The sequence below is a fragment of the Salvelinus alpinus genome, chromosome 4 (assembly GCF_045679555.1).
Source record: "Salvelinus alpinus chromosome 4, SLU_Salpinus.1, whole genome shotgun sequence".
NCBI classification, from domain to species: domain Eukaryota; kingdom Metazoa; phylum Chordata; class Actinopteri; order Salmoniformes; family Salmonidae; genus Salvelinus; species Salvelinus alpinus.
In genome coordinates, this window is record NC_092089.1 from 69,547,661 (window position 1) to 69,618,953 (window position 71,293).

The 71,293-nt window shown below is 43.5% G+C and overlaps 3 protein-coding genes across 11 annotated transcripts; 2 read left to right on the forward strand and 1 right to left on the reverse strand.

Annotated features, from left to right (window-relative positions):
- Window positions 1-3,440: 3,440 nt before the first annotated feature.
- Window positions 3,441-22,168, forward strand: mgarpa (mitochondria localized glutamic acid rich protein a). 4 transcript variants are annotated; one of them, XM_071398776.1, is made up of 8 exons: window positions 3,446-3,693; window positions 6,561-6,661; window positions 6,888-6,993; window positions 8,122-8,142; window positions 12,753-13,130; window positions 18,637-19,266; window positions 20,041-20,089; window positions 20,345-22,168. In XM_071398776.1, exons 1-7 carry the CDS (start codon window positions 3,618-3,620, stop codon window positions 20,058-20,060), a joined length of 1,332 nt encoding a protein of 443 aa, XP_071254877.1. In that variant the 5' UTR covers window positions 3,446-3,617; the 3' UTR covers window positions 20,061-20,089; window positions 20,345-22,168. The 4 variants fall into 4 exon arrangements, with proteins under 4 accessions (XP_071254878.1, XP_071254877.1, XP_071254875.1 ...); XM_071398774.1 differs by having other exon boundaries at window positions 18,637-19,259; window positions 20,345-20,501; XM_071398775.1 differs by lacking the exon at window positions 8,122-8,142 and having other exon boundaries at window positions 18,637-19,259; window positions 20,345-20,501.
- A 389-nt stretch (window positions 22,169-22,557) lies between these two features.
- LOC139574300 (ETS-related transcription factor Elf-2-like) lies at window positions 22,558-29,229 on the forward strand. Of its 2 annotated transcripts, none has more exons than XM_071398742.1 (9): window positions 22,558-22,837; window positions 23,511-23,594; window positions 23,897-24,119; window positions 25,015-25,128; window positions 25,330-25,446; window positions 25,581-25,670; window positions 25,840-26,032; window positions 26,321-26,548; window positions 26,758-29,229. In XM_071398742.1, the coding sequence occupies exons 2-9, from the start codon at window positions 23,520-23,522 to the stop codon at window positions 27,452-27,454; spliced, it is 1,737 nt and encodes a 578-aa protein (XP_071254843.1). In that variant the 5' UTR covers window positions 22,558-22,837; window positions 23,511-23,519; the 3' UTR covers window positions 27,455-29,229. The 2 variants fall into 2 exon arrangements, with proteins under 2 accessions (XP_071254843.1, XP_071254844.1); XM_071398743.1 differs by having other exon boundaries at window positions 22,699-22,837; window positions 25,018-25,128.
- A 7,799-nt stretch (window positions 29,230-37,028) lies between these two features.
- On the reverse strand, window positions 37,029-51,450 carry nocta (nocturnin a). 5 transcript variants are annotated; one of them, XM_071398744.1, is made up of 3 exons: window positions 50,775-51,450; window positions 39,008-39,319; window positions 37,029-38,286 (listed from the first exon to the last, which is right to left on the reverse strand). In XM_071398744.1, the coding sequence occupies exons 1-3, from the start codon at window positions 50,986-50,988 to the stop codon at window positions 37,391-37,393; spliced, it is 1,422 nt and encodes a 473-aa protein (XP_071254845.1). In that variant the 5' UTR covers window positions 50,989-51,450; the 3' UTR covers window positions 37,029-37,390. The 5 variants fall into 5 exon arrangements, with proteins under 5 accessions (XP_071254845.1, XP_071254848.1, XP_071254849.1 ...); XM_071398747.1 differs by lacking the exon at window positions 50,775-51,450 and adding an exon at window positions 40,708-41,518; XM_071398748.1 differs by lacking the exon at window positions 50,775-51,450 and adding an exon at window positions 39,826-40,624.
- Window positions 51,451-71,293: the final 19,843 nt, after the last annotated feature.

Genomic DNA, 71,293 nt, shown 5'->3' on the forward strand with positions numbered 1-71,293 from the left:
ATTGACGTCCTATTTCGCAACAAAGCCTCCTTCACTCATGCTGCCGAACACCCTCGAAATCTGACTATCCTACCGATCCTTGACTTCGGGGATATCATTTACAAAATAGCCTCCAACACTCATCTCAGCAAATTGGATGTAGTCTATCACAGTGGCATCCATTTTGTCACCAGAGCCCCATATACTACCCACCACTGCGACCTGTATGCTCTCGTTGGCTGCCCTCCCTACATATTCGTCGACAAACCCACTGGCTCCACGTCATCTATAAGTCTTTGCTAGGTAAAGCCCGCCTTATCTCAGCTCACTGGTAACCATAGCAGCACCCACCCGTAGCACACGCTCCAGCAGGTATATTTCACTGGTCATCCCCAAAGCCAACACCTCCTTTGGCCACCTTTCCTTCCAGTTCTCTGCTGCCAATGACTGGAACGAATTGAAAAAATCCCTGAAGCTGGAGACCCATATCTCCCTCCCTAACTTTAAGCACCAGCTGTCAGAGCAGCTTACCGATCACTGTACCTGTACACAGCCCATCTGTAAATAGCACACCCAACTACCTCATCCCCATATATATTTTTTTTTTGTTGCTCTCTTGCACCCCAGTATCTCGACTTGCACATCTATCACGCCAGTGTTAATGCTAAATTTGAATTATTTCACCACTATGGCCTATTTATTGCCATGTGTAACTGTTGTTGTCTCACTGCTTTGCTTTATCTTGGCCAGGTTTGCAGTTGTAAATGAGAACTTGTTCTCAACTGGCCTACCTGGTTAAATAAAGGTGAAATAAAAAAATAAAAAATAAATAGTATCTAATGTATTAACATGCAAAAATTTGTAACACTCATTCAATACTCTCAGACACAACTAGACCTTCATAAACGTTTTTATTTTATTGCAAAACGTTACAGTAACTGGTTTAAAGTTGTACTTTATTTGAAGAGCGCAGCCTTTTATGTCGCTAAATAAAATCATACCTTTTTGCAATCGATTATTCTGTGTTCAATACAATTCTACTAGGCGCTAATGATGGGCATTCCGGCCCTTTTCAGTGAGCCGGCTCGTTCGGCTCAGCAAAAAGAGCCGGCTCTTCTGGCTTCCAAACGGCTCTTTTAAAAAATATATGTTTTGTCTTTTTTCAAGTCAGAAAGTTTGCGTTAGTTTGACTATGATTGGTGTTAAAACAATTCTAATTAAATTATTAAATGAAATCATGCTCTACCTTAACCACAATGTATTTAAAAATGCATTGGTTTGTTATGAAAAAGAAAGCTATTAAACATTTGCATTTAAAGTACTTTTGAGTGTATATATATTTTGAATGTATATAAACAAAGTGAATATAAATCTAACCATTCAAAACAAATACAATATGAACAGCATAATAGAATATTGCACCATATCAAAGAAAAATAAATAACGTGCAACACGGCAGCATCCCACAAATTGAAATGTAAAAAAGGATGCTATTACACATGTGCATTTAAAGTATAACTTTAATGTATATAAACAAAGTGCATATAAATCTAACAATTCAAAACAAATACAATCTGAAAAACATAATAGAATATTGTACCATAAAGAAAAATAAATAAACTACAGCACCCCACTTAAAACATTAAACTAGTCCCTCTTTTCTCTCTTCATTATTGCCATGTTATAACCAGCAGCACACAGCAATGCTGACCATATTTTGCTTTTATGAGAGATTTGCATTCAGATATGCAAGCTGCCTCACTTTTAAGGGGCTGATGCGGTTTCTTCTCCCAGTAATTATTGGTCCCGTTTTCGAGAAGACCCTCTGAGGGAACAGATTTGGCCACAATGCAGTCTCCCTGTCATGACTTTAGTAAGCCGTGGGTAGACAGAGGCCTTGTTCTTCCACCAGCTCAGAGGATCTGCAGATCTTTGGAGGGGCTCCTCCAAATAGGATCGGACCTCCATTATGGCATCCGCTGAGGGATTCCTTCGTGCTGCATCCCCAGTTGCTCTCTCGTCAAACAGCATACGTTTGTGGCACTACTGCTGGTGCTTCTGCTCCATCTGATCCCTCTTCTTCCTGTTTCCCTGGTGCCTGAGCCAGTGGACGGCCCCTCCCTGCTGCGGTGGTTATTCTTTGAAGTGCCTCATCAATCGCTCTGGCATCACTGAAGGCTAACTTCTTAAACCTGGGGTCAAGTGCAGCAGTTTCTGATAGCACGTGATTATATTTATATTTCATTCTGTGGAACTTTCTGTCCATTGATGAACATATGGTGTCCAGCAACTCTGTCACATGTCCAGTGGTTACATTTGCTTCTCTCTGGCGGCTGGCTGTGATTCGATGCAGACCCTTACACAGGAGTATCGTTTGAGCCTGTCACATAGCTGAAAAGAGAGAACAGTAACTTATTAGTTCAGGTTTATGTTTGTCTACTGATACTACATTCTCATCTACATATATAATACTGGATTAAATGATGTACAGTAAGTAGTTATTACCTCTCTCCACTGACCTCCACAGTGACCTGCTCAAAGGGTTCCAGGACTCTGCACAGCTCCTCCACCATCTCCCATTCCTCTTGGGTCAGAGCTTCAACAGGTGCATTGACAATGGCCAGGATAGAGATGATGGCATCCTTTGACTCAAGAAACCACTTCAACATATAAAATGTTCAATTCCACCTTGTAGTGCAGTCTTGTTCAGGCCTCAGCTCAAGCATCCCCATCTGGCTTTGTGTAGACTTTAGTTTTTCAGCACCTACTGTGGTCCTGTGGAAGTACTCCACAGCTGCTTTCACTTTGTCCACAGTAGGCTTCACCTTCAGAGCATCTCTTACAATCAGGTGGATAGTGTGGGCAAGACATGGATGATGGGTCCATTTTAAAATGTTCATGGCTTTGGTTATGTTAGCTGCATTGTCTCTAACACAACATACCACTTTTACATATACTTGCCATGCTCTGGCCACTCAACAGTTCCTCTGCCAAGTTCTCTGGTGTGTCTGTCTCTGAACTCAAAGCAGTCCAGAAGACAGCTAGACATCAAAATCTTCAATGAAGTGACATGTAACAGACACGTAAGAAGTGGTTACCCTTGCTGTCCAGCAGTCAGTGGTAAGGCAAACTGCAGTAGCTTTTTGGACTCTTTCCCGCATTGAAACCTGTGTGCTCTCGTACAGTTGTGGAATAAGTGATTTTGAGATGGTTTTCCTGCTTGGAATTGTGTACATTGGATTTAGACTATTGCTATAATTTCTAAAACCTCTGTCCTCCACGATCGAAAATGGCTGGAAATCGGTGGCAATCGTTTTAGCCAATAAATTAGTTTATTCTATAAATGTAAATATTTTGATTATTCATATCTTAATTGTTTTATATTTTTATGAATAGATTCGGCTCTTCTGATATGCGACCCGGCTCCCAACGTTCACCTACAAGAGCCGGCTCTTAGAGCCGACTCGTTCGCGAACTTACCACCACTATCACACATCCAGTGCTAAGCGCAAGTGAGATAGGGCTCTGCTTCGTTCATCACAGGCTCGCACACCCTGTCATCTCCAGCCATTCATTCTGCCCTCCCTCGCTTCGGCGCACGCTGCATTCCTCCGGTAGTTTTTGGATAGCGCATAGCGATGTTTCTCTGCAGAACGGCCTGGCAAAAATGTGGGCATTTGGCAAGGAAGTCAGCCTACCAGTTATCTAGAGATGGTGAGTATGACAAAATCGGTTCAAATGATAGCGAAGTCTTACCACATTAAAGTTGTAACGTTACATGATACAAGATGGCAACTGTGTATCCCTGTTGGCTTTTCTTTCCTCTGTATGTATAGGCTAAGGGTAGCCTATGGGTAGAGGAATATGCGTACATTTCAGAATATAACATTTTGTTCTCATGTGGTTTGGCTTTACTGAAACCGTCTCATCCCAAATTTGAAAGATGGCACCTGTTTTACAGGACAAGGAACGTGAAGGTCAATTGGAATGTTGGCCAATTATGCTCTAAATCTTTTCATTGTGTTAATTTTGATATTGGAGCGTTAAGTTACATCACACATTTTAAAGAGAAACTCGTTTTCTCCATGTCCAATACCTCAAATTATCCAAACGAGATGTGCCCATGTAATTTTGTTACTATGCAGACTCCGTGGTGGACTGTGCCAACAAATCTTTACTCCAATCGTGAATGACTTTGTTTCCTTGTCGGTGCCAGCTTGTCACTTTTCTGTCGAGGACGATTGCATGGCCTAGGTGTGCATATGATACATTTTAACCGTAGTTACGAAACACGAGCTTGGAAGGCAACAATTAACTGGTTACACAACCTTATTAAACATCCTTAATATTTGACCTTATCTAAATCGGAGGTGGTATAGATATGGTTCCTACTTTTGCTCACGTGGTAGAGAACGTGTCACGGGCGTCTCAATGTATGGACTGCGGACAAAAGCACGAGTCACCATACAGCGCCCTCTGCGGGACCACGCACCAATGAACTTGCATTCTTCTGAACAGACAACGGTAACTCACTGCATTTCGACGCCGCTTTAAACCTTAATATAAAATATTTTCACTAGGCATAGATTCAAGAAATCAGACAACCATATGCTGTGCTGACAACTACAGGTAACTGCCAAAATCACGTAAATAAGCTAGAACTGGGCGTTTTTATACGTGACCCTAAGCATGATGGGATGTTAATTGCTTAATTAACTCAGGAACCACACCTGTTTTCAACATACTTCGTATTAATCAAGTGTTTCTTTTTATTTTGGTAGTTATTAACAGGTAAGCTTCTGAGAGAGAAACATACTAAATGATCAACCCCCCTAGTTTCCCTGTGTACTTTACCTTACACTATTTTGCTTCACCTTTCAGTGGAATCTACACACTGTTTGTTGGCACCATGGCATTGCTCATTCTTTGCTGTAGCCCCTGCAGAAACTGGTTTAGCTACTCTTAGAAATGGCCCAAGGGCTAAGCAACGATAGCAACATGACATGCCTTGAGCTTTTGCTCCAGCATTCTCCCCACTGACACACACACACACACACACACACACAAATATGAGTTTGTCTGATGTCCTGCTGCCAAACACCATTGGTGGCATTTTAGGAGATTACGCAACACTGGCCCCTGATTTGCGTTTGTACAGCATACAACTCTACATGCACAAAAGGGCCTCATGGTATCGCAGTGGGACCCTCCCTGCCTACTCCCCTCCCTTGACCAGTACTTAGGCACAGAGCGGGTATCATAGCTTAATCCTATGACATTGATCCACGGCCACTTGTGCTATCACAATCCCACGCCACTATAACCCTGGGACTGCAGTGGGGGTTGAACAGATTAGCTGGTCTAGAGCCTTGTTACAGAGGTAGGGCCACAGTAATTGGATTACAGGGATGAGAACTTTGAGGGTTAAAATCCCCCTGCAGTGACACACCCTGTTTTGTCATCGGGGTGTACCTTTTTGAAAGGAGAACCTACTGGTGCTCTTCCAATGGGACTCGTTATGTCTTGACTAAAATCTAGACTGAACTTAATTTGAGCCTAAATACCTGGTCCCCCACGTATGCTCACTCATTGTGAAAGGCTTGCAGGCTCTCCTGTTAGTTTGGGGTGTGCTTGTTTGCTGTACGAGTGAAACCAGGGAGTGACTTGCTGTACATTGTGTCCTCAACTGTAGCTACTTGACACATTTTATTTTCACCGTGGCAAAGCTGTAACACTGTTCCTGTGCAAGTCTGTCTGCACGGTAGCTGTATATGCATGTCTGTCTTCGTGGGCTGTGTGTGTCCGTCACAAAGACAATCGTCTAGAAGTGCGTGCTTGTGGTGTTATAAGTGTGTGTAAGATTGTCCATCTTTGTTGTCCGTGTCTATGGCGTTTGTGTGCCTGTCTGCCATGAGGGCAGGGCACTGACCTACAGCAGCATTAGGAGGAAACGCTGACTCTGGTCAAAGTCTTGGTGTAAGTAAGCAAAGCGCCTGGCTACACTGTTTTTTCTGCCGATGTAATGGCACTCCGGGAAAGCACAGTCAAAGTGAAAGAACTATGTCAAATGACAAAGCACCCCCTTGTGCTGATTATCATAAAAATTATGCTGCAGGAGAAAGATTAATATTGGTGGTGGGTCATTTGACCTGCTTTTGAATATTGCTATTGCACTGACCTTCTAGGAAAATTACGTTAGCTAGAATTCGACTAAACTTTTATTTTACACTAGCCTATTTCACTTTATTCCTTTTGCCTAGTGTTAGTCTGGTTGGAGTTCTACCAGCTGACCACTGTTTTTCAGTTGGAGTCAAATGAGCTCTGACAGGCATATTCCTGGACACCTAAACCCATTCCACCTAATCCAATAAAAATCCAGCGATCATGCTTCAACAAATCCTCTGTCCTCATGCTTCCCTCTCACTGCATTAGGTCGATCCTATTGTAATCTTTTTAAACCAATCTTGTGGGGTCAAGATCAAATGTTGAATATCCTGTGACATCTACCGTGTTTCCTGATTACCTCTGAAGGCCGGGTGACCTTTACCTAACCGGTGACCTTTATTTTATTTTTTTTGTAGTACTGCCACGGCGACAGATGTCGTCGCTCCCCGGTGGTACTGGTGATAACATCATCTACGCCCTGCTGTGTGGTGGGGCCTTTGCTGGAGCTGTCGCCTATGTGAGTCTACACTTGTCAATTTTTACTTTGATCTGTTTGAGTTTAGATGACGTAGCTCATGGGGGGAAAAATAATACCAGACTGGCCTTTTTCCATAAACCTTTAACTTTATAATGTGCTCTTTTATTCTGTTACATGGCTAAAGTTCTTTATAATGTGTTTCATTGGTAAAGGAAAATATGTAACTATTTTGAGCATTGAAATGATCTTTTGTTTCTTCTAACAGACGTACAGCACTGTGACCACAGACCACGCCAGATTTACCGACCGTATAGCGGATATCAACGCTCGTCCCAAGGCCGAGTGGGTTCCCAAACCATGGCCCCCCAAGAGTAAGTCTCACCTCACCCATTGTCTTACCTCACAACCTCACCCATCGTCTTACCTCACAACCTCAACTAACCCCTCGTGTCATTCACCTCCCAGGTTATTGGATTAGACCCTGTTTGGTATGGGGTCTAACGACTGTTACCCCTCCCCCCCCCACCCCCTCAGTTCAGTGGCCTCAGCTCTCTCTATTCATGAGTCATGGTTGGCAGTGCAGCTCGACGGCCGTCCTGTCAAGTGAGGCAGAAAGAGATGTGAGCCAAGCTAGGGTTTGTGGGACAGCAGGCCTGGATAATCCTCTACTTACGACCAAGGAATGTCACTGAGTGACCACGCACCTAAAACTATAGCCTGGCTATTCGGTGTGTCCCCCCCCGCCGGGAGAGCCTTTCTGCTGCAGTAGACAGCCTGCTGAGTTCATTAGAATTCACACACACACTGATAGTCTCCGTCCTCCCCCTGTCGTTGTCATAGTGTATTAATAACTGTTGACACAGACGGGACAGCCCAGTCAACTCTGTGCTGCAATAACAAGCAGTCAGTAGTTTTGGCCAGACCACCATTGACTCTTAGCCAAGCGGGCCAGCCAGGCCCCCTCTCACGTTCTCTGGTCATTGCTGTCCAGGCAGCTGTCGGAGCCCTGCATATCACTCTCAAGTCATCCCACTATCACTCCTTCTCACTTTTGCCATAATCACTTCCTGAAAACAAAAACACACTCCCGTCCAATACCATTCTATTTATATGACCAGCTATTATGTCATCCAACAGTGGCCAGGCAGTTAGGTATTGATACTGGGAGAGGTCCCTAATTGACTACTTCTGCTGTATAAACAGTTGAGATAAGATGTATAATTACAGTACCTTTTGTTGTCCAGTGGTAATGGATGTTTACTTTGGCAGGCTACAGCATAACCATAAACTCCCAACTACACAGATATCACACAAGCGCACGGCTGTCACGCTCATACAAGTGTTTAAAGATAAAACCCACCATGTCTGTATCATAAATCCTAACTGGGTACAGATCAGACATGCCTACTAAGACAACCTCATTCATATATGTACACGATTTACACACTCCATATAATCCACATGTAAACCTGTGACAATGCGTTTCTGTCTGTTTCCAGGCAGGGATGAGGAAGAGGAGGGTGAGTTCCTATGTGTGGCTTTTAATAGCTAATGTCCTTCATTTTTTAGAACTCACAGCCTGTTAAATAACTCTTTCTGAATGACCAATGAAACTTTTTTTTTTAGACTGACTAAGCGTACCTTGGCATGGATTTGATTTTTTTTCACTCTCTCTCACTGATTGCCTTGAAATGTATCTGTTTCTCTATAGTTACACTCACAAACCTAGGTTATCCTCTTGACACGTTCACAAAACGCATTCTGAGAACCAATGCTGGCGAAAAGGAGTGGTTTCAGAAATGGGTGGAGTCTTTACGTATTGCATTTCAGTGATAAAAAAAAAAAATGCTGTGAAATGCCACGATAATCTACTTTATGGTTATTAGTGACGTCTCCACTCATCGTAGGGTTCCTTAATCCTCATTGGTTATTCACTGCAGAGCACCAATCACATCGATTCTTACACCCACGCTAGAAGGTCTCCCTGTTCTGGTTAATAACTGCCTGAGCCATTTGCCTCATCTGATCAATCTTCAGTCAATGAATTGATCAGCAATGAGTTCCAAGTGCTTTTAACCTTTTTAGTCTTTAATGTGTTAAAGCATAGTGTAAATAGGAGAACTGTCTGAGATTAACTCGTTTATTTTAATTGAAACCCAGATAAGATGTCGGGTCTAGAACAGATTCTGCTCTTAGAGTTTTCTGGAGTTGGTCTTGGCTTTCTGTCATTAGCTAGGTTTCCATCCAGTTCGCAACAGTGTGCAAAAATAAAATTAGGATTTTCCCACCACATATGTTTCCATGGGTTAAATTCCCATGTACAGAAAACAAGTTAAATGGGTTTCCATCGCATTTTCAGATTTTTTTGTTGTGATATATAGCACATGTTCCCACTCTGGTATTGGCATGTGTGCTCTAGCCAACCGCTCGCAGATACAGTGCTGGTATAGCCTACATGAGATTATTATGGACAATAGAGCAAGATTATTTTAAGTTGTGAAACTGCAGCCTAGCATCAATCATCATGTCACCAGAATAAGACCCTCAATATTTATTGGAAAGGAGCATCAAGGTCATCACCTTGCACTTTCACCACCCTGTGAAGGTCATAACTTGTTTAATCTGTAGCCTAATAAACTGCATGCTTTCCCGAGTCGTAGTGGGAGGACCTTATATTTGTAATTTTTTTTAATTTAACCTTTATTTAACCAGGTAGGCTAGTTGAGAACAAGTTCTCATTTACAACTGCGACCTGGCCAAGATAAAGCAAAGCAGTGTGAAACAAACAACAACACAGAGTTACACATGGAATAAACAAACATACAGTCAATAATACAATAGAAAAAGTCTATATACAGTGTGTGCAAATGAGGTAGGCTAAGGGGGGTAAGGCAATAATAGGCCATTGTGGCGAAATAATTACAATATAGCAATTAAACACTGGAGTGATAGATGTGCAGAAGATGATTGTGCAAGTAGAGATACTGGGGTGCAAAGGAGCAAAATAAATAAATAGCAGTATGGGGATAAGATAGTTGGATGGGCTATTTACAGATGGGCTATGTACAGCTGCAGTGATCTGTGAGCTGCTCTGACAGCTGGTGCTTAAAGTTAGTGAGGGAGATATGGGTCTCCAGCTTCAGTGATTTTTGCAGTTCGTTCCAGTCATTGGCAGCAGATAACTGGAAGGAAAGGCAGCCAAAGGAGGAATTGGCTTTGGGGGTGACCAGTGAAATATACCTGCTGGAGCGCGTGCTACGGGTGGGTGCTGCTATGGTGACCAGTGAGCTGAGATAAGGCAGGGCTTTACCTAGCAAAGACTTATAGATGACCTGGAGCCGGTGGGTTTGGCGACGAATATGAAGTGAGGGCCAGCCAACGAGAGCATACAGGTTGCAGTGGTGGGTATTATATGGTGGCTTTGGTGACAAAACGGATGGCACTGTGATAGACTACATCCAATTTGCTGAGTAGAGTGTTGGAGGCTATTTTGTAAATGACATCGCCGAAATAAAAAATCGGTAGGATAGTCAGTTTTACGAGGATGTTTGGCAGCATGAGTGAAGGATGCTTTGTTGCGAAATAGGAAGCCGATTCCAGATTTAATTTTGGATTGGAGATGCTTAATGTGAGTCTGGAAGGAGAGTGTACAGTCTAACCAGACACCTAGGTATTTGTAGTTGTCCACATGTTCTAAGTCAGAACTGTCCAGAGTAGTGATGCTGGACGGGCGGGCAGCGATTGGTTGAAGAGCATGCATTTTTGTTTTACTTGCATTTAAGAGCAGTTGGAGGCCACGGAAGGAGAGTTGTATGGCATTGAAGCTCGTCTGGAGGTTAGTTAACACAGTGTCCAAAGAAGGAAGTATACAGAATGGTGTCGTCTGCGTAGAGGTGGCTCAGAGAATCACCAGCAGCAAGAGCGACATCATTGATGTATACAGAGAAAAGAGTCGGCCCGAGAATTGAACCCTGTGTCACCTCCATAGAGACTGCCAGAGGTTCGGACAACAGGCCCTCCGATTTGACACACTGAACTCTGTCTGAGAAGTAGTTGGTGAACCAGGCGAGGCAGTCATTTGAGAAACCAAGGCTGTTCAGTCTGCCGATAAGAATGTGGTGATTGACAGAGTCGAAAGCCTTCGCCAGGTCGATGAATACAGCTGCACAGTATTGTCTCTTATCGATGGCGGTTATGATATCGTTTAGGACCTTGAGCGTGGCTGAGGTGCACCAATGACCAGCTCGGAAACCAGATTGCATAAGACCTTAGAAAGGCAGGGTAGGATAGATATAGGTCTGTAGCAGTTTAGGTCTAGGGTGTCTCCCCCTTTGTAGACATGCATGACTCCCAAGTTTACTTCGATATGATGGTTATTATATCAATATTTGCGCATAAAAAAAGCACATTTATCACCATTTCTCAAATTAATTATACAGACACACCAAGATCCCACCTTGTCTAGCGTGTTTTGTCGACATTTGGAAAGTTTAGACTTGCTGTTTCAATCAGGTCTGTCAAAAGAATTCTGACATGTACTTAACGTGCATAAAAAGGTTGGCTGGAAACCTGGTTAATGCCAGAAAAGATTGTTAGGGGACCATAAGCATCTGGTTGGTGTAAAACCTACTGTTGATGGTAATATTTGGAAGGACCAGTTCAGAAATGAGTTTGCCTGCACAAAATATTTTGGTTTCTCTAGATGGTAAACTTAAGACTAATGCTGTTGATGACTTTGATATATAAATTATATTGGTGGTCCTTTGGATTCTGAAAGTATACTCATTTTTTCCCGATCTGATCCCACCCCACCCAGCTTCTCCTATCTGATCCTAACCTATCCTTTTGTCTGAAATACCTGTTAATCAGAACAGGGGGTCCCCCTCCTTGACACTACTCTTTTCCTATTGGACGATCCCTCCCAAAACATGTGTCCCCCTTCTCTTTCACTTTTAATCCTCTGTCTCCCCTTACCTCTTTAAAACCTGTACCTCTTTATTAGAAGCTCTTTATTCGCTACCAAACAGAGACAACAGGTGATGTCATCTTAGTGCGCCCTTAAGGGGGTTATGCACCTAGAATGCTAACGCACTGTTAGCATTATCAGTGCATTGCACAAGCAAGAGAATCGCGTAGGGAATTGATTATCATATTCTTGGATGTTGAACTTGAATTTTCTATAATGGTGAAATTGTTATCTGATTTTAAAGTTATTTTGGTTAAAGGTTCTCTTCCTCCCTTTCCGCTAACGCTCCTATTTTTACTCTTTTCAGTGTAAAAGTAAATTGCCTACACGTCAGGGGACTTTATAGCCTACTGGACTGTTTGGATGAATCTGAAAAGGGGGAAATCTCTTCTACTTTCCTGCTACGTCCCATACATTCAACTATTGTCTGTTTCTGAAAGTTTCTCTGCTGGATGCTCCCTTCTCTTATTTCCCCATTTTTGATTTGATGAACTCTTGTATGTGGCCTCTTCCAGGATGGATTAATGTTAATGGGTACATTTTAAAATTAAATGTGCACAAACCACCTTGGTTGTCTCTGTGTTATTGTTGGAATTTCCAGGTACTGGTAGCTTTGATTGGATGGTAAGATTTGCCATCTTTATCCTCTCACCCTTTACCCTCTGACCTGACCCTGCCTACCTTCACTAAGTCACTTTAATTTTGCCTGCCTCCCTCTGTCGATTTTATTCTTCTTTCCCTCCCGTTCTGTCTTTGGGTTTGCATGTGGTTCTGTAGTGAATTCTCCTCTTCGGTGATTTGCTTTGCTGGGGTTTTCCCCTTCTAGGTGGAGTGTGGTATGAGCCAGAGGTGTGGTAAGAGGAGTGGCATGGGCATGTGTGACGTGGTGTATGATTGAGTGTGTAGTTGTGCACACGGCAGCTCAGGATACAGAACTAGATCAGAGCTATACATGATCAGATATAACTTAGAAATAGTACTTTATGTGAATATTCTGTTATTGTAGGTGTTCTGTAGGGTAATTCACATGCTCTGTAAATCCACTTATTTCTTTGAGTATTGTGTTGTAGAGCATGGCTTACTCGGGCAGTGTGGTGTTGGTGCCCTTCAAAGATCGATGCCATCTTTACTGATTTATACATTTTTCCCTCCCTCCTGTTTCAGGTGAGGAAGCAGTAGCCGATGGAGAGGAGGAAGCAGAGGAGGCGGCGGCTGGAGAGGAGGCTGCAGCTGAAGAGGCTGTGGAAGCGGAAAACGTAGCAGAACCTGCTGAAGAGGCCGAGGCAGTCTCTGAAGAACCTGCTGTGGAGGCAGCAGTAGAGGAAGTGGCTGTAGTAGAAGCAGAGACTGTGGTGGAGGAGATCGCAGAGGCTGTCGCCGAGGCTGCTGAAGTCATCGCCGAGGTCGCTGAAGAGGTCGTTGAGGTGGCCAAGGAAGTAGAGGCGGCAGCAGAGGAAGTGGTCATAGTGGCCGAGGCCGTGGAGGATGCTGCAGAGGCCATCGCCGAGGAAGCAGTTGCTGTGGCAGAGCCAGAGAGCAATGGTACGGCCGCACAGGAGGAGGTAGCTCCCGAGGCTGCTGTTACTGCGGAGTAACGGGCGCGTACACTGTCCTTCACCACCAGCCCAACACACATACACACTGATAGACAAGCAACTAGAGGAAGGTTAGGTGTGCACTATTTACCCACACCATATAATACAGTACCACTTAAAACTGATCCCACCTTTTCCAAAAACCACTTGAGAGCTTGACTCCTCAGATGTAAAGGTTCTTCTCTGGAAAGAACACATTTTATTTATTAGAGTTTATATAGATGGCAGAGGTGTAATTTATGATATGACTGATTAAGTTAAAGTGAGAAGACTGAGTAGAATATTGTTATTTCCCCTCTTCACACTAGAAGCTTCCAGACTTTGTGGGGTTTGATTACTTTATGTAGTTCAGTCTCTCCTGGCTGTGTACAGTATAGTTGTTGTGATTCCTGGAGATGGTAAAGGCACTAAAAAGCTTTCGCTGCTGAGGCTGTTTTTTCTTGAATTCCCTATCCAATCAGAACAGCAGATCGCCACAGTGAGACCCTTTAGAAAGTGGCAGTGATGTCATCAATGCTATCTCTTGCACAGTTAAGGATGTAATGGTTTCAACCTTGTATCATTACAGTAAGGATAAAAATACACAGCTGCAAATCACTTCTCCCTCCAAACGACCTTTTCACCCTTCTCCCTTCCTCTCAAACATTGGCCACTCATCTTTCACCATTCTGTTTACGATCTCCACTGACCTAGCGTATCAACAATCTTTAACCTCTCACCTGCCTTGCCTCAGAGGCCCGCCGGCGCATGCAACCACAAACAGGAAAACACCTCAAATGAGCCATTTGATTATTTTGTTTGTAATGTGTACGCCCAGTCCACGGCTAACCAATCACTACTACTCGGGGTTTATTTGGGAGATATTACATTTACTGTACTTTTTAAGCCTCTTTTAATATGCTTCTCTGCCAGATATCACTGAGTTGGTACATGCCGACGTAATGATAAAAGCTTTTGTTTAACCCAACCCGCTGCACATCTCATGCAGCCGTGTGATAGCTTCTGCTAGTACAGACAACCCTACTGTAACACAACAAACTGTTGCCGTGTGTTTTATTCTTCACTGTAAAACTGGAACTTTGAGGGAATGACCTTGTAAGGTTAACTTGATGAACTCAACCATGTGGTCATTCAGATTTTGCTCTTTTTTAAAAACTGGATAACGCAGTGAGTAGTTGTGTAATGGGATTTCATCGAGCCAAACAATAAAAGTATTGAGAAACTGGAAAGATCCCCTCCCGTGTTTAATTTGTCTGGATTTGGTTTGCTTGCGCTAATACGCTACGCTTGTAGGGCTTTCGGCTGCAGAAAACCAGTGTCTTTCCAAAACAATGGTTTCCGTCACAAGGAAAAATGACGAGACAATCTGCCTTCAGAATGTTATAAATGTGATAATTGCGTAAATATCGAACACATTTAACCAAACGTTATAATATATTTTAATATACTATAGTTTTACCATTAAGGACCTGGGGATAAATCCACCACACTGACACGAGTTAATTCATCTCTGCACTGTTGCCCCACGAGTCGACAAATGATTTACTTTAGACCAGCACACAAATCAGAATCTCCCTAGTTGTGAAAATATGTCAAGACCAATGTGTTTCAAATCAAAGCATTATCCCATTTGGTGTGTGTGTGTGTGTGTGTGTGCCTTTGTGATATTTGGCAGGAAGGCATTTTATTTGAGGTGGCCTCTTTTTATAAAGGGTGGTGGACAACATGCAAAAGTATGGTTTTTACATGTATATTCTGATACACTATTTTAATGTCTGTATTCACATTAGAAATGACTCATTCACACTTCTATTCTTACAAGGCATTTTGTGCTGCATACATGCACTGTATACATGCACTGTATGTGGAATATTTATGCTCAGTTAACGGCTATTCCAGAAACTTCCTTCATCACTTCCTGTACCCTCATCTGCTCAATGGAACGATGTAGTGGTACACTGCAATGCCTTTCTTTGCTATGCCTGCTATCTGCACCCATGCCACTGCTGGTTGGAGGTGCTATAGTAGGACTGGCTCAATGGAATGGAGTCAAACGTGGTTTCCATATGTTTGAAACCATCCCATTCATGCCATTCGGACCTTAAAATGAGCCTGTCCTATAGCTCCTCCCACCAGCCTCCACTGTGTAGGGGTTGAAATTCTGCAGCTGTAGGCTCCATCCTAACCCACTCAACACCACCCATTCTCCTGCGGTCACTCAGTGCTCTGGTGGATACATTCTTTCCATTGTCTGCTAGCCTGCATTGGTCAAATGCATTTCTGCTTTGCATTATTCACCAAAAATGTGCCCCCCTCAAAAATGTGCCCCCCATGCCGTCCCTAGGAGGGGTGCGTCACTTGAGTGGGTTGAGTCACTGACGTGGTCTTCCTGTCTGGCTTGGCGCCCCCCTTGGGTTGTGCCGTGGCGGAGATCTTTGTGGGCTATACTCGGCCTTGCCTCAGGATGGTAAGTTGGTGGTTGAAGTTATCCCTCTAGTGGTGTGGGGGCTGTGCTTTGGCAAAGTGGGTGGGGTTATATCCTGCCTGTTTGGCCCTGTCCGGGGGTATCATCGGATGGGGCCACAGTGTCTCCCGATCCCTCCTGTCTCAGCCTCCAGTATTTATGCTGCAGTAGTTTGTGTCGGGGGGCTAACTGCTTCTGTTTTTCTCGGTCGCCCAACGCATCACATTGGGTGAGTGTGGTACAGTGACTTATTCCACATTTTGTTATGTTACAGCCTTATTCTGAAATTGATTAAAAAATAATAATCTACACACTACCCCATGATTAAAAACAGGTTTAGAAATGTTTGCAAATGTATTAAAAAATAAACTGAAATATCACATTTACATACAGTACCAGTCAAAAGTTTGGACGCACCTACTCATTCCAGGGTTTTTCTTTATTTTTCCTATTTCCTACATTGTAGAATAAAAGTGAAGACATCAACTATGAAATAACACATGCAATCATGTAGTAACCCAAAAAGTGTGAAACAATCAAAATAGATTTGAGATTCTTCAAAGTAGCCACCCTTTGCCTTGAAGACAGCTTTGCACACTTTTGGCATTCTCTCAACCAGCTTCATGAGGTAGTCACCTGGAATGCATTTCAATTAACAGGTGTGCCTAGTTAAAAGTACATTTGTGGAATTTCTTAAATGCTCAAATAAGAAAAGAGAAAGGACAGTCCATCATTACTTTAAGACATGAAGTTCAGTCAATCCAGAACATTTCAAGACTTCAAGAGCAGTCACAATAACCATCAAGCACTTTGATGAAACTGGCTCCCACGAGGACCGCCACAGAAAAAGAAGATCCAGAGTTACCTCTGCTGCAGAGGATAAGTACATTAGAGTTGACTGCACCTCATATTGCAGCACAAATAAATGCTTCACACAGTTCAAGTAACAGACACATCTCAACATCAACTGTTCAGAGGAGACTGTGAATCAAGCCTTCATGGTCGAATTGCTGCAAAGAAACCACTACGAAGAAGAGACTTGCTTGGGCCAAGAAACACGAGCAATAGACCGGTGGGCATTAGACCGGTGGAAATCTGTTCTTTGGTCCGATGAGTCCAAATTTGAGATTTTTGGTTCCAACCGCCGTGTCTTTGTGAGACGCAGAGTAAGTGAACGGATGATCTCCTCATGTGTAGTTCCCACCGTAAAGCATGGAGGAGGCGGCGTGGGGATGCTTTACTGGTGACACTAGTAACCAGCATGGCTACCACAGCATTCTGCAGCGATAAGCCAGCCCATCTGGTTTGCACTTAGTGGGACTATCATTTGTTTTTCAACAAGACAATGACCCAAAATACACCTCCAGGCTATGTAAAGGCTATTTGACCATGGAAAGTGATGGAGTGCTGCACTAGATGACCTGGCCTCCACAATCATCCGACCTCAACCCAAATGGAATGGTTTGTGATGAGTTGGATCGCAGAGTGAAGGAAAAGCAGCCAACAAGTGCTCAGCATATGTGGGAACTCCTTCAAGACTGTTGCATTCCTCATGAAGCTGGTTGAGAGAATGCCAAGAGTGTGCAAAGCTGTCATCAAGGCAAAGGTTGGCTACTTTGAAGAATCTGAAATATAAAATATATTTTGATTTAACTTTTTGGTTACTACATGATGCCATATGTTATTTCATAGTTTTGATGTCTTCACTATTATTCTACAATGTAGAAAATATAAAAAATAAAGAAAACCCCTGAAATTATTAGGTGTTTCAAAACCTTTGACTGGTACTGTAAGTAGTTAGACCCTTGACTCAGTACTTTGTTGAAGCACCTTTGGCAGCGATTATAGCCTCGTCTTGTTGGGTATGACGCTACAACTGCCAGAGACTTGTCCTGAAGCCACTCCAGCGTTGTCTTGGCTTTTTGCTTAAGGTTGTTGTCCTGTTGGAAGGTGAACCTTCGCCCCAGTCTGAGCGCTTTGGGGCAGGTTTTCATCAAGGATCTCTCTGTACTTTACACCATTCATCTTTCCCTCGATCCTGACTAGTCTCCCAGTCCATGCCACTGAAAAACATCCCACAACATGATGCTGCCACCATGCTTCACTGTAGGGATGGTATTGGCCAGGTGATGAGCGGTGCCTGGTTTCCTCCAGATGTGACGCTTGGCATTTAGGCCAAAGAGTTCAATCTTGGTTTCTTCAGACCAGAGAATATTGTTTCTCATGGTCTGAGAGTCCGTTAGGTGCTTGTGGCAAACTCCTTGTGCCTTTTCTTGATTAGTGGCTTCCGTCTGGCCACTCTACCATAAAGGCCTGATTGGTGGAGTGCTGCAGAGATGGTTGTCCTTCTGGAAGGTTCTCCAATCGCCACAGAGGAACTCTGGAGTTCTATCAGAGTGACCATCGGGTTCTTGGTCACCTCCCTGACCAAGGCCCTTCTCCCCCGATTGTTTTGGTACCCTTTCCCAGATCTCTGCCTCGACACAATCCTGTCTCGGAGTTCTACAGACAATTCCTTAGACCTCATGGCTTGGTTTTTGCTCTGACATGTACTCTCAACTGTGGGACCTATATAGACAGGTGTGTACCTTTCCAAATCATGTCCAATCAATTTATTTTACCACAGGTGGACTCCAAGTTGTAGAAACACCTCAAGGATGATCAATGAAAACAGGATGCACCTGAGCTCAATTTCGAGTCTCATAGCAAAGGGTCTGAATACTTATGTATTTGTTTTGTATTTTTAATATATTTGCTAATTTCAAAAAACCTGTCTTCGCTTTGACATTGTGTGTGTTTTTGTGTGTGTTGATTGAGGATTTTTATTTATTTAATCAATTTTGGAATTCGGCTGTAACGTAACAATGTGGAAAAAGTTGAGTTGTCTGAATACTTTCCGAATGCACTGTATGTTGATTGAGTTGGAGATATTGAGTCTTTTTGTAACATGAGTGTGAGTGATGTATCGGCGCTTGGTCTTGTTTTTCAGTGGCACCAGTCACTATGGCAGCAGCCTCTGCTTTGGCGGTGACAACAGTCGCTGAAGTAGTTTTAGAAGTCAAGGAGGCTGCCTCCGTGGAGGCCCCAGCTGCAGAAGAAGCCGCTCCAGTCGAGGCCGCACCCATAGAAGAGGCTCCTACTGCAGTCGAAGAAGCTCCAATTGAGGCTGCCGCAGCAGAGATTGTGGAGGGAGACCCTGCACCTGTGGAGGCAGACGCTGCACATGCGGTGGAGGCAGACGCTGCACATGCGGTGGAGGCAGACGCTGCACATGCGGTGGAGGCAGACGCTGCACATGCGGTGGAGGCAGACGCTGCACATGCGGTGGAGGCAGACGCTGCACATGCGGTGGAGGCAGACGCTGCACCTGCGGTGGAGGCAGACGCTGCACCTGCGGTGGAGGCAGACGCTGCACCTGCGGTGGAGGCAGACGCTGCACCTGCGGTGGAGGCAGACGCTGCACCTGCTGTGGAAGAGGCGCCAGCTGCTAAGGAGTACATTGTCGTGGTGCTGGAGGGAGCGAGCAAGTCAGACAAGAGGCCCAAAGTCCTGGGGGTTGGCCCCATGACCGGCAGGATTATCCCAGACGAAGACGAGGCCCCTGCTGCTGAGGTAACAGGTAATTTGACAAATCAACAGGATGCAACTGATCAGGTAGCCTAGCCTAGCGGCAGGTAGCCTAGTGGTTAGAGCGTTGGACTAGGAACTGAAAGGTTGCAAGATCGAATCCCCGAGCTGACAAGGTAAAAATCTGTCGTTCTGCCCCTGAACAAGGCAGTTAATCCACTGTTCCTAAGCCGTCATTGAAAATAAGAATTTGTTCTTAACTGACTTGCCTAGTTAAATAAAGGTGTAAAAAAAAATGTCTGATCAGTTGGATGAGTAGATTATAAAAAAAAAATAAAAATTGGACTGACACTCTTTATATATGCACAGGCATTCAGGATTTTGTTGAAAATGATCTATTTGAGCTAAATATTACCAATGATGCGACCAGTCATACTAGTACACGTAGTTGTACAGAGGTAGGATCTTAACTTGACCCGTTTCTCACAGCAGGAGAATAATCCTGCAGCAACCGGAAATTTGAATTATGTGGATTATAATTCATGGACATTTTTGGTAGGGGTTGATACATTTTTAGTTGGGGCAAATTAAGTCTGAAATGTTTAAGAAGAAATTACAAACTTCAGAAGCCTTTTTTAAACCTTTTAATAGACTACACGCTTGCATTTCCTGCTTTGCAGTTTTTTGTCCTGCAACACCCGGGTGATCAAATTTAAGATCCTGTATCGGTATCTCACATTTTGCAACCTAGATTGAAAGGCTACTGCCATTTCAGTGTTAGTCAGAGTATTGTGATCTAATGTGATCTCACCACCTTGGTCTTCAGGGCAAGCGACGGCTGCTTAGGATGCAGATGCAGTTGAACCAACTGACAGGTATTGAACTTCTGTAGTCACTTCTCTAAGTAGGCATCTATTCACCAGGGGAAAACACTACACAGGTTTAGGTTAGATTACAATACACAAGGAACATTTTCCTTTTTGGGCATAGTGTAACCTAAAACGATAGTGTTTTTCCTTGGTGATTAGATGCATACTTGTTTATATTACTTTTTCTGTCTGGTCTGTCATGCACCAGTCTTGATGCCATGTGTTTTTATGTACCTTTTCTTCTCATTCTATTCATCACAGTAAGCACTTGGAGCCCCTGGATGATATATCAACCCTGAGGAAGACAAGGGATGTGCCTTCCCCCACACTTTAACCCTTCCACACACTTTGACCCCTAACCCCTGACAGTCTACCCTTGATTTTTATCTGTAGTATAAAACATTTCTCCCCGTCTTGCATCAGGGAGTTGTCTGTGTATATGTTCAGATAATGCCTGCTTTATGGAAACAAACCTCTGATATGTTATTCTAATGTACTCCACCTGTTCCAAGAAGAGGTACATCTTCCTATTGTATCACATCGGAGCCGTTTAGAAATGGTCCATCTATATAGGCTTCACAACCGATCCTGTGACACTGCAGATAGTCAGTCATATAGTACAATACATTACTCTTCTCACCTTTTGAGATGCGCACAGTCACAAAACACCTGGGAGTTTACTACTGGTTCATCTGCACAACCTTTAAAAGGAGACTGTCTTTCTCTCAATGGGAGTTCTATTTTCTTAGTTTTCAGTATGGTTGCAGCTGTGAAGGCTAAAGATACTCTCACAGCATAGTATGTCATAGTTTACTTCACCCAAGAAACCTCACACTAGACTCACTCCAATGGTGTTTTCTGATTCTCACCATCCAAGGCAATACTACACATCTGATGCTCAGCCAGCAATTGCCTCATGGCCGGGTAGGAATGTGACCAGCATTATTTAACTATCCTCATGTTTTAACTCTTTTGGCTGATTCCAATGTGAACATCACAAGTATTTAACTCAAAGGGAATGCGATCAGACTGCTTTTGGAAATCACTCTATTTCCGAGTCACTGACTTGTTTTTGGGAGACCAGATCAATTAGGTTACCTTACCACCTCAGTATTCCTCCAGCTTGTGATCCACAGACCTTTTATTAATGCAGTATTATAGTTGAACAAACCTTCTCAGTTGCATGCCAGACATGTGATTCATATTGGGAAATGAGCATAACAACGAATCAGTCAGGTTTTTACAGTCGGTGTGATCTCTTCAAGCTAGACTCCGTTGCGTAGTCCATGATGTTGCTCTTCAAGATTTCATAAGGCAGACATTTTCCTCTCTCTTTTTACTTCCTCCCTCCCCCTCTGTTGTAGAGCCTTTCTCTTCTCAGCACCATGGCTATTGAATACACAGCTGTTAGATAGTCCATTTATTTAAGTGACCCTCTATAGCTTATTGTGGTGAAAAGCTGTATCTGAAATAGGAAAAGCCATGATTTGAGTGTATAGCATGTTTTCCTAGGCTGGTATAAACAGTTGAGTGTTGTGCTTTGTTACCATATGAAAGCAGAATTTTTAAAAACTCTGCAGTCAGGCTTGTGTGGTGGCATACGTTAATTCAGCGCTTGATATGGCTCAGTAAGTGTTTTTAAAGTTTTTTTCTGCTTTTCAAATTAGATGACTTTCTAGTTAGTTTAGATTCATACATACATGTTCATAACTTTGTCAGAACCAGTTAAAATAATCAGCAGGCCATACAAGGCTTTCACTGTAGACATACTCTACATATTTGTAGTAGGACTAGTTCTCTTCTCACTTTCCTCACATATTATATTTTATTTTTGATATGTTAGGCATATTTGAAACGGTACCGAGACCGTTGATAAGAAGTGAATGTAGGATAATTCCTAATTAAGGAGTGGGATAATTCAGTGTGTTTGTCCTAATGTTTGCAGGCAGGGTTTGAATGGGCCATATAGTGGCTTGTCCTGTGAGTGGATGGCTTCACACTGTGCATCTGGCCTAGCATGGGCTACAAACTGTGACTATTTGAAACATTGCTGTTTTTCTGAAATAAAGGAATATTTCAGTTTTGTCTACTGCTTTATTTTTTTTGTGTGTGTCAACTTTGAAACCTCTCTGCTATTGAAAATACACCATGACAAATGATGTCCTATGTATGAGCATTCACTATCGTTGTCATAGTAAAAGCCAAAAACCTCATTGCTACTATATATATATATAGTTAAAATGGTGAAATACTCAGGCAGTTATCCAGCAATCACAAAGGATGTATTCATGCAGCCATTTCTATTTACAGAAGTGTGTCTGAAATAATTTATTTATCGATGACTTTTTGTAACGTCAGGGCCAGTTTTGGATGGGTCCACTGCCAGGGGATAGTAGCGCGATGCTCTGACGTCATCGTGGCCAATGTGTCATTCGCTAGCGGGCTACAGAAGGTTGGCCCGACTTCCCTCAGCAAAGAGACGGCGCGCAGGAAAGTAGTGAGATCGAAACATCCTGTAAAATAGGACTAACTTGAAACAAATGCAATATACAGCATTTCAGTATTGTTTGTCGGTGAAAATCAACCTAAGAGCACATAGCAAGCTATTTGGCTGAAATATTGTGCTTGCAAACACTTGAGAGTATTCAAATTAAGGAGCGCGTCGACGTCGGCCTGGTCAATTTGGCTAGCCAGCTAGCTTACAGAGCTAGACCTATCTTGAAGTTATCGACTGCAGGACAAGCAACATAAGAGGTAAGGAACGTTATTTTGCCAACTTTTATGTAATAACATGATTGGATCTGTGGTGTTCAACGGGCAAGGATGGCCATATGACAGCCAACCTTAGCTAGCTGGCGCTGCTAACTATGTAGCTAACAAGCGAGCTATGTTCGCCGCTAACAAACGAACAAAAATATTATTAAACATTTCCTGTGTAGTAGTTAGTTCGGCAAGTTAACTTAACGTGTCATCGCTCTGATAACACAACTTGGAACACACCTATCTACCAGTCAATGTACATTAAAGCTACAATGTAGAACCTATAGTTAGCTAGTTTGCTAACGTTAATAGCTAGCTGGCTAATGTAGCTACAACCTAGATACTGCACAAATGATGTAAACATTGGGGTCACGCTTGTGAACGTGAAGTGCTTGTGAACGTGATGCGCAAAAAACAACTATCGCGTTCTACAGAGTGTGTAGAGTTTCCTCAGGTCTATTGCTGAACATGGTAAATTTGAGCTAAATTGACGTTTGTTCTTGTTACTGTTGCAGTGTAAGCTAGCTAGTTTCGTTTCTCCGTTAGCTGTGATGAGTACGCTAGTGCATACTTCAGGAATCAGGGCCCAATACAGAACTGTTCCTAGTCTGTGATGGACTGTGGTTGGGGAAGAGGCTGGCTCTGATTACCTGTTTTATTTCCATAGGAATGAGTGATGACCTCTGTTGTGGTGGCAGACGGTGGAGGGAATATGGTGGAGTACGTCACTGTCATGGAAGAGACTGAGCAGGTAAGAGATAAACGGTCCTAACCTTCCCTATGCAACGTTTAAAATGTGTTATACTTGCACTACCAGTGCCACACACAAGCCCATTCCAAGCTTAAAGCACCTGGGTCAGGGCTGATATAAATATCTCATTGACATGAATAATATTGTGAAGTGAACCAATGAATAACATGTTTTTCTCGGGACCATGGTGTCTCTGTTATCCCGATTTATTAAAAAAGATTCAACAAATGTTCAAATACACAAAACACATGATGTACGTTTCAGCTTGCGCTTCCTTCAATGTGTCTCTGTTCTTTCTCCAGAGTGAGGAGAACCTCGGCGAGGAGGGGGAGGTGATGCAGGAGATAGTGGAGACTGTAATAGGGGAGGATGGGGAGGAGTATCCTGCTGTGGTGGTGGAAGAGGTGCCCTGTGCCCAGTTGGAGCAGTGCTACGCTGCCCAGGTGCTGGTCTATGACGACGGGACCTACCTGATGCAAGACGTGGGAGACGAGCAGGAGGTGGTCACAGAGGTAGTGGAGACAGGTGAGAGGGAGGGTGGTGCAGGATTGGACAGTGCTATTTAGTGTTTTTGATTGAGTGCTTGCTTTAGAGGAGTGTGGGTGTAAAAGGCTCTAGCCCCTGTACTGGCCCTCCCACACTCACCTATCGTCAAACCAAACATGTCCATGCGGAGCTGTACGGAGCCCTCTGCATTGTTACAAAATTTGGGAGGTGCACAGCGATGCGGTACGGTGCTCGAGTTGGCCTCCGGAGGCTCCGCAATTGTGTCACACCCTAAGTACAGAGCCTCTGCATCGCATTGCCTGAACAAGCATAAATTGGATTTTAGACTTTCCAATATATCAGGAGTATTATTTTCTTCTAGGACCATCTCGAGAAGGACATCTAGTGGTGTATGAACTGAGCCCATTGGAAGAGTGACAGAAGTCATTGAGGTTTGAGGGAGGGGACAGCTTTATTGGATATTGACCAATGACCATCCTCAGGATAGATCTTCTGTAGCCAGTAGTTACTATGCACAACCAAACGTGGAATGGGGGAGGATTGTGAATGAGTGAGATAAAGAGTGGGGAAATAGAAGACGTAGGGTGATAGCTGGTACAGGCTACATCACTCCTTCTCTCCAACGCTACAAGGATAAAGGCTACACGGTTTACTATCAGTGTCCCAAAAGTACAGGTTCACTTAGCCTAACGTCTCATTATTTCATGAAAGGAAACATCCATCTTGCCCAGCTAACTGCTTCCAAGGGTGAACGTCTGTGGTATCTGCTGCTGTAGGGCCCCAGGCATAGGAACATACGGTTGAATACTGATTGAAACAAAGTAATTGAACGAACATTACATTGAATTGAAATGTCAAGTGTATTTTCGCCACTCCTTTAACCTACCCCCCCCCGTCTCCTGTGTTGTCGTAGTAGAGGTGTCGTCACACGGGGGCATGGTGTGCTTTGATAAGACCTTCGAGGCGGCCGAGGCCCTTCTTCACATGGACTCCCCCAGCAGTTTCCATGGAGACCGCAACAACACAGGTAACCCCTCCTCCATTGGCCTTGCCGGGGGCCAGGCATTATAAGTGGGTGGCGGGCCATGATGTCGGCTGAAAAACATGAGCGTAAAATGTGGCAAAGTTCGTTCTACCACAAAGTTTTTGTTACCATTTAGCAGTCTGAGTTGAATCTTCACACTGCTCTGTGGCTGTAATAATGAACTATTGTCTGTATGTGTCTCAGTGGAGGACGTGATGATGGAGACGGTGGTGGAGGTGTCTACGGAGTGTGAGCCCATAGAGGAGGACAGCTTCCCTATACCCCCCGACTATGAGCCTCCGTCTGCCAAGAAGAAGAAAGGTCTGCCTCAGACACAACCAAATGTGTTCTTACCATCTGTCTCTGTGTTGGTCACTGTGTGCAACCTAGTATTAAAAGTTAAGTTGTATATTATATCAAATGTACGAAGTTATGCTTGGTTGGTTTCCTTGCAGGGGGACGGAAGCCGAAGACACAACAGCCTCAGCCTGACACCAACGGCAACAATGACCTGGGGATCAGGCAGAGACCCAGAGAGGGCAAAGGTACCACACACACACACACAGCGAGGGCTAGGGTTTGTCAAGCCCATGAAGGGATTCTTCTCTACGTAGAGCAACTCAGGATGGGACCATATCCCTTCAGTAGTTAGCCTGTGTGTGAGCGATCCTCTGTATGAATGACGTTGGTCTTCTCTCTCCCTCCGTCCTCCAGGGAGCACCACCTACCTATGGGAGTTCCTGTTGGATCTCCTCCAGGATAAGAACACCTGTCCCAGATACATCAAGTGGATGCAGCGGGACAAGGGCATCTTCAAGCTGGTCGACTCCAAGGCCGTGTCCAAGCTGTGGGGTAAACACAAGAACAAACCTGACATGAACTATGAAACCATGGGCAGGGCACTCAGGTAACTATGGGATACCATTCTACTATATTGGATAGCCAATTCCTCACTATAGTTAGTGTGTAAGGCTTACTGTTGACCCAATATATCTGTATTATTTTTATGCTAAGGAATGAGTAATGCAATTTTTGATTTGTGTCTGTTTAAAATGCAGGCATTTAACCCTTAAGTTCCCCTTTTAAAATGCATGCAACGGTATGACACTTCTTAGGTTAGGTAAACTGAGTGTATTTCCGCAAGTATTGTCAGTGTAAGTGCAGTAGTCTGCCTGGTACGGTTGTTCCTGTCCAGGTATTACTACCAGAGGGGGATCCTAGCCAAGGTGGCGGGCCAGAGGCTAGCCTACCAGTTTAAAGACATGCCCAAGAACATCAGGGTGATCGACGATGACGGGGAGGAGGAGGAGGGAGAGGAGGGGGAACCCTCTGAGCACCACCAGACACTGATTATTGACCCTGCCACCTCCACCCAGACACAGCAGAGCTACGTCACCGTCATACCGACCTCGTCCGGCAACAGGTGAGAGGCGTGATTGGAGAAGTCATGAAATAATTCATACATTTTTGTAGCACTTTTTTCCCCCCAGGCGAAAATCTGTGGTATTTATTTGAAAAAGTGTTAAGGGCAGCAGACATAAGAGAGAACATGCAAGTGTGATTCTGTCCGTGTCCATTTTCATCCAAATGCACGGTGAAGTAGTTACATCTTTGTTTCTGTCTTATGTACAGGACCATGCGTTTGGCCATGCCCATGGTCATGACGACGACACTGGGTCAGATGACCCTCAACTCCTCCACCATCTTCACCACCCAGGCTCCCATCACCCTGGGCAACGCCCACGCTGGCGGGCCCAAGCTGGTGATCCAGACCCTGCCCGCCATGATGCCCGCCGGGGTCAAGAGCGGAGAGAAGATCACCATCATCACCATCCCGGCGGCCCAGCTAGCTCAGCTTACGCAGGGCAACCTTTCAGCCCAGCTCTCAGGCCAGCTAGCTCAGCTCATACAGGCTAAACCAGTCACCCAGCTGGTGCAGGCTAAACCAGTCACCCAGCTGGTGCAGGCTAAACCAGTCACCCAGCTGGTGCAGGCTAAACCAGTCACCCAGCTGGTGCAGGCTAAACCAGTCACCCAGCTGGTGCAGGCTAAACCAGCCCCTCCACTCATACTGGCAAAGCCTGTGACTGTGACCCAGCAGCCACCTGCCGCCTCCCCTGTAGGTAAACCACAGCTCCCTCCCTCCACCACCATCACAATCACAATCCCTGTACCTACCCCCTCTACACACCCTGAAAAAGAAGCCATCTCACCCCACACAGCCCTCCCAGTGTCCACCCCTTCAGTTAGCACGGAGCTCCCCCAGTCTAGCCCGGAAGACCCCTCTGACTCGGAGTCGGCACAGAACCCAGTGGACCCTGAATCTTGAACTCGAGGCCAAGGGGCCCGACAGCTACTTGACTCCATATTGACCCTGTGTTTTGAAGTGGAGTCTTCCCTTCCCATCCTCCAATCACTGGGCAGTGGAGCTGTAGGACCATACAGAGGAGGAGAGCTCTGAACTGAACCTCAGCTATGGAGCTCCTAGTTACCAGGGAGCTAGTCTTCAAACTGGAGCTGTAGTGTCATCCCTCCCTCCACATCAGAAAACCAGGAAAAGAGATGAGGATAAAGGGACTTTGTATACATAATACATAGCTACACTCTCCTACGTATTGATTTGGACAGTGAAGCTAAAACTTTTAATTTAGCTCTATACTCCAGCATTTTGGATTTGATTAATTATTTAATGTGAGGTGACCGTACAGAATGTCACCTTTTTTATTTGAGGGTATTTTCATGACTATCTTTTTCACCGTTTAGAAATTAAATCACTTTATGTATCTAGTCCCCCCACTTGAAGGTGTTATACATATTTGGACAAATTCACTAGTATAAGTATTAAAGTAGTCAAAAGTTTAGTATTTGGTCCCATATTCCTAGCACGCAGTGATATCAAGCTTGTGATTCTGCATTTGCAGTTTGCTTTGGCTGTGTTTCAGAATTTTATGTCCAATAGAAATGAATAGTAAATAATGTATTGTCATTTTGGAGTCACTTTTAATTTAAATATTACAGAATGTTTCTAAACACTTCTACATTAATCTGGATGCTACCAAGACTACGGATGATCGTGAATAAGTGAGAGAGTGCGAGTTAGAGGCATAAATATCACACCCCCCAAAAAGTGGTGGGAGGTTAGCCTTTCTTGGGGGTATGATCTTTGTGCCTCTAACTTTCTAACTCGTCTTTATTCACAGTTCATTCAAGATTATCATTAATTATGGTATCATCCACATTTAATGTAGAAGTGTTCAGAAACATATTCAATTTATTTTGTTTGTGACTCCAAAATGACACTATATTATTTACCATTTCTGTTGGGCACAACATACTCTGAAACACAACCAAAACAAACTGCAAATGCATCCAACAAGTTTGTAGTCGCAAGCTTGATGTAGTCATTGCATTCCAGGAGTACCTTATACCTTCGAATGGACTAGTGTTTTCAGTTTTAAAAAAAACAGTAAAACAGATATGTAGGAAAATACCTCAAATAATAACAGGTGACATTCTGAACGGTCCCCTCATATGAAACATTTGATCTCAAATTTTAAATGCTGGAGTATAGAGACAAATTAAAAGTTTTAGCTTCACTGTCCAGATAAATATGTAGGAGAGTGTACATGCTTTAGAAGCTCTTTGGATCTCAAACGATGGGCAAGCCTTAGATTGTACATTGAACATGCTTCTTTTAATCAAAAACATAATATAAAGGAAGCCTGAAAGATTTGTGTAAACTTTTTGATACTCTGCAGCAGGTTACGTACAATGTATTCTAAGTTCAATGCAAGTGTAGTTCTTTTGTCTCGTAGTTGAAATCTTTGGGTTTTCCTCTGACTGGTTGGTTCCCATCATCTGGCTATGGAAAGTAGTCTAGTCCTCCACAGCACTGTCCCTCCACACTCAATGTTTTTTTTGTGTTATTATATATATTTTTTACTGTTCAGAAAAGGGAGCGAAAGGATGTTTGTGTTAAGAAAAGACAGATCCAGATGGTATATTCCCACATTTGAAGCATATGCTATTTTCATGTACTCTCAAAGTGTATTGATGTAGATTTTACTGAAGTATGTATTATAAAAAAACAAACATGAATTGAAACATCTTGTCTTGGTCAGTACTTGTTGGCACTGAATCTGGCACTGAATCTCTTTCAGTCGGAGTTGAAAAAAACGTAAAGGACTAGACAAACCAAAATCGTGTGCGGTAGATGACCTGGGTGTCAAGTAAAATCGTCCGAAAATTATAGCCGGTGTTCTATGGTCAGTCGCGATAGACCGGCAGTGGTGGAAAAAGTACCCAATTGTCATACATGAGTAAAAGTATAAATACCTTTTTAATAGAAAGTTACTCAAGTGAAAGTCAGCCAGTAAAATACTACTTGTCTAAAATTATTTGGTTTTAAGTATCAAAAGTAATAAAAATTGCTCAAATATACTTAAGTATCAAGTAAAAATAATTTAAAATTCCTTATTAAGCATTTTTTTTGTTTTTAAAGTGTATGGAAGCCAGGGGCACACTCCATCGCTAAGAAATTATTTACAAAAGATGCATTTGTGTTTAGTGAGTCCGCCAGGCCAGAGTCAGTAGGGATGACCACGTGTTCTTTTGATAAGTGCTTGAATTTGACAATTTTCCTGTCTTGCTAAGCATTCAAAATGTAACTTTCAGTTGTCATGGAAAATGTATGGAGTAAAAAGTACATTTTCTTTAGGAATGTAGTGAAGTAAAAGTTGTCAAGAAAGTAAAGTACAGATACCCAAAAAAACTACTTAAGTAGTACTTTCAATTATTTTTACTTAAGTACTTTACACAACTGTAGAATGGCAACCCACAGCTGATGTTTGTGTTGGTCTTCAAACTCAGCTGGATACCTTTTACTGTCAATGGCCTTGTATTCTATATACAGTGCATTTGAAAAGTATTCAGATGCCTTCCCTTTTTCCACATGTTAATACATCCTTATTCTAAAATGTATTAAATAAAACATTTTCCTCAATCTACACGCAATGCCCCATAAGCAAAAACAGGTTTTTAGAAATGTTTTCAAAAAGAAATGTATACTGACAGAAGATATCCCTATTTGGTAAAAGAACAAGTCCATATTATGGAACAGCTCAAATAGAGAGAAATGACAGTCCATCATTACTTTAAGACAGGTAGGTCAGACAACCTGGAAAATTTCAAGAACTTCGAACATTTCTTCAGGTGCGGTCACAAAAATCAAGGGCTATGATGAAGTTGGCTCTCATGAGGACCGCCACTGGAAAGGAAGACCCAGAGTTACCTCTGCTGTAGGGAATAAGTTCATTGGAGTTAACTGCACCTCAGATTGCAGCCCAGAGTTCAAGTAACAGACACATCTCAACACTAACTGTTTAGAGGAGACTGCGTGAATCAGACCTTCACAGTTGAATTGCTGCAAAGAAACCACTAAAGGACACCAATAAGAAGAGACATTAGACCGGTGGAAATCTGTACTTAGGTCTGATGAGTCCAAATTTGAGATTTTTGGTTCCAACCGCCGTGTCTTTGTGAGACGCAGAGTAGGTGACCAGATGATCTCCACGTGTGGTTCCCACCGTGAAGCATGAAGGAGGTGTGATGGTGTGGGGGTGCTTTGCTGGTGACACTGTCAGTGATTTATTTAGAATTCAATGCACACTTAACCAGCATGGTTACCACGGCATTCTGTAGCGATACGCCATCCCATTTGGTTTGCCCTTAGTGGGACTATCATTTGTTTTTCAACAGGACAATGACCCACCAACCCTCCAGGCTGTGTAAGGGCTATTTGACCAAGAAGGAGAGTGATGGAGTGCTGCATTAGATGACCTGGCCTCCACAATCACCTGACCTCAACCAAATTGAGATGGTTTGGGATGAGTTGGACCGCAGAGTGAAGGAAAAGCAGCCAACAAGTGCTCAGCATATGTAACAACTCCTTCAAGACTGTTGTAAAAGCATTCCAGGTGAAGCTGGTTGAGAGAATGCCAAGAGTGTGCAAAGCTGTCATCAAGGCAAAGGGTGGCTACTTTGAAGAATCTCACACATAAAATATATTTTGATTTGTTTAACACTTTTTTGGGTACTACTTGATTCCATATGTGTTATTTCATAGTTTTGATGTCTTCACTATTATTCTGTCCAAAACCAAGCCATGAGGTCGAAGGAATTGTCCGTAGAGCTCCGAGACAGGATTGTGTTGAGGCACAGATCTTGGTAAGGTTACCCAAAATTTCTGCAGCATTGAAGGTCTCCAAGAAAACAGTGGCATCTTACATTCTTAAATGTAAGAAGTTTGGAACCACCAAGATTCTTCCCAGAGTTGGCAGCCTGGCCAAACTGAGCAATCGTGGGAGAAGGGCCTTTCTCAGGGAGGTGACCAGGAATCCAATGGTCAGTCTGACAGAGCTTCAGAGTTCCTCTGTGGAGATGGGAGAACCTTCCAGAAGGACAACCATCTCTGCAGCACTCCACCAATCAGGCCTTTATGGTAGAGTGGCCAGACGGAAGCCACTCCTCAGTAAAATGCACATGATAGCCCCCTTGGATTTTGTCAAAAGGCAACTAAAGGACTCTGACAATGAGATTCTCTGGTCTGATGAAACCAAGATTGAACGCTTTGGCCTGAATGCCAAGCGTCACATGACAGAGCTGATGGGACTGTCAAAGTGCCTATTTACGAGGATCATTTTTTATTTTACCCTTATTTTATCAGGTAAATTGACTGAGAAGATATTCTAATTTACAGCAACGACCTGGGGAATAGTTACAGGGGAGAGGGGGGACGAATGAGCCAATTGGTGCAGACATTCTGTGCAGTCGTATACCCATCATTGCAGATGGAGTAGAAATGCTAAAGACTTGGATCACTGCACACTGTGCTATTTGGTATTAATTTACCTGCTGGGCTCCGTCACCTGTTATATCCCAGTGTTATGTCCTCTCACAGTATGGCCTGATGGGATTGGAAGGGATCAGGTGAGATCAGGGTTAGAAGCCCCATGTAACTTCCTGTCCACACATTCCCTCACACTCATCCTATTCTGACTCACCATTGTGTCCAGAGTCATGCTCAAGGGCAGCAGACTTAAGGGCTAACCAGCTGAGGGGTCATTACCACACACACACACTTACCTATGGTCAGCCTCCAATGCAACTAAATGTTTTCTTTATTATCCATCTCTGTGTTGTCCACTGCCCCTGTGTGTCTCTAATAAACATGAAGTTGTATATTATATGAAGTGTACTAAGTTATATTTGGTTGGTTTCCTTGCAGGGGGAAGGAAGACGAAGACACAACAACCTCAGCCTGACACCAACAGCAACATTGACCTGGGGAGACTTGGAGAGGGAAAGGTACCACACACACCCGATTACTTATGCAAGGTGTGGGGGTCTTTCTCCAGTATCTGTGGTGCTGGTTGGAGGGCTGTGATGCTCTCAAGTCCCTCTGAAAGTGCAAAGTTTCACACAGTGACAAATATCCCCGTGAACAGTGTACAAAACTTTAAGAACACCTGCTATTTCCATGACATACACTGACCAGGTGAAAGCAATGATCCCTTACTGATGTCACTTGTTGAATCCACTTCAATCAGTGTAGATGAAAGGGAGGAGACAGGCTAAATAATGCTTTTTAAGCATTGAGACAATTTAGACATGGATTGTGTAAGTGTAACCATTAGAAGGTGAATGGGCAAGACAAAAGATTGAAGTACCTTTGAACAGAGTTTGGATGTAGGTGCAAGGCGCACTGGTTTGTGTCAAGAACTGCAACGCTGCTGGGTTTTTCACGCTCAACAGTTTCCCGTTTGTATCAAGAAGGGTCCACCACCCAATGGATATCCAGCCAATTTGATACAACTGTGGGAAGCATTGGAGTCAACATGGGCCAGCATCCCGTTGGAACGCTTTTGACACCTTGCAGAGTCCATGCCCCGATGAATTGAGGCTGTTTGAGGGCAAAAGGGGGTACAACTCAATATTAGGAAGGTGTTCCTAATGTTTCGAACACACATATATATATATAGTACCAGTCAAAAGTTTGGACACAGTCTACTCAGAGTTCCTCTGTTCAGTGTCTGTGTTCTTTTGCCCATCTTAATCTTTTCTTTTCATTGGCCAGTCTGAGATATGGCTTTTTCTTTGCAACTCTGCCTAGGCCAGCATCTCGGAGTTGCCTCTTCACTGTTGACGTTGAGACTGGTGTTTTGCGGGTACTATTTAATGAAGCTGCCAGTTGAGGACTTGTGAGGTGTCTGTTTCTCAAACTAGACACTAATGTACTTGTCTTCTTGCTTATTTGTGCACCGGGGCCTCCCACTCTTTCTATTCTGGTTAGTACCAGTTTGCGCTGTTCTGTGAAGGGAGTAGTACACAGCGTTGTACGAGATCGTCAGTTTCTTGGCAATTTCTCACAAGGAATAGCCTTAATTTCTCAGAACAAGAATAGACTGACGAGTTTCAGAAGAAAGGTCTTTGTTTCTGGCCATTTTGAGCCTGTAATCGAACCCACAAATGCTGATGCTCCAGATACTCAACTAGTCTAAAGAAGGCCAGTTTTATTGCTTCTTTAAAATCAGAGCAACAGTTTTCAGCTGTGCTAACATAATTGCAAAAGGGTTTTCTAGTGATCAATTAGCCTTTTAAATGATAAACTTGGATTAGCTAACACAACGTGCCATTGGAACACAGGAGTGATGGTTGCTGATAATGGGCCTCTGTACGCCTATGTAGATATTCTATTTTTAAAAATCACCTGTTTCCAGCTACAATAGTCATTTACAACATTAACAATGTCTACACTGTATTTCTGATCAATTTGTTATTTTAATTGACATTTTTTTTTGCTTTCCTTTAAAAAACAAGGACATTTCTAAGTGATCTCAAACTTTTGAACGGTAGTGTATATATATATAACATTTTTTAGGAATTCAGTCGGGGTCTCAACCTACTGTTGAGTTAGCAGTAGAATACACAAGGTGCAATTTCAAAATGTGCATTTTCTTATGTCAGTCACTCAATTAGCATGTCAATTCAATATTTGGAAGGTGTTCCTAATGTTTGGTACACAGTGTATGCTGCCAAGCTGCTAGTTCTGCTTTCTACACTACAGTATTGTTAATAGCCTGCTGTTGTTGCCTGATAGGTGCTGTAGACTAGCTGCCCAACCAAAGGCTGCAGAAGTGAGGTGGGAGGCTAAAGTCATGCATGTTTTATTCTCAATAGAGATTTGAGGGGGAGGCCCCAAGACAACGTGGCGCAGAGCAATGGAGACTGAGCTCCAACCATATACAGTGGGGAGAACAAGTATTTGATACACTGCCGATTTTGCAGGTTTTCCTACTTACAAAGCATGTAGAGGTCTGTCATTTTTATCATAGGTACACTTCAACTGTGAGAGACGGAATCTAAAACAAAAATCCAGAAAATCACATTGTATGATTTTTAAATAATTAATTTGCATTTTATTGCATGACATAAGTATTTGATCACCTACCAACCAGTAAGAATTCCGGCTCTCACAGACCTGTTAGTTTTTCTTTAAGAAGCCCTCCTGTTCTCCACTCATTACCTGTATTAACTGCACCTGTTTGAACTCGTTACCTGTATAAAAGACACCTGTCCACACACTCAATCAAACAGATTCCAACCTCTCCACAATGGCCAAGACCAGAGAGCTGTGTAAGGACATCAGGGATAAAAGTGTAGACCTGCACAAGGCTGGGATGGGCTACAGGACAATAGGCAAGCAGCTTGGTGAGAAGGAAACAACTGTTGGCGCAATTATTAGAAAATGGAAGAAGTTCAAGATGACGGTCAATCACCCTCAGTCTGGGGCTCCATGCAAGATTTCACCTCGTGGGGCATCAATGATCATGAGGAAGGTGAGGGATCAGCCCAGAACTACATGGCAGGACCTGGTCAATGACCTGAAGAGAGCTGGGACCACAGTCTCAAAGAAAACCATTAGTAACACACTACGCCGTCATGGATTAAAATCCTGCAGCGCACATAAGGTCCCCCTGCTCAAGCCAGCGCATGTCCAGGCCCGTCTGAAGTTTGCCAATGACCATCTGGATGATCCAGAGGAGGAATGGGAGAAGGTCATGTGGTCTGATGAGACAAAAATAGAGCTTTTTGGTCTAACTCCACTCGCCGTGTTTGGAGGAAGAAGAAGTATGAGTACAACCCCAAGAACACCATCCCAACCGTGAAGCATGGAGGTGGAAACATCATTCTTTGGGGATGCTTTTCTGCAAAGGGGACAGGACGACTGCACCGTATTGAGGGGAGGATGGATGGGGCCATGTATCGCGAGATCTTGGCCAACAACCTCCTTCCCTCAGTAAGAGCATTGAAGATGGGTCGTGGCTGGGTCTTCCAGCATGACAACGACACGAAGCACACAGCCATGGCAACTAAGGAGTGGCTCCGTAAGAAGCATCTCAAGGTCCTGGAGTGGCCTAGTCAGTCTCCAGACCTGAACCCAATAGAAAATCTTTGGAGGGAGCTGAAAGTCCGTATTGCCCAGCGACAGCCCCGAAACCTGAAGGATCTGGAGAAGATCTGTAGGGAGGAGTGGGCCAAAATCCATGCTGCAGTGTGTGCAAACCTAGTCAAGAACTACAGGAAACGTATGATCTCTGTAATTGCAAACAAAGGTTTCTGTACCAAATATTAAGTTCTGCTTTTCTGATGTATCAAATACTTATGTCATGCAATAAAATGCAAATTAATTATTTAAAAATCATACAATGTGATTTTCTGGATTTTTGTTTTAGATTCCGTCTCTCACAGTTGAAGTGTACCTATGATAAAAATTACAGACCTCTACATGCTTTGTAAGTAGGAAAACCTGCAAAATCGGCAGTGTATCAAATACTTGTTCTCCCCACTGTATATATAAAACCTGTTATATTGTCAATGGTCACATCATCATCAGCAGAGCTGGGTCACAGTGGAGAAGATGGCCTGAAACCATCAGAAGTGGAGTGCTTGCCTATGCACCAGCCAGAAAGACGGGGGATGAGTGAGAGAGATTTTTCTGAATGTTTGTGGTTTGTGCTTAAGCATTTAGTAAATACACTGGGCGAATTTGACATCAAGGACATTGTGTCATGAACAATATTAACAGGGCTGGGAATTTCCAGCAACCTCACGATACCATCACGATCCTTAGGTGCCGATACGACATGTATTGAGATTCTCGCGATTCTATACTGCGATTTGATGTTACAAACATATTGCTCACTATATGTCTGCTGCAGAGAGACATGACAAAACTAGTTTTAAATCAGTCATGGAAGTACGTGCTGAAAACATGTTGGCTCACAAAGAAGAAGCAAAACAAAAACAATTGCCACATACATTTGACTGTTTTAAAGGGTCAGCCAAGCAGAGCCAGATGCTTATGTCTCCGCCCTATCAACCGGATTTGTTGTCCACAGAGCAGAATGGTGGGCTGTCAAACTCCTGCCTATTCCTCTCTTTGGATTGGTGGATACATCTTGTTATTTTAATATTTGATGAGGGTTGTTGACGTCAACTGCCTGTAATCAATGGAGTGAGATGTTACGCTACCCTCCTGAATATGCATAGACTGTCTCAAATTACAACATGTTCATCTTAGATATAAAGTGTTGCCGGGATGTCACGTGCATCACATTTAATCAGGACAGTCGTAACAACCTAAGGATTGCAAAATTTATATTAGATCAAATAAGAAATTCATTTTTACTTTGACTAAATTCGACACATTGCCCACACATACAATAAAATATAACTGTATCGATCCCCCCATCACTAAATATGAACATACAGAACTACCCAAAGTATTAAAACACTAAAATAAATAAGTAAACATGACATGAACAAAAATCAAAAACAAGATGTCAGAATGTCTAAGTATTTTATTTTGACATGCTCATTGGCATTCTTGCTGCCACAGCACTGAAAATAATAGCAGTTACAGTATTGATATGGTCCTATTCTCCAGTTCCTTTAAAACCAGTTATACACTTCATATGAAGAAAAACAATCATGAGGGATAACATCTCACTTGACAGAAAACAAGTACTGGTTTAAAAAATAAATAACTACTCTCAATTCTGCAGAATCAAATTTCAGCACCAGTTCAAGTAAAATAAGCATTCACTTTTCCAGTATCACACTCCCACACGTTGTTTTATCCAGTCGATTCTTCCTGCACTGTCCTGAACTAGGACCCTATTGCCCGAAGCCTCAGATAGGCAACCTACATCAGCCTATGAGGTTGATCCCTGGGCTCCCTGAAGCTGACATCACAGAGCAGTGAGAGGTGGTCGGAGGGGTAGTGGTATGAGGGCAGGCGGTCAGGTCCTATCTGTTCCTCAGTGGGTATGTCCAGCAGGGTGTCCACAGTGAAAGCACCGTGAGAGTACCAGATGTAGTCCAGGGTACTGCAGCTCTCTCCTGAGGGACGGATCTTCCAGGTAGTGTAGGCCGGTTCCGTCTGCCCGTCTGCACTCAGCAGCTTATAGGCGGAGTCCAGACCCAGGGGGGAGGAGATAAAACGCCTGTACACGTCCTCCGAGGGCTCAGCGTTAAAGTCCCCACACACTATCAGAGGTACCCCCTCGGTCCCACTCCCTCCCCCAGGTCCCCTACTGACTGGGTCTGACACAGCCGCCCGCGAGGTGATAGCCTTAAGGCTCTGCAGCAGGTCAGCCCCTTGGGCCCCCCTCAACCTCTCCCAGCCGCTCCTCGCCTTCAGGTGGGTCACAGCCACGCACAGCCTCTGGCCCGTCTCCCGGCAACGCAGTGTCTGCACGATGGCCACCTGATTGGTAGGCAGCATCATGGCAGAGAGGCGCAGGTGGGAGGTGTGGAGGAGGCCGAAGCGGGCACGGCGGTAGAAGAGCGCGCAGCCGTCAGGGCCGTTGTTGCTGGCCACTTCCAGGCAGGGGGACCATGGCTTGGGCAGGAATGTGCTGTGGTAGCCCAGGCTGGCCAAGATGGGCTGGAAGGTGTCGTAGTAGTGGTCCACTTCCTGGAGACACAGGATGTCAGGGCGGTAGGTGAGGATCTCTTCCAGGATCAGGTACTTCCTCTCAGCCCAGTTCAGAGCATCCAGAGGACATTGCACAAAGCCATCCTTACCCTCCCCTAGAGCTGAGAGGAGGAGAGAGGACGGTTAGTAGACATTACTGTATAGCATTGTACACTTCTCCCCATTTCTGATCGAAAGCCATTGTGAGCACTGAGCAGTATCATGGTCTGAAGTCTTGAGAGCTAGAGTCTTGGATATTCATAGAGTGTACAAAACATTAAGAACACCTGCTTTTTCCATGACAGACTGACCAGGTGAATCCAGGTGAAAGCTATGATCCCTTATTGACACCACTTGTTAAATCCACTTCAAATCAGTGCAGATGAAGACAGGTTAAAGAAGGATTTTTAAGTCTTGAGACAATTGAGACATGGTTTGTGTATGTGTGCCATTCAGAGGGTGAATGGGCAAGACAAAATATTTAAGTGCCTTTGAACGGGGTATGGTAGGTGCCAGGCACACCGGTTTGTGTCAAGAACTGCAACGCTGCTGGGTTTTTCACGTTCAACAGTTTCCTGTGTGTATCAATAATGGTCAACCACCCAAAGGACATCCAGCCAAACTCAATACAACATGTCAACTGTGGCAGGCATTGGAGCCAACATGGGCCAGCATCCCTGTGGAACGCTTTTGACACCTTGTAGAGTCCATTCTAAGGGCAAAATGGGGGGGGGGGGGGGGGGGTGCAACTCAATATTAGGAAGGTACCCATACAGTACATGTTCTGCTCTGGTGGTCTTCTATAATCTATAGTACTCTATCATCTATCAGAGATCTATGTACCTTGAGCTAGGATGTTCCATGTCATGACCCGTATGGATGGTGTTTGCTGTTGCTCATTGTTCCTGTATTGGTGCTGCTGTTTTGGGTCTGCAGGGTAGACCAGGTCCCTGTGTGGCCGGGCCGGCCGGTTCTGGAGGATCTTCTCGCACTCCCTGAGCAGCTGGTCTGGGTCGGCCTGCTCCAGGCCCTCCGGGTCCTGGTCTGAGTCCTGTTGCTCTGGGTCGTAGTCCTGCTGGGCCAGTGGAGCACTGTTCAGGGTCTGGGCCAGGGTACCAAACAGCCTGCTGCTGCTACTGCTGCCCATCAGACACACTGAGGACAAGGAGACAACATATTAGAGAAATACAAAACACTGCACACATACAGTGTGCGCACATAATCACGCCCACACACACACACACTCGAGACATTGTAAAACATGAGTCCTGTCATGTTACCCTGCAGTCAGCAGAGACTGTGTCTCTCAGGCTCTCACACGAAAGACCATGTCTGAATCAGACTAAATAAATCATCTGTAACCACTTGAATATGTGGCATGCAATATGCTCTTAGGTGGTCAACAGCGATACATTATTTTGCTCCGTTTACCAAAACAATGCCCACAGATTAAAAAGGCTAGCACATTCACAGGACGACAGACAGGCAGACACTCCCTCGTCAGTTAGGCTCAGACTCATCCTCTGCGTTCCTTGGAAGCCATTTTGTGAGCGAGAGTAGCTAGAAAAAGAATAGTTAGAGTGGATCTAAAGAGAGACATACATAAATAAGCTTGATAGAACTGTGGTCAAACCGATCATCTCCATCCTTAGACTACGTACGTCACTGTGGTTTAGTGAAATCCTCACCACTGTTTTGTCTCGTTTATCTCGGTGTCGGAGAACAGCAGCACTACTCTCTAGCTCTATTCCTCTCTCCGTTTTGATGACTTCTTCACTGTCTTTCTCCTCCTTGTACTTCAGTTTCTTCTGATTTACCCCCCCCCTCAGTCGATTTTCGGACAATCCGACTCCTTCCACTTTGGTTCTCTGCTGCTTTCAGTTTGTCGTACTCAGTCTCTCCCCCTCTCTGTCTCAGTCCCTCCCTCTGTTTCTGTGTCAGTGTGACATTCCAGCTAGTGACAGCGTGACTGTTTAGACACAGTTAGTCTGTGTGAGACTGATGGGAGGACAAGGGAAGGGAGAGAAAGGAAGGGGGAGGATATGAGGTCATTACCATGGCTAGTCATATGTCAGGTGGAGCTGACAGACCGATGTATCCGGACACTTGGAAAACACACAGGGGAGTGGAAGGTGGACAGTAACACACTTGAGTTGTCCACACACACAGAGGTTTGGAGTGCAGGGGGGGGCAGGGGTTGGCGAGTTACTCAATACCCAGGACACAGTGTTCTAGTGCAGGATCATGTTTACACACTATAAACTTCTCCAGAGAGAGAAAAGCAGGGAGGAAGAGCACAGTATTTATTTGCCACCATTTGCTGACCTCTAGTGGGGCTGCAGTTTTGATTCTGGAGTTATTACTTATTCTCATCTGAAACATGTATTTTTTTAAACCTACAGACACCTTTCAGATGTGAACACATATCTTCACATCTTCTTACAACTATTTCTTAGAGCTCTCTTAAATATGGTCCAGACAATTTTCTCAGTCGAACACTCAGTGTTTCCGATTGAGTAGATAGATGACAGACAGTTACTCACAAAGAAAACGAAGCGTCGATGGAGAAGAATCACACACGCCCTCTTTTTAAAATCTTGCTTTTTGACTCACGCTCGACCCAGTGTCCAGGCTGTCTCCATGGCGCTACATAGAGCACTCTCTCACCTCTTCTGTTTCTCTCTCCTTCTCTTTCTCCAGGGGTTCTTTCTCCTGAGAGAGATTGGACTCTTCTGAAACCGATGTATTGACGTGAAAGAATGTTCCGGAGCAAGCGGATGTGACTGGACTGCTCGGTGTGTGTGAAAGTATAAGAGACTGGACTGCTCTGTGTGTGTGTGTGAGAGAGAGAGAGTTTTCGAGAGATGAGGATTCTGCGAGCTACCGAGCATTCCTGAATAGACCAGTGTCAAACCCACTCTCCTCTCTTCATCCCCACACTGCTCATCTGGCTTGCCACAATGGCTTATTATAACTGTCCCGTGAGGGTCACACACATGGCATACAACCACTCGCATAGAGTTATGGCACACAAACACCACAAATGACCAAATTAAATGAGATTAGTGTGGCTTGTCCTTAGTTAATCTGTGTGATAGAGGAGAGACTCAACTGAGTGGAATGTGATTCAATAAGCTGACTCAGTCTGCTGCTCATAGAGCACATACACTGGAATGCTTCAGGGCCCCATTCAGCACGAGTATTGAACTGCTACATGTACACTATGTAGAATGTACATACGGTATGTGGCATCCGAGTGTAGGCGTTTCCCAAACATAAGGTTGAAAATAGCTGGAAACACCGGTGGAGTGGACATTATGTTTCTGACTCAACTGAGAAAGAACATGACTGTATCTGTGTTTTCAGTTGGCTATACTTACTTTACTTACCATCTCCCTAGAGGACAAAAGCTAAAAGAAAGGAGACGAAGGAAACCGCTTCAATAATTGGTATGTAGGCCTACTCAATTATACTGTAGACCTAAAATCTGTTGTTCTCCATAAAAATACTGCATTGACAGCACAGCAGGCCAGCTCTATCTACGGGCCTACATTTCAACTGGAGAGCAGAATCTCTCCATAGGAATGTCGGTGACATCAGCGTTGAATGAGACAATCACATGACTGCTCCAGGCAATTATCAAATGAAGGATGGGAGCATGAGACTAGGTAGCCAGGTAGACTAAAATTAAAACATTTGGGAAGCAGCGGGTCTGGCCCCCAATGCCCCTTGAACTCCTGTCCATGGACAGGAGGGAGATGTAAGGGTAACAGCAAAATAGCCTGGCCCCCTCATTTTCAGAGTGTTTCTGAGCGTGTGCGCCTGAGTCCGAGTGTGTGCTTGTTTCAATGATTGTCACTTGCACAGGACACAGCAGGTGTAAAACAGTACAGTGAAATGCTTACTTGTGAGCTCTTTACCATCAATGCAGTAATAAAACTAATAATATAGGTAAGAAAACACACAAGAAAAATCTAACTGTGTGCATTCTGGACTCCTTAATTGAAATGTAAAAAAGTGGTCAACCCGCCTGTGTTTTGGTAAACAGCTGAGGGATGAACCTGGAGAAATGTAAGCACTCATATTCAAAGTGAGAGCTATGTATGCAAGAACTGACCATCTATGATATCAAAATTATAGTTTTGACCATGTTTTGGAGGCAACAGTATTTGTTTACATTTACAAACATTGGAATATAACAATCTTATATTTTGGGTTCTGATGGGGTACGACAGTTGAACTAAGCTCATGAGACATTTAAGTTATATTCTTCAAGAATCAAAGTCCACAATGGATGTAGCAAGTTAGGATTCTAGCTTTAATAAGGAAAGCTCTCGAGTCGTAACACAGTTATGCACCACTAATCTCATTAAAACAGGCAGCACTCCAAAGAAGAAACCAAATTAAGCTCTTTTGGTTTATACTTTATACCCCATCGTCATTAGATAAGTTTAACCCACTGGTGGAGTCAAACCAATAAAATCATTTAATGGTAAATCCTCAGAGGAATAGTGGGTTCATTTAGATGAAACCCCCTCATCCACACTCTAGACATTAATATATCAGTGTACTGTTAGCTGAGAGGTACAAGGGCTTCTCTCACCATGACCTGATTTTACGGACATGACAGAACCTAAAATAACTCAACCCTTCTGATCTCCTCCTCAGTCACCACGGGTAGGAAAAGGTGTTCTGCCAGTTAATGAGATTAGTGTTGCATAACTGTAATGAGGTCACCTTTTATTTTTTGGTCTAACCTTTTGTCTTGTTGGAGCCATTTAGCGGAGTGGTTGAATAGAGATGGCACAGGAAGCATACCAGATCTCCAGCCTTTTTTATACTACAGTAAATGGTTATAGGCTAGACCAGGGATCTTGAGTGGAGGTCGGAACATCATAAATCATTTGTACACTGCAAGTTGACTGCAAGAAGCCCAAACAGATATAGTATGACAAAAACAATGATTTCAAACATGCTTACATTGGGAACAGATTTCCTAAATTAAAATCACTGATTTGATTTCCTGGTGATTTTACAGTCTTTAAAAAGGGTAGGAAGCATGAGTTTGCACTATACACCATTTCTCAACGTCATATGGAGAATCAACTCTGTGCTCCCGAGTTCATATGCTAACTCTGTAGCTAGCTCAAGCTCTTCACGGACTTTGTGGCTGTGTTATCTAGTGAGAACTCGTTAGCACGGCAGGCTCTTATGCCTTCTTGCACTAATTGTGTAGTACCTTGTCTGTTCTCTATTTTGTCTTGTCAACTTTTTGGCATGTTCTCTTTGAAGTAGGCTATGGGAGTTCTGTAACCTTTCCCACCTTGGCTTAGTGCTAGTGCGCTATTTGACTGACATCTGGAATCTATCTATTTTGGTTCTCTCTCACTATATAGCTATTGGATTTCCCTTACCGACTCTCCCTCGGCCTGGTGAAGCACCTGCCTCCCCTGGGTTTGGTAGCCAACTCAGCCTGCCCTCTTTCACTATTGGATGGGCCCCAACCAACAATCTGTAAGTCTCTGCTCTCTCTTTGCTTGTGGTCTGTGGTTATGTTTTAGTTGTGTTCTAGCTGGTCTCCAGTTGATGGGCCCTGGCTTGCCGACCATAACCGTGATGGTTGGCTAGGCTGGCTAATATCTAGTTGGCTAAAAAGCTAAAGTTAGCTGGCTGGCTAAGATAACTGCATATAGCTAACATTCTTTAGGAATTAGCTGGCTTGCCGGGTCCTCCATTTTACATCACTCCCGTGAAAAACATTTTCTGACATGACTTTGGCATTCTGATCAGTTTTATGTAATAACTCCAAAAACAGAAAAAAGTGAGGTGTAACTTTGCATTGGGACTTTTGATGTGTATACTAATGCAAATCCATTTGTTACCAGATGCTACCCTCCACAGCATAACCTTCACTCCAGATCAAAACGCCAAACCTACAACCTAATTTTGGACAGACCAGATACAACTTCAATTAGCACGGAGGCGTGAAGTGAAAGGTATCGAAGCCTTTGAGCCCAACACATGGCAGGAGTCTCACAAGATACCCCTTCCAAATCCAGAGGCCCTGAAGCACCCTCCTGCTGTTCAGAGCCATCCACTGACATTTTCTACAAGAAATCTGCCTCCAGAAATAAAGCTTCTCCCAAGTGGGTGTGACTCCTACTCCCGCTGCCTGCTGCTTGGATTCCACCTGGCGATCTGTTCACCGTCTGCCATGGCTTGTCTCCCCCTGTCTGGTACAGGTACCTCCACCACACTCCCCCCGCTCTACCAAGCTGTCGCTCGCCTCCAGCACACAGGCACTGTATGGGGCGAGCGACTCTGAACTTACAATGGCTAGCCCCAAGTCGTAATTATTTTTTGTCTTGTGCATTTTCCTAGTTTGCCTCATGACTCTTGCATGCTTTGTTGACTATGAACATTCTTGTTTACCCTACCGTGGGACAGACTGTTTGTTCTCACACTCGGGACGCTGACACCATTGGTTACACAGACTTTTGGCCCCCCATCCTATTCTAACCACCTCTCGCTGGCTTTGTATTCATGTTTTTGATTTGATTTGGATCTCTTTTAGTCCCCATTTGGACTAATCTTCCAAGAGTCCTTATACATTAAAATACAATTTATAATACGAACACATTTTCACATATAACACACTATTACAAACATACATAATATACTAACATAATGACCCAATAAATACTCAATCTAAAAAATATTGATTCTTCATCTACTATAGTCCCACAACATTTCTATGTATTATATTTAAATTGTTTTAAAATAATGTTTAAATGTATATACTGAAAGGTTTCTGGTTTGCTCAGTTAATTTATTCAATTTCTTTATTGCTCTAAATCAAAATGTTATTTTGCCCATTTCTCTTTTCTGTCTGGATAACGCATAGATGGCGGACAATCTATTCCTAGTATTTACGGAATGTCTGTCTCTGAATACCGTTGTGAATAGAACTGTTTTAAATGATGTATATTATGAAATAAAATAAGCATGTTTTTTTTCAATTATCTTGTCGATTGATGACCAACCAAGAACACTGCGCATGACTGCAACAGAAGAACCATATCCCCACCTTAAAACAATCCTTGCATGTTACCTGATGAAATTGCTGTATATTATGATCCTGTTGCCATCTAATGCACATTCAAATGTCATAAATCAACACTGCAGAGCTCTCCCTGTCCTCTGCCGTGCCTTGATTGGTTTACTGTTGATGATATCTGGAAATGTGCATGTACAGCCTGGCCCATCTACTGTTGCTAGCCCCAATTCTGACTTGTGCTCTGATATCTGTTTCACTGATTTCTGCTCTCGTAAAAGCCTGGGTTTTCTGCACGTTAACACAAGAAGCTTATTACCTAAAATGGATCAGTTGAAAGTGTGGGTTCACAGCTCCAATCCAGATGTTTTGGTCATTACTGAGACGCGGTCAAGAAAGAGTGTTTTGAATACTGATGTTAACCTTTCTGATTATAACCTTTTTCGGCAAGACAGATCTTCCAAAGGTGGGGGAGTGGCAATCTTTACCAAGGATCACCGTCAGTGCCCGGTTGTCTCCAAACAATTTGATTTGCTGGTTTTAAGCATTAAACTTTCAAATAGCTCTTCGTTGACTGTTGCGGGGTGTTATCGTCCTTCATCAGCACCGGCCTGTACCCTACCTGCCCTAAACTGTCTCCTGGTCCCTTACACTAAGTCTGAATTTGTCCTGCTAGGTGACCTAAACTGGGACATGCTTAAACTACCTGACCAAGTCCTAAAGCAATGGTACTCCCTAAATCTTTCTCAGATTATTACCAATCCCACAAGGTGACTCCAAACACCCAGAAAATGCTACTCTCCTCGATGTTCTCCTCACAAATAATCATGATGGGTACTAGTCTGGTGTTTTCTGTAATGACCTTAGTGATCACTGTTTTACAGTGTTTGTAATGGCTGCTCAGTGAAACGTCCTGTTCTGATTTGTCATAGACACTTGCTAAAAAAAACTTTCATAAGCAAGCCTTCCTTCATGACCTGGCCTCTGTAAATTGGTATAGAATCAGCTTGATATCTTCAGTGATATTGTTAACAAACACGCCCCATAAAGAACATTTGAATTAAAAACAGGTTCAGCCCCTGGTTCGACCGTGATCTGGCAGAGTTACTCCACCTCAAGAATTGCATTTGACGAAAGGCTTGGCACACGCATACTCAGGCTGACTGGCTCTCGTTCAGGCAAATGAGAAATAAGTGCACTCAGGCTATCTGGAAGGACAAAGTTAGTTACTTTAAGGAGCAGTTCTCTCTCTGTGGGTCTAGCACCAAGAAGTTCTGGAAAATGGTTAAAGACCTGGAGAATAAACACTCCTCTTGACACCTGCCCATGTCCCTTAACGTTTGTGTGGTTGTTACTGACAAGAAGGACATGGCTGAGCTCTTTAAAATCACCACTTCATTAAGTCAAGATTCCTATTTGGCTCAGCCATGCCTCCTTGCCCATCCAACATTTCCTCATCTCCCACCCTTCTAATGCGACTAGCCCTGATGCTCCTCCCTCTTTTTCCCCTGCCCTACTACAAAGTTTCTCCCTGCAGGTGGTCACTGAGTCCGAGGTGCTAAAGGAGCTCCTTAAACTTGACCCCCAAAAAACATCTGGGTCAGATGGTTTAGACCCTTTCTTCTTTAAGGTTGCTGCCCATATACTCACCAAGCTCTCCTCTCTGGGGAGGTTCCCATTGCTTGGAAGGCAGACACCGTTAGTCCTTTATTTAAAGGGGGAGATCAAGCTGATCCTAACTGTTATAGGCATATTTCTATTTTGCCCTGTTTATCAAAAGTGTTGGAAAAACTTGTCAATAATCAACTGACTGGCTTTCTTGATGTCTATAGTATTCTCTCTGGTATGTAATCTGGTTTCCACTCAGGTTATGGATGTTTCACTGCAACCTTAAAAAGGTCCTCAATGATGTCATAATTTCCCTTGATTCTAAGCAATGTTGTGCTGCTATTTTTATTGACTTGGCCAAAGCTCTTGATACGGTAGACCATTCCATTCTTGTGGGCCGGCTAAGGAATATTGGTGTCTGAGGGGTCTTTGGCCTGGCTTGCTAACTACCTCTCTCAAAGAGTGCAGTGTATAAAGTCCGAACATCTGCCGTCTTAGCTACTGCCTGTCACGAGGGTGTACCCCAAGGCTCTAACCTAGGCCCCATGTTCTTCTCAATTTACATCAACAACATAACTCAGGCAGTAGGAAGCTCTCTCATCCATTTGTATGCAGATGATACAGTCTTATACTCAACTGGCCCCTCTCCGGATTTTGTGTTAAATGCTCTACAACAAAGCTTTCTTAGTGTCAAACAAGCGTTCTCTGCCCTTAACCTTGCTCTCAACACCTCCAAAACAAAGGTCATGTGGTTTGGTAAGAAGAATGCCCCTCTCCCCACAGGTGTGATTACTACCTCTGAGGGTTTAGAGCTTGAGGTAGTCACCTCATACAAGTACTTGGGAGTATGGCTAGACAGTACACTGTCCTTCTCTCAGCACATATCAAAGCTGCAGGCTAAAGTTAAATCTAGACTTGGTTTCCTCTATCGTAATCGCTCCTCTATCACCCCAGCTGATAAACTAACTCTGATTTAGATGACCATCCTACCCATGCTAGATTATGGAGAAGTAATTTATAAATGGGCAGGTAAGGGTGCTCTCGAGCAGCAGGTAAGGGTGGTCTTGAGCGGCTAGATGTTATTTACCATTCGGCCATCAGATTTGCCACCAATGCTCCTTATTAGATCACATCACCGCACTCTATACTCTTCTGTAAACTGGTCATCTCTGTATACCCGTCACAAGACCCACTGGTTGTTGCTCATTTAGAAAACCCTCTTAGGCCTCACTCCCCCTATCTGAGATATCTACTGCAGCCCTCATCCTCCACATACAACACCTGTTCTGCCAGTCACATTCTGTTAAAGGTCCCCAAAGCATACACATCCCTGGGTCGCTCATCTTTTCAGTTTGCTGCTGCTATCGACTGGAACGAGGTGCAACAAACAAACACTCTTTATCTCAATCTTTTCATTCAAAGACTCAATTATGGACACTCTTACTGACAGTTGTGGCTGCTTTGCCTGATGTATTGTTGTCTCTACCTTCTTGCCCTTTTGTGCTGCTGTCTGTGCCCAACAATGTTTGTACCCTGTTTTGTGCTGCCGCCATGTTGTGTTGCCATCATGTTGTGTTGCTACCATGCTGTCATCTTAGGTCTCTTTTTATGTAGTGTTGTCTCTCTTGTCTTGATGTGTGTTTTGTCCTATATTTTTATTTAACTTATTTTTATTCCCAGCTCCCATCCCCGCAGGAGGCCTTTTGGTAGGCCGTCATTGTAAATAAGAATTTGTTCTTAACTGGCGTGCCTAGTTAAATATATTTTTTTAATAAAAACCTGGTCGTTACGATTATGTTACCTACCCTTTTAAATGTCCAACAATGAAATGTATAATATATATATATAGTACCAGTCAAAAGTTTGGACACCTACTCATTCAAGGGTTTTTCTTTATTTTTACTATTTTCTACATTGTAGAATAATAGTGAAGGGATCAAAACTATGAACACATATGGAATCATGTAGTAACCAAAAAAATTGTTAAACAAATCAAAATATATTTTATATTTGAGATTCCTCAAAGTAGCCACTCTTTGCCTTGACAGCTTTGCACATTCTTGGCATTCTCTCATATCACCATAACCCTAATTACTCAATGGTATCTTGAAACACACTAGACAGGTGGTACAAAATCAATGAGGCAGAGGCAAACCTGTATGTTAGGAGGAAATAGCCTACCCATACAAAATTTCATTTTATTTCTATGGAATACCCTCGGACTGTTTTTACTGGTCCAGTCCTTTGCGGTGAAGAAGCTGTCCAGGACAAGCAGCGTGAGGGAGAAAGGCCACAGGAAAGGAGACCCCCTTGAGATGCCGAAGAGGTCAACCCTGAGCCTCTCAGTGGCACGGTTGTTAAGTAATGCTGTTCTGGTCAATTTTGTGAACAATTATAGTGACTAAAATATTCGTCAAACACCTATTTTTCAGTGGGAATTGATTATAACTGACTAAATAGACCTAGAAAAAACTATCACTAAACAAAAATGATTCTTCATTTCAGTTGACTAAAACGAGATTAAATTATCTGACTGACTAAAATCTGACTACTAAATGGACTCGACAAGAGTTTAAAGAGATAAGCACAATTAATAGCAGCATAGATGCACAGTTCTGTTCAGCAATGGGAGGGACTTGCCACACCCAGCACACGGAAGTGGTGAGTGTGGGCAGACATAATCCGGAGTGGAGCCTACATCCCCATCACCACCAGCTTTCTAGTTAGCTACACTTTGCCTGGTTAAGAAACGCAAGCTGCTTTACGAAATTAAAAACAATAATAACATTGAGTTAATTCATTAAACAGTCTAGCTATGTTTCTCTCTCTTTGAATTTGTAGTCTTGCTCAACCCTCCCACTTTCTTCACTGCATTTCATAGCCAGGTTATGTAAGCCAATAGTCTCCCTCTTTTCCTCAGAGAAAACAGCTTGATTCCTTACCGTTCAAAAGATATGACCCAAAATACCAGCGCTACGTTTTGTCTGTCTGTTGTGAATTGGCATGCAGCATTTTACATTTATCCAGGACCATTTAAAAACTAGGCTACTTGAGGATCGGACAGTTAACCATGTTTAGGCTACACCTTCTTCAGCCATGTTACCTCATTAGATAGCTATAGCTAACAACCTGGGGCGTGTTCAGCAGGATGCAATGTTTTGTAACGTTCAGATTTAAGTTATATAGAACAAACATGCCTCTCTGACATGTTGAATAAGTTATAACTTTGGCTCTACTCATGGAATTTCTATCTGCAACGTTTAAGAATGGTTTGCAACTGATCGTGGTCCTAGTAACATTACCAGTAGCCTTTATGCAAACATTTGGTGGGACAGAAAGAAAGAAAAAGGGATAGCTAAAATGTTTTTACTAAATTCCTCTTGCCACTACACTAACTTTATTTTGAGTTAATGTGGACCCAATGAGTCAGACTTGAGCACTGGGACTCAGACTTCAGCCATAGGGACTTGTGACTCAAGCACAGGAGACTCAATTCGGACCAAGGTTTAGTGACGCGACTACATCGCTGTTCATTAGCCCCCATTCTACCTTTAAAATGAATAAAAAGTGCCAGAAATTAAAGTCTTGAACTAACATTGTTATGGAAGTGACGTGGGGCAAACAAACTAAAAACAATCCAAAACCCCCCCAACAAACCAGTTCTCACACACACACACACACAAATTGGTAATGATTCAGCCTCTACTACATATTTACCACGTTTTGAATATCTGAGGATCTAGAAGCGCATGAGACTTCACATAGGCCTAATCGGTTTGAATAATAATTCTGGCCAAACGAGAAATACACCCCTCCCAACCGTAGGCTATATTGTTCAGAATGTTATTTAAACTGAACCCAACAAAATGTATTATATAATTGTTATTTTTTTTAAACAGACATGAGAAAGGTCTAATAAGATGCCTCCTGAACACTGAAAATGCCTACCTGGTATAGAGCTCGCTGACGCGGGCGATGAGCCGCGTGATTTCACCTGTGGCTTGCCGCGTCTGCCGTCTTCTCCTCCGATGTGACAGTGCCGTGGAGCCGGGAGGGATAATTTCTTCGGAGGTGGCTGGTTCTTAGCTGCCGGCCCCAGGGAGGAGAGACAAAACACTGCCAAGTCTCGGTGAAGGAACGAACACCGACGAGCCGGATACATGCCTCGCGCCGGTTCTGTCACAACTAGTGTGGCCAAATGAACGAGAGAGCGGTGAGAAGCTACTGTAATAGCCTCACTTCAGTCCCAACACTCGATAGTCCTGTCAAATAATAACTATTTGCATACAAATAGAGATATCATTCTACAGACACAAAATGTTGGTCACTGCGGCATTCTTTCACGTTTGTATCAGTAACAAAGTAGCCGGCAAATGTTTCATCATATTTCTGTCAGGCTCTTTGAACTAGAGTTTCGAGGGTGGATAACGAAGAAGGAGGATTTCAAAACCCTAAATACAGAGGCTGGAAAATATCTTGTCAATACAAATATATCCTTAGTAATTATTCGTTTAAAGATACCCATAATCAAACCACATTACGCATTATATTGAGAGATTTAAAGCAACTTCCCCAAAGAATTCCCCTGATTCAAACTGCCAATGGATTGATCTGTAAAGTCGAGTTTTCATGACAAAACAGGAAGAGGGCGGGTTTAAGGGTAGGGAGAGGGTGTGGTCTCACCTCTGATCTAATCAGAGGTCAGTGCGTGTATTGGAAAAACAGCATAATGACGCAAATCTCTCCAAACAAAACGCCACCTCTCCTCCCACGCCCACATGCTTATGCAATGTCCTGTTATGTCAGCAACTGGACGTTTGAACTAGGCTAACAGCTTTCTAAAAACAGCTTTACCCACAACATAACCTACGCAAGCATTGTAATACAAATAGTGAAATAAACAATATCAAATAAGATAGGCCTAGTGAGCAAAACAACCGTTTTACAAGGCATATTTAGGGCTTTTGCATTCAGACATTTCCTATCATCCATTAAAGTTGGGCATGCCAGATAATCTATGACATTGGTTACCAGACTTGTGGTTGGTACCCCATGTGCGGTCCCCTGAAATGGAAATGTTGCCTGCTTGAGAAGATCTGTAATCTTATCAAACAAATGAATAACCGTTTTCTCTTTAAATGGGTTGACACCTTTTAGTGTCAACTAAGGACCTCTTAGACTATTACAATATGCTTTCATGTCATGATTATGTGTTGGGGCAGCCTGTGGGACCTAAAATGGAGTAAATATGCCCTAACAACTATTGGATGATGGTTAAGTGGAATTAATAACTTATTATCTAATGTTGTTATATAACTTACCAGGCGGGTCAAGGGTCTTCAGTAGGCAAAGTTTACTCCAGTTAATCATTGATCAGGGGGATCATTTACATACACACCACCCAGACAGGGGTTTTCTAGTGCAGCAATTCTGCCTTGAAATACCTGCATTTATGTAACATTGTTATGAACAGCAGAATAGACCAAACAATAACAAATAACAGGTTTCTTGTTGCCTGCACATGTACAGTACGCTTTGCTGTAGAGAACAGGAGCTAAAGTAGAGAAACAGTTCTATACATGTTGGCACATAGGAGATGGATGAGCGTTATATATTGCATGTGTGTGTAATGCTGACAGGTTTGCGGCTGAATTAAGACACATGCCCATGTCTCTCTCTGTCCGTTCTCAACACAGGGCTGCAGGTGGTAAAACTGATTACATTTTAATCTGGTTTCATTGAGGGGGACAATGGCTCTGTAAGTACAGCTGCTTGGCAGAAAGAGACTGAGATTAAAAAGAAAGAGAGGAAAATCTCCCCAGCGATAGTATCTCTCTCACTCAGGCCTATTAAATTATGAATTATGAAATTAATGGGTTAAAGAGGAGAACTAAGACACACACACACACACACACACACACACACACACACACACACACACACACACACACACACACACACACACACACACACACACACACACACACACACACACACACACACACACACACACACAAGTCATTTAGCAGACGCTCTTATCCAGAGCAACTTACAAATTGGAAAGTTCATACATATTCATCCTGGTCCCCCCGTGGGGAATGAACCCACAACCCTGGCGTTGCAAGCGCCATGCTCTACCAACTGAGCCACACACACACACACACATTTCCCTCAATGGAACATGAGTGAACCTTAGCCCCAACCTGCGTACCATCTGCAATGTATGGTGCATTTGGAAAGTATTCAGACCCCTTGACTTTTTCCACATTTTGTTACGTTATAGTTTCTCTCAAGCTATGTCAGGTTGGATGGGAGCATTGCTGCACAGCTACAGTGGCAAGAAAAATCATGTGAACCCTTTGGAATTACCTGGATTTCTGCATAAATTTGTCATAACATTTGATCTGATCTTCATCTTAGTCACAACAATAGACAAACACAAAGTGCTTAAACTAATGACACACAAATTATTGTATTTTTCTTTTCTATATTGAATACATAATTTAAACATTCATAGTGTAGGTTGGAAAAAGTATGTGAACCCGTAGGCTAATGACTTTTCCAAAAGCTAATTGGAGTTAGGAGTCAGCTAACCTGGAGTCCAATCAATGAGATGAGATGGAGATGTTGGTTAGAGCTGCCCTGCCCTATAAAAAACACTCACAAAATTTGAGTTTGCTATTCACAAGAAGCATTGCCTGATGTGAACCATGCCTCAAACAAAAGAGATCTCAGAAAACCTAAGATTAAGAACTGTTGACTTGCATAAACCTGAGTTTCAAATGTATCTCTAAAAGCTGTTGATGTTCATCAGTCCACGGTAAGATAAATTGTCTACAAATAGAGAAAGTTCAGCACTGTTGCTACTCTCCCTAGGAGTGGCCGCCCTACAAAGATGACTACAAGAGCACAGTGCAGAATGCTCAATGAGGTTGAGAAGAATTCTTCAGTGTCAGCTAAAGACTTACAGAAATCTCTGGAACATGCTAACATCTCTGTTGACGGGTCTACGATAAGTAAAACACTAAACAAGAACGTGTTCATGGGAGGACACGACGGAAGAAGCCACTGCTGTCCAAAAAAAACATTGTCGCATGTCTGAAGTTCGCAAAAGAGCACCTGGATGTTCCACAGCGCTTCTGGTAAAATATTCTGTGGACAGATTAAACTAAAGTTGAGTTGTTTGGAAGGAACACACAACACTATGTGTGGGAAAAAAATGCACAGCACACCAACATCAAACTTCATCCCAACTGTAAAGTATGGTGGAGGGAGCATCATGGTTTGGGGCTGCTTTGCTGCCTCAGGGCCTGGACAGCTTGCTATCATCGACGGAAAAATTAACTCCCAATTTTATCAAGGCATTTTGCAGGAGAATGTAAGGCTACCTGTCCGCCAATTGAAACTCAATAGAAGTTGGTTGATACAACAGGACAACGACCCAAAACACAGAAGTAAATCAACAACAGAATGGCTTCAACAGAAGAAAATACTCCTTCTGGAGTGGCGCAGTCAGTCCTGACCTCAACCCGATTTAAAATGCTGTAGCATGAACTCAAGAACGGTTCACACCAGACATCCTAAGAATATTGCTGAACTGAAACAGTTTTGTAAAGATGAATGGTCCAAAATTCCTCCTGATCGTTTTGCAGGTCTGATCCGCAACTACAGAAAATGTTTGGTTGAGTTTATTGCTGCCAAAGGAGGGTCAATTAAATCCAAGGGTTCACATACTTTTTCCACCCTACACTGTAAGTGTTTACACAGTGTGTTCAATAAAGACATGAAAACTTAGAATTGTTTGTGTGTTATTAGTTTAAGCAGACTGTGTTTGTCTATTGTTGTGACTTAGATGAAGATCAGATCACATTTTGTGACCAATTTATGCAGAAATCCAGGGAATTCCAAAGGGTTCACATACTTTTTCTTGCCGTTGTATTTTCAGGTCTCTCCAGAGATGTTAGATCAGGTTCAAGTCCCGGCTCTGGCTGGGCCATTCAAGGACATTCAGAGACTTGTCCCGAAGCCACTTTTATATTGTCTTGGCTGTGTGCTTAGGGCCGTTGTCCTGCTGGAAGGTGAACCTTCGCCCCAGTCTGAGGTCCTGAGCGCTCTGGAGCAGGTTTTCATCAAAGATCTCTCTCTACTTTGCTCCGATCTTTCCCTCAATCCTGACTAGTCTCCCAGTCGCTGCCGCTGAAAAACATCCCCACAGCATGATGCTGCCACCACCGTGCTTCACCGTAGGGATGGTGGCAGGTTTCTTCCAGATGTTACACTTGGAATTCAGGCCAAAGAGTTCAATCTTGGTTTCATCAGACCAGACAATGGTCTGAGAGTCCTTTAGGTGCCTTTTGGCAAATTCCAAGAGCCGTGGTCCTTTTACTGAGGAGTGGCTTCGGTCTGGCTCTTCTACCATAAAGGCCTGATTGGTGGAGTGCTGCAGAGATCGTTGTCCTTCTGGAAGGTTCTCCCATCTCCACAGAGGAACTCTGGAGCTCTGCCAGAGTGACCATCGGGTTCTTGGTCACCGCCCTGCCAAGGCCCTTCTCCCCCAATTGCTCTGTTTGGCCGGGTGGCCAGCTCTAGGAAAAGTCTTGGTGGTTCCAAACTTCTTCCATTTAAGAATGATGGAGGCCACTGTGTTCTTGGGGACCTTCAATGCTGCAGACATTGTTTTGGTACCCTTCCCCAGATCTGTGCCTCGACACAATCCTGTCTCTGAGCTTTACGGACAATTCCTTCAACTTCATTGTTTGGTTTTTGCTCTGACATACATTGTCAACTGTGGGACCTTATATATACACAGGTGTGTGCCTTTCCAATCATGCCCAATCAATTGAATTTACAACAGGTGGACTCCAATCAAGTTGTAGAAACGACCAATGGAAACAGGATGCACTTAAGCTCAATTTCGAGTCTCATAGCAAAGGCTCTGAAAACCTGTTTTCGCTTTGTCATTATAGGGAATTGTGTGTAGATTGATGAGGAAAAATGGTATTTAATACATTTTAGAATCGAGCTGTAATGTAACAAAATGTGGAAAAAGTCAAGGGGTCTGAATACTTTCCAAATGCACTGTATGTTTACCCATGGTTTGACCACGCCCCTCACATGGCTGTCCCCTCATCACCTCCCCACTGGGCACAAACATCATTTTAACGTCTAGTTTTGATTTACGTCTGGTTGAGTTATCAACTAACGTGAATTAAATGTGAAATCAACAAAAAATATCACCGTCATTGGATTTAGGTTTAAAGTTTGGTGAAAAAAATATGAATTTCCCTGACATTTGCAAATCCAATCAGTATTCCACGTCGATTTAAAGTCATCACATTTAATTCTGTTGTTGAAATGATGTAGAAACATCATTGAATCAGCCAGTTTTTGCTCAGTGGGTCACCTCTCTTTCACTTCTACCCGCTCGCTTTCTTCTGCAATTTCTCTTCTATTCTTTCCTGCGGATTTAGGGAGAGAACCAGCTAAAACGAGAACGAGCTGTAAGTGAGATTTATACCTCGGTCTCACCTTCCCTTCCCTCATCACAGGATGAGCAGGCAGAGCTCCGCTCCCCTCAGCATGCTAACAGCTTACAGTACCTGAGCAGAGCTTTCTGTAATTAGTATCTTTTTGAAGCCTGTCTGGGAGGGATTGCTGCTGTGCTGAGTAGGAGAACAAGAGGACTTAGAGGGCATACAGCAGATCCTTACCCTAACGAGCACGCTCCACAGCACTGGCTCCAGCAGAGAAACCTGCTACCCGCAAAATGTGTGTTAGGTGTTTGAAGAATGTGTTTCCTTTGAAAAGAGAGATTATGGTTCAGCCACTCTGCACTAATTATTACTCGTCGGTTTGACACGAGAAACATGCATTCATTCTTCTTCTTTCGTCCCAAAAGAGCTTTTAGATCTTAGGAAAAATAAGACTTTTGAGGGGGGGGGGGGGGGGGGCGAGAGAGATTCCAGTAATTGATGAGGAAAACATTTTATTTAATACATTTTATAACAGGGCTGTAATGTAACAAAATGTGGAAAAAGTCAAGGGGTCTGAATACTTTCCGAATGCAATGTATGTTTACCCATGGTTTGACCACGCCCCTCATATGGCTGTCCCCTCATCACCTCCCCACTGGGCACAGACATCATTTTAATGTCTAGTTTTGATTTACACCTGGTTTTGATTTACATTACGGGGCGGCAGGTAGCCTAGCCTAGTGGTTAGAGCATTGGGCCAGTAACCAAAAGGTTGGTTGATTGAATCCCCGAGCTGATAAAGTAAAAATTTGTCGTTCTGCCCCTGTCAAGGCAGTTAACCCACTGTTCCTAGGCTGTCATTGTAAATAAGAATTTGTTCTTAACTAACTTGCCTAGTTAAATAAATGTTCAAATAATAATAATTCAAGGAGCTAATTTATCTTCATAAAGAGGTTGTGCATGTAGGTACAGAACCAGACACACATGCATAGGGTAGCTACCTAACACGTGATTGAACAAGAGAAAGATTCAGCTTGATAAATGACAACAGCTAACATCAAATGGTAGGCAGTGTCAGTATGGTGACACAGTATGAGTTTTTGACCTTGGATTCTAGTGAGTGGTTTATGAACAACACGTACTAGCCTGCTTAACATAAGAACATTTCCTCATGATTTTCCAAGCCATTGCCTTGGACATGCTGCTAAAGCAAAAATGGCTTATTGTGTGTGTGTGTGTGTGTGTGTGGTCAACGGCCATTGACTTGCCCCCTTGTCTGACACTAACCTTCTGGTTCATTAATCATAACAGGGCCCTCAGTCATTTAAGTGGAGATTTAGTGGACTCCCCATTTAGATTGATACACATTGAATGTGATCTGACAGTACTATTAGAGATATGGTTGACTTATAACAACTAACATTAGCCTAAATCTATGAAAAAGAGGAACTGAGCATCTAACCACTGAATGAGCTTACCGTCTCTATATGAGTAGATCGGGTGATGTTCAGTGGTGGTTATATTTGCATGGATAACAGCTATCACAAATCACACTTAAAACTGCTAGACTGTGTGTCAATTTTGATATTTTATATTTTATAGATGATTAAGCACTGTGTGTGTGTGCCGTAGTTTACGTGCAGTTTTAGAAATTATACAGGTTATATCTATACTCAGCACTGGGTGGCGCTCCAACCCCACATTTGACTAACGTTCTGATAACTGCTCAGAAAAACAGAAAACACTCTTGCATTATCAAGTGCCACACCAGAAAAGGGTGTTTCCTACATAACTATATGTGGTATGCTCTTTGTCAAATTACAAAGTAGGCCTAAAGTCTTGATATGTGTAGTTTGAATCGACAGGTACATGAACACCCATCTGATATGTACTTCCAGGACTGAAGCTGTGTCTGTGGCACAATGGTCATTTGTAGCGCTCCCCCCCCACCCCCTCTCTGACCTGTTGGACTTTCTATAATTCCCTGTATTACTACCTCATCGCTCTGAAGACGTCTGAGATCCAGAGAGAGATCAGACGTCTGTTCATCATACACAGTGGCATAGATATGGAATAAACTCAATCCAATATGAACATAGAAGCAGTAATAAAAGTGATGCCCTGAAGCAGCTCTCCTAACAGACACAGATAGCTAAGGCATACGTACAGACAGACACAGGATTGTACTGTGAGACTATCGATTATTTTTCTCTCCGCTGTTAGACATTGCCTGCATTGATTAATTCTCCCTGTGTAGCGGAGGTGTTGGCTGAGTGAGGATGTTGCCTGAGGGAGCGGAGAAGAAAAGATTCAAAAACAGAAAGCAGCCATGGGTGCCTACTCCTATCTCCTGTTGAGATGTGGTGTGGCCTGACGAGACTAGAGTGGGCTGCCAAGGTCGCAGGGGGACACTTCGTAACCTTTCCACACCGAGAGATGGATAGTTTCTGAATTCAAGAAAGCTTTTTGGAACACAACACAGATGCACTCTCGGCTCCCGCTATCGCCTCTCTCTGCCTCTCTCGCCTCTACATTTGAACGTGTCTCTTCTCCTGCCGTTCTTCTCTGGTGGAGGAGAAGTTCTTAACCCAGAGGCGCCTGAAAGGAAGATGATGTGTTGTGTTGTAGCTCAAGGCTGGAGGCTACTGAGGCTCCTTCCAGGACAGACTCAGCTCCTCGTACATACACTCACAACCAACAGTTTTCTGATGAGTTTGACGTCTTTCCGCTTGACATCTAAATCAAAAGGGTTGAGCGCTCTAAAAGCTCAGGCAGAATCCACAGGGGATAACTTTGATCTTTTTGTGTCTTTCCACCTCCTCTCTTTTTCTCTTGTTTCCTTTTTTCTCTCCCTCCCCTCTCTGTGATTGATTGATTTTTCACTGTAGTGTGTGCAGGTGCTAACACGACCCAACCCATCAACCCTTCATCCTGCCCTCTCTCTCTCTCTCTCTCTCTCTCTCTCTCTCTCTCTCTCTCTCTCTCTCTCTCTCTCTCTCTCTCTCTCTCTCTCTCTCTCTCTCTCTCTCTCTCTCTCTCTCTCTCTCTCTCTCTCTCTCTCTCTCTCTCTCTCCCTCCCTCTTTCTCTTTCCCTCTTAACATGGTCCCTGTTCTCCTCCTCTGATGCAGAGAGCTGAGAGGACGGGAGGAACAAACAGGAAAAAAATCAATGCTGGTGTAGATTAGCTATGAACAGTGTATGTTTCAATACATGTGTTTGTTTTTGGTGTGTGCGTGCATGCGTGCAGTGGAGGTGAGTGATGAAAAGATGTGAGGGACAGCTCAATGAGTGTATTAAAAGGGGAGAATGAATATGTCATAGTATATGTATGTGCATGTATTTGTGTGAAAGGTGAATGAACAGCCTGGTCACCAGAAACACACGCCGATTTCGGCTGTTTAAACCCGGTAACCATGCGAAATGAACCCTGTAACCACGCAGAATTAATGAGTTAAAATTAGACGTTCATCCACATTACGTCAAACTTTAAGCTATGAGATCAGGTTGCAGCGAAATGAACAGAAGAGAATGAGTGCTATTTAACTTTGACCTCTGATGCTCCCTGTGCTCTGTGCTTTGGCCTTCAGATGCTGGTAAGGAAGAGGATTGTCAAAAAGGAGAATACACATTAGCAAGTCATTTATTTTCCAAAGTAGGTGATGCTCTGAGGCATTGACACTCGTACAATTTCACACACGCACACGCACACACACACCCAAACCTACATATACAGAATAGAAACATCTCTCTTATCGCAGACCAGGATCCCAGCTCATATTTCCTCCTTCTCTCCCTCATCTACCCTCTCTCCCTCATCTATCTCCTTGTAAGGTACTATGAGCCAGTGTCCTGTGGTCTCTGGCTGCCCTATGTTTTGTATTCAGGGTTGTTGTAAATTAACCAGTAGAGTATGTTTTTTATATAACAGCCTCCATTACATGGGCTAATGAGAGAGGACCGAGTACACATGTACTCACACATAATGCATGCACTAACGCATATGCACACACATAACACATACATGCATGCCAGAGGAAGCTGGTGGGAGGAGGTATAGGAAGACAGGCTCATTTAAATGGCTGGAATGGAATTAATTGAACAGAGTTAAACATGTGCTTTGACACCGTTCTATTTATTCCATTCCAGCCATTACAATGAGCCCGTCCTCTTATAGCCCCCCCCCCACCAGCCTCCTCTGATGTATCCTTACACACACTTTGATTTAGCAATAACATTTTCTCTCTGTTTTACCTGCAGCCTGAGTAGGCTATTTATCAATTAACATTATAACTGAATTTTGTTCCCCAAGAATAGATCATCTTCTAGGTTTACAGGAAGAGTAGCAGATACGCCATTGCTCCAGGCTGCTTATATATTACGGTAAACTAACCACTACTCGTCTTGCAATCATCTCAAACTCACTTTTATCCTCAAGCATTTCTTTCTTTTTTCCTTCTCTTTCTCCCTCCCTCTCTCCCTTCCTCTCCTCTTCCCTGCCTCTCTGTATCCTCTCTCTCTTATCCTCCTGTACCTCTTTCTGCATCTTTTCTCTCCGTTCAGGGAAAGGAAATAGCACATAAACACATTCAGTGTTATGAATTAAATATGTAAAATAAATAATGTATTCTTCTGTTATTGGGTTTGCTTGTCATCCTTTTATGCAAACTGTGTTGTGAGGCGACTATTGAGTTGTGTTGCAGGCCCATTAAATTTGATTGTTACCGCGGTTACATGACGTTTATTAAAATGTCCCTTGCTGGCTCTGCTCTGGCATGTGTTAAGTTGGTTATTTTTAGAGGGTGTTAATGGCTTACAAATTGTAGCGGGTTGTGGAACAGACGGCAGAACTTTGCAATAAGACTTAATGGAAGATGAACCTTTCAGATTTCCTCTTGTTTCAGAAGTGCCATCAACCCTTCATCCCTCTCTCTCTCTCTCTCTCTCTCTCTCTCTCTCTCTCTCTCTCTCTCTCTCTCTCTCTCTCTCTCTCTCTCTCTCTCTCTCTCTCTCTCTCTCTCTCTCTCTCTCTCTCTCTCTCTCTCTCTCTCTCTCTCTCTCTCTCTCTATGTGAGTGTGACTAGGTGTGCCATTCTCTTTGATCCTGCTCTCTCTCTTTTCTCCTCTTGTGTCTAGATAAGTAGCTGTTTATCAAACCAACCGGATGGAGAAAAAGATTGATACTAGCATAGAAATTACTGTTAGCGATTCGGGAAAGAGGAGAAAAGTTTTATTCCTCAGACCGCTGCTCCCATAGGGCGGCGCACAATTGGCCCAGCGTCGTCCGGGTTTGGCTGGGGTAGGCCGTCATTGTAAATAAGAATTTGTTCTTAACTGACTTGCCTAGTTAAATAAAGGTTAAATAAAACCTTTTAATGAAATAAAAATTAATGTTTGCAGGAAAACGTAAAGACGGCACGATGCTAGATTCTCATTTGAAAGCGTCACTCAGAGATGTGGATGTTTGTCTGGCACACATATGCCACTACAATTAGTAGAGATGGCTTTTTAGACCAGGGACTCTGAAGAGGTTGTGGCCTTTCCCTGTCTATTGGTGACAACTGTTGGTCAAACATAAGGGACAAAATCCTTTTGATAAGAGATGCCATTGAATGTTTTCAGTACATCCAGTAGTATAACACAGCCCAACGCATTGCCTCACAAATATGAAAGCTGACACAGTAACAGATTTCCATTTATTTGAAGTTTCCTCTTCACTCTATGAGCTTGCCAAGCCAGCCAACTGCCCTTGACTCCAACACCTTCATTCTGTGACTGTTCGGGCTGCTTTCCTTTTATGTGAAACATTGAAATGTACTTGTGCTACAGAAGATTGTTATAAGTGTGAATTCAAAGATTTGTTTGAGTGATTCTGCCTCTCCCATTCCTCTCTTTCTCTCCCTCTTTCTCTCTCTCTCTCCCCTTCCCTCTTCCCCCTCTCCCATCATATCCATCCATCTCTCCCTCTCTCTCACACCTTGCTCTTTGTCTCTCTCCTTCTGTCTCTCTTGCTCTTTGTCACCTCTCCTGCATCCTCCGTTTCTCCTCCTCTCCATCCATCTCTCTCTCAGCAGGGTGCAGCCAGGCTGGTGGGGTAATATCTGCTGTGGAGCTGGCTGGCGGATCCTGGTGTGAGGTAGAATGAATGCGGACACAGAGAGAGCACAGTGTGTTTGTCTCTAGCTGCACTCTCATCTACGTGAGCCTCTGTAGCATTACAGCAATAACACACCTCTCCTGCATTCATCAATAACACTAAAGACAACATGGCACAGATGTCAAACCATAATATTTATGATGAGACCGTGTTGAGATAGACTTAGGGGCTCTGCAAATGGAAGTTCAAAGATTTTCATTTTCATTTGTCAAGAATACATTGTTTTGAAACGTGAACCTTGACTTCTATAATCAGATGGCGTGCCTTTGTATTGGTGAGTGTCCTGTGCACGCGCGTGCGCGCGCACACACACACACACACACACACACACACACACACACACACACACACACACACACACACACACACACACACACACACACACACACACACACACACACACACACACACACACACACACACACACACACACACACACACACACACACACACACACAGACAATCAGACAATCAACTCCTCTCCGTTTCAGGTGTCTGCTGTTTCTCCCTCTGAGTTTCCAACTCATTTAACTTGATCAGTTCATTAAGGCCCCCTAATGAGTGCTTAATTCTGAGAGAGAGCAGATTGCCTCGACTGGCTTACAATCTAATTGGGAGGGGAGAGAGGGCAAATCAAAAAAGAAGAGAGAGAAAGAGAGAATGGGAGAAAGGGGAAGAGAGTGATGTGAAAAACAACTTTCTGCGATTCTCAGAGTCATGCTGATTGAAAACCAAGCAGACTGTGTGTGTGTTTGTATGTTTTTTTTGTGTGAGAAAGAGAGAGAAAGAGAGATATGAGCTCATGCTGTGTGTGTGTGTGGTGTGGGAGGGTGTTTTTAGGAACATATTGGTTCTCGTTGTGAAACGAAAACATTCAATGAGACTATTTTGTGGATGGTTTCTATTCAGCGGTAATTGACCCTTGAACTAACTTTCAGAGAACCCTGCCATTTCTCAGATACCAAGGACACAAACGTCACACACACACATTCTTCTCTGGACCTCCGCAAGGTCAGAGTTCCACTCCCCCCCCCCTAAAATAAAAATAAAAATAGAATGCATCAGCCAGACAGCCACTCACAAAGTAAAGACTACTGATTGCTGTCCATGGTGTCTATGCGGCTGCCTTTCGAATCGATGATAGGCTTTCTGTGGTGCCAGGGCATTTAGCCTATAGCTTTGCTTTAGCTAATGGATAAATATTTATTGGTAGAACTATTTGAACATCATTTTCTCATGTTATGCCTAACATTTCACAAAGCTGTAAATGATGTTGCCAGGCTGCCATTTAGACTGCTGTCTGGCAGCAATAATGTCATTAATGTTTCAAGTTGGAAATTCAAACATTGCAGATTGTAAAATGTATTTTTGATGCAACAGCATATTAATCAGCTACGGATAGATTTTTTAAAATCATATACAACTGTCCTGTATAGGCTAACAGAACCTGCATGTTATGAGCCATCCTTCCACTCTCTCCCAGCTTGGATAGAACGGTTTTATGCACAAAAACAATCTATTAAAACTCGATGTCTGTGGCCCCATGGAAATCAAATTAGCATATTTAAAAAATCAGTCAGTTTAAGCTAGAGATATATAGATATTTTTTTGCATTGGGTGCTTCTCAATCTCAAAATGCGTCTCAATCCACAACATCCGCCTATGTATCACTTCCGGATCTGCGGTAAAAGGTGACAGAGCTAGAGCGGTGTTTGTCAGACCATGAGACATCCAGAAAATCGGTCTTCTCACAAAATCGTCTGTAGTGTCCGAACGGTTCGGCTACCTTGGAGGATCACATCGCTCACGTCCGAGTAGTCCTGGAATGCCTCCTAGCTAACCAACTGTTTGGCAAGGCTGAGAAGTTCCAGTTTCATCAGGAAACTGTTTCATCCTTGGCTACCGAATCAGCCCGCAAGGAGTGAAGATGGACGACAAGAAAGTAGATGCGGTCAGGTCATGGCCAGTCCCAACCATCATAAAGGGGTTACGGTTTTTGGGGTTTGCCAACTTCTATTGCTGTTTCATCAGGAACTTCAGCTCCATCGCTGCTCCTCTCATCTCTCTCCTCAAGGGTGGTCCCCGTAGGTTGGTGTGGAGTCCAGCAGCTGACGAGGCCTTCAGCCTACTGAAGGGACTTTTCTCCTCCGTTCCATTGCTCAAACACCCAGATCCCACGATATCCTTTGTGGTGGAGGTGGACGCTTCAGAGGTGGGTGTGGGGGCAGTTCTGTCTCAACAACAAGGTAATCCACAGAAATTGTATCTGTGTGCGTATTACTCTAAGAAACTGTCCCCTGCAGAGTGGAATTAAGACGTTGGTGATCGAGAGCTCCTGGCGGGGAAGTTGGCATTAGATGAGTGGAGACACTGGTTGGAGGGCGCCAATGACCCATTCATCATCCTCACCAACCATCGGAACCTGGAGTACATACGGACAGCGAGGAGGCTGAATCTGCGCCAAGCAAGGTGGGCCCTTTTCTTTACAAGATTTGACTTCACGCTGACCTATTGCCCAGGTTCAAAGAACACCAAAACCAATGCCCTGTCCCGTCTACAATTCAGGAGAGGGTCTAGAATGCACCCATAGTCCCTTCCTCTCGAGTCGTAGCCCCTGTGGTCTGCGATGTAGATGTGGACATCCGCCAGGCTCTGGAGAGGGAGTCTGCACCCACTACCTGTCCTCCTGAGTGCATCTACGTTCCCACAGGGATAAGGGACCGGCTGCTGACCTGGGCGCACACAGCTGTCGTCGCTGGACATCCAGCTATTTCTCTCACTTCCCAATCTATCTCCGAGAAGTATTTGTGGCCTACCTTGGCGCAGGACGTTAGTCGCTCTGTCAACTCCTGTTCAGTATGCGCTCAAACCAAGTCCCCCCGGCACGCTCCAGCAGGGAAACTCCTTCCCCTGCCTCAGCGTCCCTGGTCTCATCTATCCATTGACTTTGTCACTGATCTCCCCTCCTCTGATGGTTTCACCACCATTTTGGGGGTTGTGGATAGATTTTCCAAATCTCTCTGGTCTCCCTACTGCTCTCCAGATCACTGAGGCACTATTTCAGCAGGTTTTCCGGCATTATGGCCTTCCGGGGGACATCGTCTCTGACCGTGGGCCTCAATTCACATCATGAGTATGGAGAGCATTTATGGAGATGCTTGGGGTCAAGGTCATTCTCATTTCTGGGTATAGGCCACAGTCCAACTGGCAGGTGGAGAGGATGAACCCGGAGCTGGGGAGGTTCCTGAGGAGTCACTGCCAGGACCCCCAGGAAAAGTGGGCCCGATTCCTTCCATGGCGGAGTACGCCCAGAATTTGTTAAGTTACTCCTCCACCAGGCTGACTCCCTTCCAGTGTGTTCTGGGTTTTCAGCCAACTCTGGCTCCCTGGACCTCGGCCAGACTGAAGCTCCTGCGGTTGATGAGTTGTTCAGGCACGCAGAGGAAGTGTGGAGCGAGGCTTGCGTGAGACTCCAGCGCGCCGTTCACCATCAGAAGGAGCAGGCAGACTGCCACCGCAGTGAGACACCCGTGTTACATCTTGGGGATAATGTCTGGCTCTCTACCAGGAACCTCCCACTCCGCCTGCCCTGCAAGAACCTGAGCCTCCAGTTTATTGGGCCGTTCAAAGTTCTCCGGAGGGTTAACGATGCCGACGTCGTGGGGGTCGGGTCTAGAACCCAGACCCAGAGGAGTGGTGTTGGATTCCAGTGGAGAACATTCTGCATCCCAACATCATCCATGATTTCCATCTTCGCCCGGACCTGCCTGCTCCTCGTCCTTGGGGCCGTCCCTCTGGCCAGCGTCATCCTGCGGATGGAGCCGCGCGTCAGGGGGGTACTGTGATGTCTACTCCCGCTCCTCCCCTCCGGTGTTCGACGTCGCTGGTTTACTAACCACCGGTCCTGGGAACCATCATTATGCGCACCTGGTTTTCATCATTACACACACATGCGCTATAAGCACACCTGGACCCCATTACCTCACTCATTACCTCCCCTTTATCTGGCACTCCCTTAGGTTCCTTCCCCAGGCAGTATTGTTTCTGTTGTTCATGTCTAGACGCTACTCCTACGTTGTATCGTTCCATGTTATTTGTTATATTAAACTTACCACTTGCACCTAACCTACGTTACACTATATTTGACTCACCACCTGGATTCGGTCTTATGTAGCAACATTAGAATTTCTGTTTTTGATATTGGATAAAAGTAGAGACAGAGCTACAAAATGGTATATCATACACTGCATTCGAGGAAGCAATGGGAAAGTAATTCTGCTTTGAAAGTTGATCAACTTGTAACCTCACTTTTGAGAAAACCGTCTTTCAATGTTTTGGTACTACTATTGGAGAGCAATTATTTGTCTACACCCATTCAGCATTGTTTACACCTTCTTAAGCCTTAGCCCCACCCATCTCTTTAAGGGTTGATCCAACCGTTCTGTACTAACTTGCCAGCTACTTCCAAACATCTAAGAGAGACAGAACAGCTCACTGATCATTACTTGCCCTATCGCTCTATCTGTGGTTTCGCGTTCAGAGCGCACATTGGATGCTCTGGGTAATAAGTAGGGTTGTTCCGAAAGCTCTGACCTCACAACTACAGTCAAGCACCCAAGCTAAATGGCTAACTTTGGCTAGCTACCTCCAGACACATAATGAAAGAACACCCCACTCTGACCAATTTACTCACCCTAGCAGAGCTGGTTAGGCTTTTTTCATGTTATCCAGAGCGTTGGTGACTGTAACATTTACTGACACCAGACATATTCAATGGGTGTTGAGCGTGAAAAAATGTATCAGTTATTCTGTGCTCTGGCACACTAAGACGAGAGTATCTTGTTAAGAAATATAGCTAGCTAGGTAAAAAATGAATCCAAACGCATGACGTAACTTTAGTTAGCGAGCCAGCCAGCTAACCTTAGCTAGCTAGCTAACAGTACACTTTAACTTGAAATGAAAATACTTTGTCAAAATTAGAGTGGAGTCTTTTGTTAAGACATGTTGCTAGCTAGCTAAACAATGGACCATAATCACAACTCATGACGTTACTACCCTGCATTAATCTGCAGGTAGCTAACCAACCAGGTTCTATGGCAATAACTAGTCAAGCAAATGTGTCTGAGATACGAAGAATAAGATCATATGCATAACGTTAGCCTGTCGACCCAGCCAGCTAACGTTAGCTAGCTAACAGTACACTTGAAATGAAACCACTTTCTGTCAAAAAATGTGTAATATCTGAAAATCTTTCCAGTATACATCATGGTTGAACACGTCTCCTGTCTGATGCCATGCATGGTTTCCTTAGTTTGACGATGTAATCCAGACTGGTGTTTTCTCCATCTCCTTAGCTATCATACTCGAATTCCACTGATTTCAAAACTCCGTCCTCCAGAAAGTGGAGAGCATACACATAACGTTAGCTAGCGAGCCAGCCAGCTAACGTTAGCTAGCTAACAATACACTTTAACTTGACATTAGGTTTATGCAGTTTTACTACACAATTTTTTTTTTTTTAAAGCCGCCTATGACACGATTACCTAAACATACTGACCAGCTCCAATAGACAGACGCGTGCTATATGGTAGACCAATCCAATCTCATCTCTCGGCATGTCCAGCCCACTCATTATCTCAGCCAATCATGGCTAGCGGGAAGGTTGCTCACTTTTTCTGTGGCTAAACCAATTAGGCTCAAAATGTAACAATTTTATTTGTATTTACAGACAAGTTTGACATTAGGCACTTGAAAGTTCACATGTTCGAGAAGGCATTTCTGCCAAAAAACGCATTTAGCAAAAAATACTTTTTTACGTTCAAACAGCTCTCCTGTGAATTTGTGACTTGTGACATATGCCTAGTTTCCTGAATCGGGTCACCTATATAGTATTTAGTTGCTATTTACATGCTATTGATTATTTTTAAAATAAAAAGTGACATCAAATAGCCTAACAATGAAGAAGAAAGCAGTCGGCTTGAGGATGAATTCAGCCACTATTTATTGTTGGACTCAGTGGGTTTTGTCTGGCTAATAGCCTACAGAAATGGGATGCGATCAAGGTAAATTAAATGTAATCAAATTAAATTAAATCTAACTTGAGATACTCCCCTGGTCTCCTGAGGAGCTCCTTGCCGATTCTTTCTCTGTGTCTCCTTTTCTATTTCCTTCTCTTACATCTCTTTGTGTCTGTGCTTATCTCTCTCTTTTTTTTCTACGTAGAGGCCTATTACCTACAGTATGCGACTGTGTCACTTGCATTTGTGAGCAAATGTTTTCACCACAGCCTGTAGGTCCAGGTTGCTGGCCCAACTGTTTTCTATAGGCCTACTGAGTATTGCCAACACAGACAGTCTTTCCTGATACATTGTGCATTATATGTCCCTTGCGCTGCACACAATTCAAACTTTGTCTTGAATGATCCATGCCAAGATATACCAGAGATAAGGGACTTTTGATATTGCAACCACACAACTCAACTCGGGGGCTGCGGGGGCATCCGGTACGCCAGTGCATCCTTTTAGAAACACAGAGAGGATTATCATCATGACTCATACGTCTGTGTTGATTCTCTCTCTCCATGGCTGTGCCCACACTCCTCCTCTCCCAGACTGAAACAGAGCACAGAGCAAAAGACACATCAATGTGAGTCTCTGTGATTATTTTTTATGTGATAGGGTCCATTGAACAGAGAAGAGAAGGTAATCAGTTAATAGTACATGTTAGGGGTTGTATACAATATATTGTATTTGATACTGTGATTGAACATCCAAGGAATTTAAGTTATTTATCTGACAGAAATACAGTCAACTAAAAATGTTGAGGAGCTGAATAAATATTGATTTCTAAGTTGGTTGGAAAGGTATTCAAAGGCATTCAACGGCAAGTTCCAACACAATTAATTATCCTAACTATAGAAGTATTTCATGAGTGTCACGATTTCCGCCGAAGTTGGACCCTCTCCTTGTTCGGGCGGTGTTCGGCGGTCGACGTCACCGACCTTCTAGCCATCGCTGATCCATTTTTCATTTTCCATTGGTTTTGTCTTGTCTTACTTCACACCTGGTTTCAATCCCATCAATTACATGTTGTGTATTTAACCCTCTGTTCCCCCTCATGTCTTTGTCGGTGATTGTTTGTTGTATGTTTTGTGCAAGGCATGTTCTGGTGCGACGGGTTTTGTACCCACTTATATTATTTTTGTATATATTGGTTTTCTGAGTTTTTTTGCATTTATTAAACTGCTCCGTTTATACCAAGTTCACTCTCCTGCGCCTGACTTCCCTGCCACCAGCACGCATCCATTACAGAGAGACATTTATATTTTCGAAGTCACTGTTGAGTAGCTGTAAAATATGGTGAATCAGTTGTTTGCAATTAAAGGGGTAATTGATGATCTACCCAGCAACTACTTTGATCTATTCTGATTGGTCAGATGTTGGTTAATGTGGAAGAGAATAGAAAGTAGTTGCCCCCGATGCATGGCTGTGAATTACTGAGGTGTATATGAACTGGAGCAGAGAGGAAGAGGCGAAGCGAGAGGGTCCATTCCCATCAAAATATGTCCACAGGGAAATACAGCGATAAGCAGACTGATAACTAAACCGATAAGCAGACCGCCTTTTGGACAATGACTCCCATTGTTAGGGTGGAGACAAGACCATCTTGTCATTATATACTGTATCTTTGACTGGAGACAGCATCCAAGATGGTCGAACATTGTTTTCAACATAATCTACTCATGTTCGCATACACCGTTTCGTGGTGGTTGCCATCTGCTTTACAGAGCGCACAGGAAGCAGCGACGACCTCATCACGTCATCCAGAAACATGACAGACATTAGATTAATATAAAACGTAAATATCTTCTGCTGTGAGTGATCAAAAAAAATCTGCCTCAAAGACAATTACTTCAATAATTCAATGGATACTTTTGCCACAAAGCTGATAACGAAAGTGTATTTTCAAATGTTCAAATTTGACTTCTCTGTGGGTCTATGGGAATTGTCCATTTGGGCTCAATTTCAGCTAAACTGCAGTACTGAAAGTGCCCTATGACCACAGAGGAAAGTGTGCTTCCAGAATGGATTCCTGGCCTCCTGCGAATGTGGTCAATTCATCATTAATTACTGTCCATCCAGTGTTAATCTACATACTGTAGATAGTCATCCATCTACCTTCTAAAGAACCCTCAAAGTACACAAATAAAGAAGTGAAGTTGAGTGCATCAGATGGGTCTATTTCCTGTTGAAAAGCTCTGGTATGTGTCTGGCCAATGGGGAAAGCATTGTGATTTTCAATACTTACTCATCTTGTAAGGTCATTTCATCCACATAGAGAATAGAGACTACTGTGACCTCCCTTTACCCTATCACATCTTCAAAAAAAATTCTTCAGAGAGAAAGAGAGAGAGAGAGAAAGGGAGTGTGTTCAAGAGGAAGAGGAGGGAAATTACAGGTAGAGAGGGTACAGGTGCCACACAGCAAATGGCGGTCCCTTTGAATCTCTGAAATTGGAATCTGAATGTCTCTCCTTTGCCCCAAGGGAAATAAACACTGCTGCTCACTCACTCTCCAACCAAGGTGCATGAATTGAGGAGCAAACTAAAGTGAAGAGGAAATCCTTGGGCCCAAGGCAGAGGAAGGTAATTAAAGTAATGGTACAATCGTGTTGGATTGAAAGGAAGAATAAAAATATGAATAATCACAGAGAAACTTCCATTTCATGTTGTACCAGGAACTGCAGCAAATTGCTCCGTGTGTGGGTGGAGGAAGGAGACAAACTCACTCAAGCTCAAGGCTATTATGTTTTGTGTTTTTATATTACTTTTTATTTCTAT

Excerpts from the sequence above, each read along its gene's own strand:
- mgarpa (XM_071398774.1), top strand. The coding sequence starts at position 3,618 with ATGTTTCTCTGCAGAACGGCCTGGCAAAAATGTGGGCATTTGGCAAGG. Across the intron at positions 6,662-6,887 it reads TTGCTGGAGCTGTCGCCTAT|ACGTACAGCACTGTGACCAC; the intron begins GTGAGTCTACAC and ends TTCTTCTAACAG. Across the intron at positions 6,994-8,121 it reads CAAACCATGGCCCCCCAAGA|GCAGGGATGAGGAAGAGGAG; the intron begins GTAAGTCTCACC and ends GTCTGTTTCCAG.
- LOC139574300 (XM_071398742.1), top strand. The coding sequence starts at position 23,520 with ATGACCTCTGTTGTGGTGGCAGACGGTGGAGGGAATATGGTGGAGTAC. Across the intron at positions 23,595-23,896 it reads TCATGGAAGAGACTGAGCAG|AGTGAGGAGAACCTCGGCGA; the intron begins GTAAGAGATAAA and ends TTCTTTCTCCAG. Across the intron at positions 26,549-26,757 it reads CCGACCTCGTCCGGCAACAG|GACCATGCGTTTGGCCATGC; the intron begins GTGAGAGGCGTG and ends TCTTATGTACAG.
- nocta (XM_071398744.1), bottom strand. The coding sequence starts at position 50,988 with ATGTATCCGGCTCGTCGGTGTTCGTTCCTTCACCGAGACTTGGCAGTG. Across the intron at positions 39,320-50,774 it reads GTCAGCGAGCTCTATACCAG|TGTGTCTGATGGGCAGCAGT; the intron begins GTAGGCATTTTC and ends CCTTGTCCTCAG. Across the intron at positions 38,287-39,007 it reads ATGGAACATCCTAGCTCAAG|CTCTAGGGGAGGGTAAGGAT; the intron begins GTACATAGATCT and ends TCCTCCTCTCAG.